Raw genomic sequence first — 72,089 nt, forward strand, 5'->3', positions numbered from 1 at the left:
GAAATACCATGTTCTCTTCATGGTCTGTGAACTTGCATCAGAGGCCATATTGCCTCACCTCAGCAGCTTTGCTTCATATTGTTGGGTTATTTTATTTCATATCAGATGCTGAAAACCACTGTCCCCTACCTCTCCTAGCTTTTGTATATAAACAAGTCAATGTATTTATATTAAACAATCACCAGGAGCTGGAACTCAGGACCTTTGCCCTGTACCCCCTGCAAATGTCCTAACAAGAAGGCTAAAAAGTCCTGTTCCATTTTCTTCTCTCAGATTTAATAAGTCTTTAATCAACAATTTAGGATTGAAAGGGACCTCCTGAGTTGAGTCCACCACCCTACTGTTACAGAAACTCAGTCCTAAAGTGTCTTTCATAGACTTATCAAGTTCTTCTTAAAAACAGCATATTTTTATGACAAATGGAACAGATCCAAAAGGTGAGGCTCATTATTCCTTTACCAAATAGAGCCTATAACCATGCATCTAGAGCACTGACCTAGGAGACAGAAAACATGTTCAACTCTCCAGTGAAGGAAGGACCTGAATTCCTCTCTTCTGCAGGCTCTAACACTGTTTAGCAAACTTTTCAGACTCCTGCTTAGTGGTAGCAATACTACCAAAAAGGCTCTTCGTTTCCATACACATGCTGTTCCTGAAGCTATGCTACTACAAACATTTACGCAGCTATGTAGTAAACCACAGCAGAGAACTAATCTGGCCTACAGCTAGCTTAGCAACAACAAAAATAGGTTATTGTGTAGGTAGATCAGTTACCTGATCCCATCACTCAACCTCATAAATAACTGTGCAAGTTTAATACAGAAAGAGTGGCATAGGAGGTGAAAGACTCTGCTGAAGGAACACAGTCAGTGAACTTCCTTAGCAACAGTGTCAACTCCCTAGCTGAATGTGTATGTTGAGCTATGCAGCTTATGCATGTGTGGGCAGGTAGAGAAGCCAGAAGTTCTTCCAGGAAACTTCCCCCCCCATTTCTTCCTGCTCCTGGTAGAAAGGCATCAGAAAAACTCATGACAAAAGCGCAGCTCTGAATTGTAGCTCAGGAAATTTACTTCTTGAAAATAATGAATTAGGCATCTAGAGCTTGAAAGGGAAGAATTTAAGATACAGCTTTCTTATTTCCCTTTTGTGATTACTCAGTAAATTTTCCATTTTTGTTGAGTGGAACAACCCCCCCACTAAACAATGAAAATTTTCATAGAGAAACAAAAATGTAATGATTTTCCTCCTCTGAAACTGGAATTTATACCCTGGAGTTTGTTGGGCATGCAAGTTTTCTTTGTGTAACTATAGTCTAGAGATTATTTTGGACATTACAAGAATAAGAAGTAGTCTCAGACAGACAGGGACTAAGTGGGCAGTGCTAAAATTTTTTTGGTACCATCAAATTTTTTCTACATTTTGTTTGTTTGGGCTATCATTAAGCAAAAAGAGTTCACTGAAGAAAAATGAAAATGATTTTTAGCATATAGTCAGAGGAGGCTTTTCTAAACTAGTCAACCTTATGCACTTGCAAGGTGCTCAAATGGTTTGCCCTTTCCCGGCCTGTATTCCTAAAAATGATATTCATTAATTAAAAGAAAAACAGCTAAGTCATTTTAATTTAGGAAGGTTTGTGTTAAGTGTTTGATCAAAAATAACTTGAAAATAAAAACCTGAGTGTTTGAAGATCATAGCCCTTATAAATACAAACAAAGAAACAGCAACAGTGAGCCCAGTATGGCTTATCCATCTCATCTTACCTCTCAAAAGAGAACAAAAAAGATAACCACCCACCTGCATGTGACACAGTACAAATGTGGAACTCCATTTCAAGGAGATTAATAAGTTTTTTTTTTTTTCAGGCTTTTATCACTCTACAGTTAAGGCTATGAACACGCTTAACAACCATTTATAATGCACAAAACCAAACACACACACACCCCTGCCAATTATCCCAGTACTGAGTGACTTGTTAGATCTCAGTTCAGTTATCTACTTCCTTGAGTCCCTATAGAAGTTCTACATGTTAGCTCTATTCACTACTCTTGCCTTTCAAGTGAGGTAAAGAGAACAAACAAGATGCACGGAGCTTTTTGGGTCTGGTGGGGTTTTTTTTAGTAGGTGTGGTAAGACTATGTCCTTATCAATGAGAAATGGTGCAAGAATCAAATATAATAAAATACTGTTGGAGTAATACATTTTTCATTTGTTTCGTTGCCTGCTTTTCCTTCAGTCAAACAGCAACATGTTTTCATAGCATAGCCAAGCACTACTAACCATCTTATTAACAGTTATACACTACTAACTTTTTCCGATTATACAGGAAAGTTGCATTAACCACAGCTTACAGTCAGGTATGTTTTTTTTTTAAACTAATCAGTAGAAAATTAGAGAAATTAGTCTAATTAGAGATTAGCCTAATCAGTACCTCCTAGAGGCATCTATCAAGGAAACATAAAAAAAAAAAGCATATTCAGGCATCTCGTTGGATTGATTTACCATCTCTGTTTGTACTCAGAATTTGAACTCAATACTTATTACAATATATAGCTTATATAAACCCCAAAAATTTCATTTTGCTCTGAAACAGCAACTTGTTAGATATGAAATTAGTACTACCATCAAGCCTTGTTAAATATTTAAGAGACCCTTTTATTTCTCTTCTTAAATGTGTTTTTATTATAGTAGCATTTTGTAACCTGTTATTTATGCATAACAAGCTAATGAAACTAAGCAAGCCTCATTAGGTAATAGACTTTGTCTTTTGTTATTTTAAGGTATCCAAAGGTATTGTAAAACCCCACGTTCAATCACCAATATCTGCTGCACATCCTTTTCCTCGAGCTTAGAGATAAAACTGTAGCTCTTACCTTCTATTAAGGGGCGTAAGGCTGGCTGTAAATGGCATTATTTGCACAGAGTTTGGAAACCTGCAAAATAAGGAATTAGATTTGTTAATAATAAAGCATTTTTAATTGCAACTAAAAATACATACTGAGGCTAATCCTTGAATCAGGTTAAGCCCATACAGACATTCTGCAAGTTTATGTGAAGTAGCTTGGTCAAAGATGTAACAATCTTCCTGCACTTGAATCTTCATCTGAATGATGATAATAGCTTTTCAGTTGTTGGCTCTAATTTCAATTCCTCAAAAATTACTGTTAAAAAACGTTATAACTCAAAACAGAAGCTTATAGATAGAAACAATAATTATAAATAAACCCTTTTGCATGATTTTTCCTGTGCAGATTTTTTCTTCTGAAGTTAAAGCATATAATGTCAAAATCTTAACAGAAACAAGAATCTTGCTACTTCTACATTTCTTTTAAAAAACATGATGAGGAAGCAGTTATTGCACAATTTAAAAAGCAAGTGATGTGCAATGTCAGAAGAATAGTATTAAAATAGTAGTATGAAGCTTGTTAATAGTGATGAGAATGATACAGAGAGTTACACAGGTTTTGAACTGACTTCATTAAATGATGGCTAAATGTAAAACAAATGAACAAAAAAAATCACCAGAACAGGTAACATAAAAACCTACTCAATCAAAAAAATACACAAACCACGCCTAGCACTCCTTGCCTGCTAATTACATTTCAGCTTAACATCTATGCCAGCTTAAAAGTTTAAAATGTTCAGACGCATGTAAACATACACTTTAATTTTCCAGAGCTCAAATTTTGTAAAAACATACTCACCTACCTTTACTAACAGTAGGAAAAACAAGAGTCTAGAGATCTTCCACTTACAGACTCATATACAGACCTCTATTTAAGTCAATACCAAACTAACGAGAAAAAAAATCAATTCATGACCTTGTATGCTTTCTAGTTGAGAGTTTTCAACACAAAAAAAGCCATATTGGGTGGACCAAGTCTTTCTAGGCCACTGTTTTGCTTCCAACAGCGGCAAAAGAAAATGTCCTTTAGGGAGGAGGGTACAAGAACCCAGCCACTTCCTGCAATCAATTCCCCTCTTACTCCCTTAGCACCTCCAGCTGTTGTATTTGGAAAGTTAAAGGGTACAAGCCTGCCTTTACTATCTGTTTATGGACCTGTGGGACCTGAAGCTGCTTAATCCCTTTCTGAACCTGCTGAAATTGCCTGTCTCACAACTCCCTGTGGTAACAAAATTCAGAAGTTCACTGCCTGCTTGTTCAGAAGAGTTTTCTCTCATCTTTTTTAATGTTTTGATCTCCTACTAGCTGCAGTGAGTGTCACCTGGGTCTTGGATTACAGGATCTGGTGAATAACAGCTCTATATCTACCTTCTTTACCACCTTAATGATTTTATAAATCTTCATCATATCTTCTCTCAGCATCCTCCTTTCCCTACTAAAGAGCTCCACCTTCTTTAGCCTCCCCTAATAAGGCAGCTGCTCTATCCCCGCTTTAAGACCGCTTCAAGTGGTCTTCCCTGTACCTTCTCTAACCACAGTATGTTCTTTACAGTGAAGCATAATAAAGTGGCATTAATGTTTTTACCATTCTTCCATGTGAAAGTGTTCTGATCCTATGGCTAACAGATAAGCACAATAAAAATCTCTTCAGAAAGTCAGAGAATTGCCACACAAGCAATAACAGAAGATGAGATCTTACAACTTTGTTTATAGTGATTCCCTCTTGCTTTGTTAAAACTTCTGTTCAAGGAAAGAGAACTTATGTTTTGTAAACAAACAGGTTGCACTGAGAGAACACCTGTGGCTGCTTCATAGGTTTCTTCTCTAGCTGAAAAACTGATGGAGAAGCCTCATGTTCTGCTACTACCCTGACATGCAACAATTCATTAGAAATTACCATTTAATGCTTACAAGATCCACAAAACATAGCATGATCGCACAGTTGTTATTTGCTGTTGGGAAGCACCACTCATAGCTGTAATACACAATTTTTGTAGAATAACGAAGGTAGAATAAATGCCACTTTTGTGATAGCATCAAACGTGAGATAATAAGGCCAACAGTTGCCTACAGTAAAGGCAAACTCTTCTGTTGTGTTTATGTGGATCTGTGAACAAGGTCACCAGATGTGGCAAGTAGATGGGGAGGAGATGGTTGTCTGGTAAACACCACAATTAATGTAGATAATCTGCATTTTGGATGATTAGTTCCATCTGGCAAATTGGTAAGGCAATAAAACTAAATAACTATTTAAACAAATTAGTTTGTCTGCTTATGATCTCATCCCAATTAACAGCAAAAATTAGCTAATGCTTTATTCTAAGTGAGTTATAAGGAAGATTACACTTCTATTTTGCTCTGAAGCAATTCTTAAAATAAGCATGTGTATAGTCAAAACAATCAAGTCACTAGAAAAGAAAAACACTTCAAGAACTGTGTGTGAATCATTATGACCCAGAAATCTTAAAAATGAGTACTTCTTTTGCCAACAGACCAGTGCAAATCAGAAGAAAAAGACAAGGGTATAGTCTTCAGTTTAACATCATTCAGTCCAATCAACCAGTTTTGAAGAAACACAAATCTGCAATTAACAATGTAATATTTCTCTAGTCCTATGAGAGTGATAAAGAACTGCAGTGCAAAGAAAACCCAGATCTGCAAACAGGAAATGATCTCCAACTGCTCCATTCTTGCTGTACCTCTTACAATAGCACTTTCATTCAACAGATGCAAGTTTTAAATCCCTCAGAGAAACATTTCATGTCAATATGCTTTTACTAGCATTCCTTGTTCCTCAGTTAGTAAAAGCGTTTTGTTAACATGAGCATCCAACTTAAAAGAAAATGAAAGAAATCCCTCTCTTGAAAAATACTATTAAGTTGTCCCTTTGGACAACAACAGAAGGCTGTTCAAAAACACTTTCATAGTGTTTATTAGCCTTGTAAAATTTTACTGAAAATTAAAAATACTTCATTTTTATAGCATTTTGTGTCTCTACATCATTTTATTTTAACACGATTTCCTTCTCACAGTTTGGAATTCCAAGATTCCAAAATCTTTGTAACACAGAAAATTCTGGAATTTACTGAAGGAAAAAATGCTAGGTGTCAGTATTGACAGTTACATATGCAAAGTATCAAGATACTTTGCATTATACGCACTTTTTACTTTGAAAAGTTCATTTGTATGTCTTTAATGGTAAGACAGGTATATGGACATCACGGTACTGTTATCAAAATAGGAAGCCAGGGAATAAAAGATTGGAACTGTCATGTACAAGACATCGACACTCCAGAGTAAAATACTGCTCTATCTGCCAAGATCCCAAGATAAACTGAGCCTATAGGAGTGCCCAGTATTTCCAAGAGATGTAAAAATGTGACATACAAAATTTGTTATTACATATTAATAATTATATAATATAACTTAATGATTCTGGATTCAATTACTTTGGAAAGTGATTGTGATACAGAACCTTAGAAGACTTCCTGTTCAAACTGCACTGTTATCTCTGTACTTAAAACTTACACCGAAGGCCAGATAATCAATGTTTAGTACATCTGGGGTCTTTATAAAAAAATAATTCATTATAGTATTAGCTGCCTAGAAAACATAGTAAACTGAGATTATACTAACTGAACGGTCAAGCAAGAAAATACTGTTCCAGTCCACAAGTCAGTCTCTCTGAGAGCAGGTGCTATTGATTCCCTATAGGCATTCAAGTGCTGGAAGTATCATCATTGCCACAGATTATGTGCAATTACATATTAAGGAACCCAACTTTCAGAATAAAGGGTTAATGGGTAATTCCATAGGACCTAAACCCAGGCATGTAACACCGCTTCTCTCAAACATACAGTGTTCTGAGGCCCTACAACAACCAAGTCAATACATCGAGATTTGCCTCTGCTAGAGAACCTGTATCAGGGTGGTTCTCAGCCTGACACATACTGTCTCTTCAGAGCCAGAAAGAACGGATCAGGCCTCTTACAGTCATCAGTCACAAGGATCAGAATCTCCAAATTCCCAGGATTAATACACTCTGCCCTCACCCTCCAGTGGGTTTAGATCAACATCCTCTGACATACCTAGGGTCTGCTGACCATTAACTTTCTGGAAGCAGCAAGTGTGGTGAATACTGACTGTTCTGATCCTCTAAGGTGCTCTCGCTGCCTGAGCTGTACTTTTAACCCTTTCATTGCCATGACATAGATTGAAATGCTTTATTCTGTCATAATCCATCGCTCTGTCAAGATGTACGTCATCCCTTTATCATTCATGCTTATAACAACATTAGTTACCATATAAATTTCCCTTAAACAAAGAAAATTATCTTTCAAAGAAATACAGAATTGTTATATACAAAATTATACACAGATGGAGTTTGAAATAGAAACAATTTTGTAATAGTATGTAACTATAACAGGCAAAGACTGGACAAACATGTACTTTGAGTTGAGTATTTGCTAACAAGACCTCAAATTTAAGTGGGCTCCTGGTATTGTGGAAATTATGAAAGCATTTCCATCAGAGATCATGACATCGTGTTAAAATAAACTTACAATGTTATGAAGTAGCCATTAACTCTGAACACATTAATTTTAAGTAAAATGTTTTATCTGACCTATGGCCAGTCTGCTGAAGATGGGAGACTGGCAAGGCAGAACATTAATAAAATCCAGCAACTGTGACTTGCTGGCAAGAAAGGTGGAAGGTATGGTGATGAATACTGAAGGTCCTACTGGTAACATTCTCCCCTTAGTATTAAAGCATTAAGTAATTTATAATAATTAAGTTCAAAATATTACCATCACTACAAGATATTATGAGTAAGAAATTCCAAAGAAAGATAGTGACGTTATTTTTTTTAATCAAGGCCTACTGGGTAATTTTATTAAAATTACTTAGATAACTGCACCAATAGCCACTTTTCAGCTTTACTACTTCCACAGCAGAAACTGCTTCAGTAAAGCTGCTACCTAAGAGACAGAAAGAACACTCAGAAACACCCAGGAGATATCAACACGTCTCAGGGAAGTCTGAACAAAATTTACACTTGGTTCAGATCTAGTCTTAAACCCACTGTTAACCTAATAGTGGTTCTGCACTATCGGGATTTTACTAAATAAATTACCATTGAAATTAGAAGATAGTAAAGATGTTCAGAGGAGTTGAGCTTATTAAGCTATTACCTACAGTTGGCAGTTTGAAAATTATTTTGCCCAGAAGTAACTAAAGCTTTCAACAGAACAGTGGTTCTGTGTGCCTTGGTTCTGGGGCATTTAACTTCAGAAACCTGATTTTTAGAAACTCCTAAATACTTACTCAGTGCCAAGCATCACTATTAGCACTGAGGATTTGAGCCCCACCCTCTAAAGCCTAACACCTAATTTAATCTTAATTAGGTATCATATGGGGCAATAGGATTTGAGAAACTTTATTGATTTGTTTTATATGCAGGAAACACAAGAGTTCTTAAAAGACTATAATGAATATCATGAGAAGTTTTGTGTCTCAAATCAATTGGAATAGTTTGAATAAAACTAAGTTTTCATTTTCTTTTTGCAAGCCATCCTTACTAGAATGGGGACCAATTTAAAGTTTATGTTCTGGCAATCTTTCATCTTACTTAAAGATGGATGATAAATTTCCATAATTTTCTTGTTTTGTTCGATACAACTCGATCCTTTACTTTTACTAAAGGAGTACCTTGATTTCTTGTCAAACCAGAAAAACCATTTGAGACTTCTGTTCCCTTGAACAGGAAGAGTCACTTTTCAATTTATGACATAAGGCAATCAGGGGAAACGTTGGAGTTTTAAAAGTGTGTGTGTGGTGGGGAGTGCGTGTCTTGTTGCTTTCAGCTGTGAGATTACCTTTTTATTATACAATAAGTGAATAACAGGAAAGAAAAACACACAAAAAATCATTGTGGTATTACCATTAATATTTAACCTCTGTCCGGTGTTGGTGCCTTTTCTCCAGGAGGATAGAGGGGAGGGAATAGAGGAGTATTACGTCCCTTTCGTCAGCCTTCCCCCAGGCAGGGACCAGGGCAGCGGGGAGTCAAATACTCTTTCCTGCGGAAGGAGAACATAAAGGACCACACATGACTCGAGCAGCTAGGGCGCATGAGGTAACTGCTTGGCTCTAACGAAGTACGGAACCAAGCCGGGGAGTTTGGGGGCACGTGTGTTGTGCCTTAAGCAAAGCCAGCCGGCAACTAAAAGAAGGTCCCGCTCAGGCAGGCACCTCGCGGTCACGCCGCGTGGAGATGCGGGTTCCCAGGGGAGCGGGGGCCGGTGCCTCGCAGGGCCGCCGCCGCCGCCGCCGCGCAGCGCGCGCCCCAGCACCCCCGCCCCAGCGCGCTCGGCGCCCCGGCAGCGCGGAGGACGAGGCGCGGCGCCCGCCGCCGCACGGAGCGCCCCGGCCGCGCACGGGCTGATTGGCGGAGGCGGCGCCGGCACCGCCCGCAGAGGCGGGCACAGGGGACCTGCCCCGCCGGGAGCCCCGCTGTCCGGGCAGCCGGGGCAGTGCGTGGGGCGGGAGGGCGCCGGGGGGCCGGGACGGCAGCTCTCCGCGCCGGCGAAGGGGTGAGGGCGGCCTCTCCTCGACTGGCCGGGGACCCGGTAGCAGCATCTTCCCGGAGCGGCCGCCGGCTCTAGGAGTGTCGACAGCGGTGCCGGTGCATGCGTCCGGCGGGGTGGCAGCACGGCGGAGCGGAGCGGGGGCAGAGGGAAGTGATGAGAAGTTGAGGGAGGACGGAGCGAGAGTGCCCTCTCCTCTGCTCTGCTCTGCTCGCCGCGCCGCAGGGACAGCCCGGCCCCGCAGCAGGTGCAGCACAGCCTGGGCGGAAGGGACAGGGCGGGCCCGGCGCTCCTGGCGCCGCAGCGGAGGGGCTCCGGCGGGAGCAGTGCCTCAGGCCGGGCCGGACGGAGCCGCGCAGCCCCCGCGCCCTCTCGGCTGAAGCGGGGGGGGGAAAAGAGCGGCAAGCGGAGCCCCGAGCAGCGGGAAGCGACTTGCTCTGGTCTTCGGCTTGTTACCAGAGGCAAAGACACGGAGAAACGGCCCTGAAGGGATAGAGGTGAGGGAGGTCGGAAACACCCCCGGGGGCACCGGGGAGGGGGGTGTCCGGGAAGGGGAAGGCAAGGCGGGCCCGGGCCCGCTGCCCCCTGAGGCGGCGGCGGCCCGCGCGGCTCCGCTGCGAGGCGCGGAGCGGGGGGGGGGGTCCCTGCCCGGGCGCAGGCAGCGGGGAGGTGGGCGCGGAGGGAGGTTCTCGTTTCACCTTCCTGCTTTTTCACTCCCTCCCCCCCTTCCTTCCTATCCTTCCTCCCTTCCTCCTTAATGCAAGAGGAAGCCCTAGGCGCCTTGCATCACCCCCCGCGGAGAAGTCGGGAGGAGAGGGTGCGATGGGGCGGGAGGAGGGGCAGGAGAAAGGGTGATGGCGGGGGGGGGGGGAGAAAGCTGAGGGCTGCCAAGAAAAGCCGCAGGGGAAAGGGAGGCTGTGGCGATGCGGTGTCCCTGGCCAAGGGGAGTGGGGCAGAGGGGACAGCGTGACCCGGCGAAGCGCGGTGCGCTCGTGGGGGTGCTGAGGGGCGTCATTCCTGAGCAAAAAAGGACTCTCCTTCGTTTTTCCTTCCTGAAGTGGGCACGAGCCGCTGCTGTGGGGAGAGAAGGGATTGGGGGGGGGGGTTAGACCGTCTCCTAAGAGGGGCTCTGGGCGCTGGGCATGGCACCTGTGTGGCACAGCGCCTCGGGGGCGGGCGGCAGGCCGAAGGGGGGGTCGCTCATGCCGGCTGCCCTCTGCGTGCGTCGCCGCAGCGGCGAGTGCGGCGGGAGGAGCGCGGGGGGCGCCCGCGGGGCGCTGCGCCAGCGGCGGCGGCCGGGCCGCGCCCGGCAGGTGCCGCGCTGCGCCTTGAGGAAGTTGGGCGCCTAAAAGCTGTGTGAGAAGGAAGAAGGGGCCGCAGCGATACTAACGCTAAAGCAAACACTAATCCTGTTCCTTAGCCGAAGGCAGATACTTCGGAGAAGTTCGGGGAGTGAAGTGAGCGGTGAAAGTATGTGCGAGGGAGGGGAGTTGCTGGGGCCGGCTGCCGCGGCGCCCGCGCTGCCCGCGCGGCGGGGCCTGGGCGGCGGCCGTTGGCGGCGGCCGTTGGCGCTGCCGCCGCGGCGCGTTACCTGGCGCTCAGCGGCGGGGGTGTGGAGCGAGGCACTGCCGCAGGCCCCGGTGTGGAGAGCCTTTAAAGCACCGGCTTTGCCTCAGTTTCGGCTCAAGTTTAGTTTTGATTTCCCAGTCATCTGCTTAGAGCAGTTATCTGGCTCTTGGTGTTGTAATGAGGGGCTGTCACTGTCAGACATCCTAAAGTTGTTATGTAAAGTCAGGCAGGCGCATTTGCATGTGGGCGCCTGATATTATTGCCCAACCATAAACTTGGAAACTTAATGTCAGGAACATATATGTGAATATTTAGCCTGGTAGGTGTCTTGAGTGAGCTGTGCTTTCAGTGAATGTGAACTGAGTTTCCATCCAAACTGCCTTGCTGTTTAGGAAAGAACATTGCATAATTGCCGCTGTATGTCCCCTGCGGATTAAAAAAACCCAAACTTTTAAGAGAAATGTGAATAAAATGTCAATATTTCAACAGATATTAAATAGTATTTTGTTTTTTATGACTTATTATAAATGAGTATGCAAATAACTGACTTCAGAACAATAAGAAATCATTAAAAATACGCAGTCCGTCTTGCATGTTTGTTGAAGTTGCCTAGGAATGAACAGTACTGGATAACTTCAGTAGTAGAGTTTCTTAAACATCTTTCACCCCAAAACAAACATATGGAAAGCAATATTTTGTTTTCTTGTTTTGTTTTTATACTACTTTGGTGTTATGACTAAGAGACTTTGTTTTGGGAATAGTTTTTGTAGTATCATTTTTTTTAAAAAAGACATTTAATCTAAAATTGTCTTTAATTGCATTTCTTATCTGAAACTGCCTGCCTGGCTTCCCAAACAATGGTCATGCAAGGTCACTTATATTTTAGCTGAGCTGATTCTATAGCATCAACACCCCATAGTATGCAATTAACCTTAACTTTGCATTTCCTTTTTTTTTTTTTCCCTTCTGTGTTGGTCAGTGATCCAAACTGAATACTGGGTACTGCAGTGACATTTTTTTAAAACTACTAACCAGTTCCTGTTTGGATCATACTATTCTTTCAGATATACCAAACTATCATGAACATATTTTTGTTGAGAAAGTGTGCAAGTTATCTGTGAAATGCTAGGAAATGAGTCTGAAATGCTTGTGTTTTATGTTTGACCTTTTATGCAACATTTACCAGTAAACAGGAGTTCTTTGCGTGAAACAAGGAAAATGACTTTCTTGTTGTGATACATGCCTATTAAGTATATAGATTCTAATGGGAGAATCATGTTAAAATATTTTGTAAATACCCTTTAAACTTCCTATTCTTAAAGCACTTTAGGCAGTTGTAAAATAGAATTTGGATGGAGAGACTATGGAACTAAGCAGGGTTTGAAGAAGGCCTTGGAGGTGATCCCTGTAGTCCCCTTATGCGTTGGGGCTGAGTCATGTCAGCTCAGCTTTGTAATACAGAGCCCTCTCCTCACCTGTGCAAGGGGAGCGGCAGCAGCTGCATTCACTAAAGCAACAATCACTAAGCAGTGGATTAGTTTTATACACTGGTGGCAACTTCTACTTGGTGAATGGCTGCTAGCTGTTGTAATAATTCATTGGCAGTCATTGCAGCTGCCGATTGAATTTGTGCTTGGCCTGTGATCAAGGCAGGATTCTGTCATAACTCCATATTGGTGCCTTATGATACCTTTATGTGTTTTAGTTATTATTTAGGGAAATTAAAGGTAGTCAGGAGTACCACATTCACAAAACTTAATGCCATATTTAATGTATCTAAAATATATAGAGGTTATGTTATTCAAATCAACCCTTTGGAATCATAACTCTGTTCCTTGGCTCATCTGGAGGAATCTTATTGGGTTGGTAAGTGAATGCTAAGGAGAGCTATGGATCATGGTTTGTAAAGAGGAATTATGAGAACCTGTCATAATTTCCTGTATTGTATCATTTGCTACAGATTGACTTGGCTGATTTCTAGGAATACATTTTCCTTCCAGGAATGGAAAAAAAAATCAAATTTACCTTTGTCAGAGTCTTCCTGTGGTAGTTCTGTTACTACATGTGCAGACATTACATAAGAAGGTATGGCGGTAAGCCTCATCATGCATAAAATGATGCTACTGAGCTTAGTTCTGTGTAGGTCCTGTTCTTCCGTACCTGTGGAGTCTTGTACCGATCATGTGTTTTGGTGAAACACTTCTCCTACCACTTCAAAAATGTTCTGCAATTAATTATACTAATAACTCTAATAAAAATTATTGCTCTGATTTGATGGATTTTCTAATTCTCCTTCCCAGCAATGAGCTACACTATTCCTGATTTTAACTGTTGTGTATTTTATTGCCCGCACCTACTTTCCTTTCTCTTTTACACTTTGGGCCTTTTAAAGCTCTTCTTTCCACATCACTGTTTTAGTCAGATTGCTTCCCTTAGAATAGTACCAAGAATTCAGTTTAGCTACTCCATCTTGAATGAGTCCCTTGTCAATTATTTACTAGCAAATCACACTACAGTATTAAAAGCCATTGAGACATTTACTGTAAGAACATATTCAAGAGATGTTTACTAAATGAAATAGCTTTTCTCTTTAGATTCTAACCCTAACAGAAATGCTTTTATTGCTGCTGTAGTATTACGGAGTGATATTTAAGAAGAAAATAGGTTTAGTGTTTGAGAAATACTGGAGTAATAGAAAGCATTTGAAATCACTTGCTCTTTTGTTTGGATTTTTGTCCTTTAAAAAAATTCCATGCTGAAAATTTTTAAGAAAATACCTTTGGGCTGAAAACTGATAAATTCTGGTACAGATCAGCGTTGTTTATGAATAGGTATCATAGAGGCCTCTTGTCCCTGTTTTTCAGGAAGCAAAATATACTAGAACATTTTAAATGTGATTCTCTCTCCTAAAGTATGTATCCCCCATCCCCAGGACAGTTATGTCTGGAGTGAAATTCCAAGACTTATGACACATAAGCATTCTGGAACTCTTTGACAAAGTATTACAAGTCATGAAATACTAGAAATATTTAGGTGCTGTTTATCTTAAATGCTCAGTGTGTAGACACCATGAATACTCTTTTTAGGTAAGGAATCTTTAACTTGTCTGTAGCTTTGTACAAAAAACTTCAGAGGAATTCATCACTGTTTTTCATGCAAGTACCTTAAAATTTCTTCAGTTTTCCTTTTTGTAATGTTTTATAATCTGTAATAGAAAGGATTTCCTGTCTCTAAGAATCCTGGAATTTCCTTTTTGCTTTTACGTAATCATATCATGCTAATTATTTTAAGTTTTGCTAATTACATAAAAGATTTCTGACAATGTTCTCTTTTTTGAAGCCAGTATATTGGAGAAGTAGTTTGACCTTTCTTCTGGAAGCTTTTGAAATTTTTACTGGTTTTAACAAATTGTCATATATAACTTATGTTAATCCCTGAATAAGGCAAAAGTTGACATTCTTACCTAAGGTTTTATGAAATAACATAATCTGTTTAGTTTTTAGAAGCAACACACCTAATCAGCTATACCTGGGACTAAGGGGCATGTACAACATCGTTGCCAAATGCTGAACTTCTAGTTTAGAGTAGACAATCTTTTAAAAAAGAGAATAGCTACTAGCCCGGTTCAAAAGGTGTTTTCTGTTTGGGAAGAAGTGATTTTTAATGGAAAATATACCTGCAAAACATTATATTTTTGCAAACTTGCCAAGTGAATTTAATGTAACAGGTATGATTTAAGAGGTTAGAAAGGGAATTAAAAAACAGTGTAGGTGTTTGTTTTCTAAATGACATAGCTCAGAGTTGGAAAAAGTAGTGATCTGATTTGTTGTGACTTCCCTTAAGTAGCACAGTTGCTGTCATGCACATAATTTTATTTGTATAATGAAACAAGTATAGTTTTTCCTCTTCTTTGCTCTGTGCTAATCTTTTCTTCCGTGAATGGATGGCTTCACTCCACAAGAACTCAATCACTTAAAGAGATTTTGTTTTCCCTTCCTATCTTCAGAACCTTCATCAGCAAGTGAAGGGAGAATTTAATGGGAAATCTTGGGCCAACTTCAGGTTCTGAAATGGGTTGAAAATGAGCCCCATGCCCTGGTGAAACAATGTATTTACAAAAATCAAAACAGAAACATCCCTTGAAGCCTGCTGGAGGTTGTGTCTCAGTGTATTTAAGGGGAGTTAGCAGTGTGGTCTTAAAAGGGTGGAGGACCTTCTGAGTTCCTCAGAGTATTTAAAACACTATGAGTGAAATTGTTTTCACCCATAAATCCACAGCCATAATCTTTAAAAAGCTGGTATTTCATACATTTGTTAAATGTGTGGATTGAGCGGGTAGCTGTAGCACAACCTTCAAACAATAACCAAGTCCTTGAAATGAATGACAAATTCTGTAATTAATTTCAAGGACTTAGTTATAATTGTGTTCTAATTAAATGCCTTCATATCTGCCCAATTTGGTGTTGGTTTCCCCCCCCCCCCCAATTTGAAATCGGAGAAGTCATTTTGCTACCACTTAAATCAAATGAATAAGTCTTTGTAATTTAGAGCACTGGTTCTTAAAATACAGCTATTTTGAAAAAGAGTTTTAACAACTTTCAAAAAAATGTAGAACTATTTGCATAAAAAAAGTCACTTTTCCTGTGCTGTTATTTACTTGCCCTTAACTTTATTTTCCAGAGCACCTATATTCTTCTCCCAATTTGATGTTTGAATGAGGGGTTTTCAAATTCAGAGGAAAAAATCAGATCTTTCCTAGCTTCTGCTATAAAAGTGATCAAAGCAGCGTACCTGTCCAAATCAAACATGCATGAGGAACAGGAATTCTGCCAGAATACTGTTCTAAATATGAGAAGAATTTAAACAACATGTAGCTGTATAACTTACTTCTGAGATAAAATGGGAGGCGTAGCTGGCAGGCCCTGTGACTACCAAACCCAGCAGCGTGGCCGTCAAGAGGGTACCTGGATGGGCTTTCTTCGACGCTTGTGAAGTCTGGAGAGGGAGTCTACTCTGCTGAATGCAGCTGTACGTCTTTCCTCTTGGCTACATCTTTTGCTGAACTGATTGAGATGTATTTAGTTGATGTGTATTCATCTGTTTCACAGACATAACCTGTCTTTTCTCCCCCCCCCCCATTTTGATTAAATATTTTTGTTTAAGATGAAACATGGGAAATATATACAAGGGATAACAGTGCAAACAGATGAGATGTTGTGCCACAATGCATAAACGTTTCATACTGTTGGAAATTCTACACTAAAATACCCTTTCAAATGAGTGGGTTTTTTAGTTTCTCACTTGTTATTTTAACAGTCATTGCTGAGCCATAGTAGAGGTTTTCTAGTTGTATCCACTTTGGATTATTAAGATTCAATTTTGTTCTTTTATGAGATAGTTATTAGAGAATGTAGAATGCTGTATGCATGTTAAATGTTTATTTTATGAGTTTGTTTGGGAAGCCAGTTCTGCCAGCTTATCATGATGTAAGCAGGTGTTGAAAAATACTTTTTTTTTATAGCATGGGTGTGCTCAGACATTGAACTTGGACCTGAGTAGCAGTAGCTTTTTCAAACGCTTTTTTGTCTGGAAGGTTGCTGCCAGTGAAGAGCTTGCAGGTTATGTTTGGCTTTGGCAGTACTCTGGAGTTACCTGGTGCATATTCCACTCGGTGCAGGATTGTGGGCAACGCTAGGTCAGGTCAGCCTTTTTTTTTCTGTGCCCCTTCACCCCAAGCCCTGAATATATTCCAGAGTGGATTTCACAACCTCTGGTAACCTGTTTCAGTGCTGCACTACCCCTTCCAGTGACAAAGTTTTTCCTAGTGCCAATTTGAACTTACTAAGCTGCCATTTACGGCCACTGTTCCCTTTAGTAATGGCAGATGGGTTGCCAAGGAATTTGGCTATCCAGCTAAACAGGAAGATCAGGACAAGTGTGGAGTGGCTAAGATAGAGATGAGTATGTACTCCAATTCCCTCATCTTTTTGAAAACCACTGTCCTGCCAGGTTGCTGCCTGGTTGCAGCCACCAGGCAGTCAGGTTTGTGTCTGATCCTGGTGGTCCTCAGGGCATCTCCCCAAATTGTATTTATAGCTTGTAGGCCATAGACAGTGCTGGCTGTGAACTTTCTTATGGCTTAAGAGAGGCTCTGTATATATATTTTTTTCCTCCCCTTACACAAAGCCTGCAGTGCTGATACTCTATGAAGTGAGCTATAGGCAATGTGAATCTTGCTGCTGCTCTATGCGCTGCTGGCAAAAAGGATCCAAATCTTTCATACTCCCTTCTAGGGTTCTCTTCAACTAAACGTGCTGTGCCTGAGGGAAATTGGGGGAGATTGTCACAATAATCTGAATAAAGTTCAGACACCAATGTACTGTAAATGCAGAGAAAGATTTATTGCAGAATTAGGTCCATGTTTAAGTCTGGTCCTTGGAAGAATGTTATTTCTGGTCTCTAGGATATTTTGACAGAATTACAGAAACTGAGGCTTGAGGTGCATGTGTTTGTTTGGTCTTTGGTCCTCAGGCACAGAATTCTTTGGGAAGAAAGTGACCGTAAAGTGCTCATGGAAAGCCTTGTTTGCAGAAATCATTCTTCCCAGCACTCTAAAGTGAAAATGTAAGGGTTTTCTAGCAACATGACTAGATAGGCCAGTTTAGGGTGTTGGGCATCCAATGCTTGTGGGTCCTGAAAGTCTGTAAATATGAGCTGCTGGCTTAAATCTTGTGAAGACTTATGTGAAAACTCACCCAAGGACAGTTGATGCTTATCAGAATTTTTCTTTCAAAGGTCTGATACGCACTGTGTCTCATTAAAGAGTGCAACTTAAAACTACAGTGTTTATTTAACCGTTGATAGTGGTAAATGTTTCATTTACTCTACCTCATGCTACTTTGGTAATTGTTTTACTTGTTTATCAATTAGCTTTATTTTCATTAAAGCACAGTCAAGAAGATGGGAGGATGCCAAATAAAATAAATTACTTTAATCTCAAGCTACACATCTTTTTTAAAAGTGGTCAATCTTGCATTGTTATTATTATTTTTATGCTATTTATTATTGAAATAACTTGATAGTCTACAATACTACTGTATTTAAGAGAACATATTTCTATTATACATCACCATTAAATAGATGTGATATAGTGATAGTGTTCAAAAAGTTTTAGGTTTTTTCCAAGGGTGGAGGAAGAGCTACCCATGTTCCAGAGAATGTAATAAGAATAGACACGTGCACATCATGTGCTAGCACTTGATGCATACCTGAATGGTTAGTTTTTGGTGTGTTTTGGTTTTACACTCAGATTGTCCTCTGTGAATCTTGGTCTTAGAGCCACACAGTCACCTTTATCTTGACTTTCTGCAACCTTTGGATCTATATCTTGTTTTAGTCCTTAATATTTGTGAATTAACCTTCTCTTTTTGGCTTTTCTCTCAAAAACTACTTGCTTTCATTTTATAAAAAAAATCTGTCCTTAGACTCTTTCCTTACTGAAGTTATAATCCAGTCCTAGACCACTATTGAAGTTAGAGATTGGCAGGAAGTCTCTGTATAGCTAACAAAATTTATATAGCTACTGGGGGGAGGGGGAAGGGTGTCCTCCCCCTTGCCCCCACATGGTGTGCAGCCTGCACCTTTTAAGAAGGGCCCTGATGGGATTTTTATCCTTCCTGATTCTGATAGGTGATCTCTTGCTTTTAAAATGAGAGCCCAGGAGGATAAAATTGCATATGGAGTAAAGCAGTTATATACAGTACTTCATATTATAAAAAACATCTTACTAGCAAGTACTTCAAATCAAACATGACAAAACAGAAATCTGAAAGTGAAAAGCAACAGTTTGGTTTTAATCTTTAGTTGGGGAAAAAAAAACCTAGCTGCAAATGCACACTTTTGGAAGCAGAACTAAATGATGAACAGACTATACATGCTGAACAGGATTGGACTATACATTGTTGCTGCATACAATCTTGTGTAATACAGTTATTTTAATTGAGCTGAATAAGAGGAAAACATCATTAAAGCAAGTATTTTGACTTTGAAGAAAGTTGCATTTCCCATTGCAGTAAGTGACAAACTTGCTATAGTTAACCTTGTGATTCTGTTTGTGTGACTTACTAAAATGTAGTTATTTGCTATAGGATGAGGTCAGAACCAGAACAAAGAAATTCATTCAGTGCTTCTAGGTGTCATGTGATGGTGTGACACAGAGATAGCTTGTACCAAGCTGAAACTAACCAGTGAGAAATGAGGCATCCCCCCCAACCTATTATTTAAGGTAAAATATAATTCCAATAAAATGTGTGATAGATTTAAAATGAATATATTGCTTCAGATCCTGCAGCTTATTTAGGAGGCAAATTTTATGCCTTTACAATTGCAGTATTTAACTATAGCCTGCATTTGCATCAACAAATGAAGCTTCCTGGAAAATTGTGCACTGCATTTTCTTCCAGTCTATTCTTTAAAGAGCCGTCTTACCAAATAAGAGTCCATCACTGAGAGTGGTTTTGTTTTTTGGGTTGTTTTTTTTCTTTCTTTGGATACTTAGTTAAGCCAGTGTTTCAATCTGTTTTCTGCTGCTGGGGAGAAAGAAGAGGTTTTCTGGGCTCATCTTCCTCCCTCCCAGCATAGGGAGGTCAAGCACTCAACCCCCCCCCCCGGTGGAGGCACCTTCACCTCCACCAGGCAGAGGTGGGGTGGGTTTTGGTCCAGGTCAATGCCCTAGTGTTGAGGTAGGCCCTGCTCCGTGTTGGGCTGCTCTGGGCCTGCCTTCCCCTGTGCTGCCACTTTGCGCTACCCCCTGAACAGCAGCCGTCGGTCACAGGTGAGCTGGGAATTCGGGACTCTTCATCCTTGTCCCACTGTTTGCCTGCCTCCGAGGTGTTGGCAGTCTCGGGTGAGAAATCTCTTCTGTCTCCACCAGAGCTCGTACAGCTGCGGTGATGCATGCTTGCTCCCTCTCTGCAGATAGAAGGATTTCTTCTTTTTTCTCGCTGGCTTGTTCCTGTCGTTTTGCTGGTGCCTTTGTCAGGCCCCATGTGCGGCGTGATGATGGGTGTTCCTGTCGCTGGGCTGCTTGCAGAAGAGCAGGGGCACGGCGGGAGCAGGGCCTTTGTTCTCAAGCCCACAGAGTAACTGGTTAAACAGCACCCGTGTCTCTAGGAAATGCAGCAAAACTTGTTGATTTGTTTGCCTTTTTTTTTTTTTTAATGGTTGTGTTCTTTTGCAAAATGGCTGGAGCAGTTTGAGCAATGTTGCATGTGGACCTAAATACTTGGTGCAAAAGTGCCCAGAACTTGGGGGCTCCATCTCAGCACCGTGTGTGTCCACGGTTGGCTTCATTCTGGCGCAGGGCCTGAACTCATAACTGCGGGCCTGGCCTGAGCTGTCTTACTGGTGTGTCTCTGCAGCGTGTTCCCCAGTGCTCCTGGTTTGGGGGCTCGCGTGCAGATGTTGGAGTTGATGTGGCCAGTAGCCTGTTCTGGTCTGCATCAGTAAACCACGCTGGATGTGCTATACTACTTTGGACGTAGGCACTAGAAAGGATAGGTTTCATGCATTGCTTCTCGGCCTGACCAAGCCTTACAGAAGAATGTGGAATAGTGCTTAAGTTTAGCAACAAACACTGATATATAAATTAGTATTTGCAGATTGTGTCCCTGATACTTAAGGTGAAAGATGTATGGTTTATAGGAATTTTCAGATACCTTGTTTCAATTACCTTGTACACAGCAGAACAAAAGAGAGCTTGCTCTTCTCCCCCTTTCTACTTTCATTGGGGTGATGAAAATAGTTCTTAATAGTTATAGTTATAGAAAATAGTTAATTGTATTAACTGACTTACATGGTAGGTCTGTGAACATTAGTGTTTCATAAAGATTTTATATCCTATGAAGCTTGCTTGCACACAGTTACTTGGACTGAATCTTGAAAATGGATACTGGTACAATACTGACATTCAATAAAGTATGTATTTTTAACTGAATATTGTTGGTTGCTCAATTGTAGTGCATAGGAGTGTTAAGGAATGTAACTTGTGTGAAGGAGAATGTGCCTTTGCACTTCCGTAACATATACTTCATATTATGAAAACATTTAATTAGACTTGAATCGCTTATCCTCAGGTAAATCCCTTCTTGACTGATGTTATCAATATTGCAGTATTATCACTAGAAAGTATGCAGGCCTTGCTGTGGTTTATAAGTGACTTTGTAAAAAATTGAATATATTAGTGTTAATATCTTTATTCTATGAATATGTTATTATAAATTCATAAAAGATTCAAAAGTTAATCTTCAGTCTCTTTGGATATTTACAATAGTCTTCCATAACTGTAAAGTCTCATTTAGAGCAGTTCTTTCAGAAAGCGATGGCAAAGTGCTAGTAAGAATGTTGCACCTAAATCTTAGAACAGTATGTCCTTTACATAAGAGTTTTGTTTCCTTGTAATTTTTTTAAAAAGATCTGTCTATGAACATGTCTATTCAAAATACTCTTTATGTACTAAATGTAAAACTTCTATTTTGAGACGAGGTGAAATATGTAGCTTTTGAGCAAGGTTTTTAAAACCCTTTTTCCCAACTCTTGAATACTAAAACTGAAATAAAATCTTTCTGTGTTTGATGAAACCTGTTATACAAATAAGTTGCTACTGAAAAGAGTTTCACAAATCTGCATAGCCTGTTGACTCCCTCTTCATACCTCCTTCACAAGCTCTGTGTGTAAATCGCACAATAACTCTCTGGATGCTTGCAGCAACATCATAGTGTTTATAAATCTTTCCTCTCTCTTATCTGTAACTGAAGCATTCCAATGGTACAAAGATACTACAGCTGTTGGATAAAAGAATGTAGTTCAAGAAACTGTACAAAGTAAATACAAAAGCCTATCCTTGCATACGTGCACATGATTTCTTACTTAATTTATTTGGTTTAAATAGGAGCCCTTACTTAAAAGTCAAATCTTACTACTTATCTAAACCGTTGCAACAGAAAATAGCAATCATAAAGTGTCATATAGTGTCATAATCATAAATTGCACTACTTCAGCGATTTGTAACAAGATGTGTGGTAGGAAAAACTTAAGAATATAAATCCAAAGTTTTTGCAATGCTTGTTATCAGAGTCTCTTCCTAGGCAATGTAATAGTTCACTATTTCAGGGCTTATAAGGTATCTTACTATTGAACCATCCTATAAGCCATATAGGAGAATATTTGATTTGTTTCAGAAAGTTTTTTTTTTTCTTCTCTTTCAACTTCAGACTTAAATGCAGGTGCTTTTTGTTAGTTATTCTTCGTGTGCCGTCTTAGACTCGATAAAATGCTTCGCTTACAAGGCCTTTGCTCATGCTCCTAGCTTTGTAGGGCTTGATTCTGTATTTGTTTTAGCTGAGATGTTTACAAGCCTATGAAGGTTGGACACCATGTTTTATCTGTAAAACTGTGTTTAATAACAGCTAAGGCAAACACATTTTCACCTATCAATGGGACTTTGAATAGGTAGTTCAGAACTGGGTCCCTGTAAATCAGGACACAGCAATCTCCTTTTTGAACCGTCTTGTATCCAGTTTACAGTTTACAGCTATGGAAGTAGGATTTTTATTCTCCTTTCTGAAATACTGAGTTTTGTGTAGTGAACTGGTAGTAGAGAGGGCAACACTGTAAGCAAGATTCAAGTGATAAATCTGTGCATTTCCAGAGCACTGGTTGCAGTTTTTAGTAAACAATGTTTACTGAAATATAAGTAAATCTTAAAATTTCCTCCTTTTTTTGTCATCACACTTGTGGTGCCATGTCATTAGCTTTCCATTTGCACAGTTATTTCAGTGCTAATTAGCATTTGAACTTGGGTTTGCAGAGGTGGAAATCTAGTTCATAAACCTGCTCCCTTAATGTGAACTGGTATCTGTGCAGTGGTGAGGAGTAATCTGAAACCTTCGGGTAAGCTGAGAGTGATAGTGGCTGGAAAGATTGCTCGTTTGCTGTCATTACAGCACTATGGTGTAGTATGAAGGGCACCTTTTGAGGCATCGTTGTCCATCTTCTGAACAAACTGCCTGAGCAAGCTCACCAAAACTTGATGAATTTGAAGAGAGGCTGAAAGGATGGAAAGTATTTGAAAAAATTGCTTGCATCATAGCACATAAATGCTATAAAACTCTTTTATTTGCTTCTTTAGAAATGAAGAGCGTTATGTATTATGAGTGCATAAAAAGTACTGCTTATATATAGTAACACGTAACTACATATGAACTGTTTACTTTTGAATAATGAAAAATATTCTTCCAGTTAGAATTCAAGTTTTGCTGCATATTGAGGTGCCTGAGAGCGAGTTTTGCTTCTGGAACTCTCACTCAATACATTGAAAACAGTATTGCTGGCTTGAAAACAAAACAGTTATTTGTGAGATTCAGAAATAGTATGTAAGTAGGCAGCCCATGGTAGAAAGCTGAAAAAAAAGAGGAAAAATAGCCTGTAAGTATTAATTATAGAGTGATTAGCATATTATTAAGGATTCAGCATAAATTTTAGCACTGCAATTGACTATTACTGTAAGTTAATAAATATTTCAAATTAAGAAATCATTTTTAAGACAGATACAAAAGGCAGTGTTAATTCAGTTTTACAGTATTCACTTAAACATTAAGACTGTTCATATAAATTATATGAAACTTAAATTTTCTTCAAGATCTTTCCACACTTTTTTTTTTTAATATCAAGCCTTTGTGAATAAAATGGGGGAAGAATCCCCCTCCTGTCTATTTTTTTTCATCTGCAAGTCACTGATTTCTCTTCTGTACAGTCGCATTTCTGGTTGAAGATCCTGCTTCATCTTTCTGGGTGACTGGAAGAAAATTGCTTTAAAAAAGGGGAGGGCAGGATTTAGAGCTCTTTTCTGGGCAGCTGAAAACATCCTTCTACATCTCTGTGTGTGCTTGGTTTTTTGTAATGGGCATTAAGACTCATACTTTTTCTTTCATTTGAAAAGCCACATGTAGGTAATTAACTTTGTGAGAAGCTGTTGGAATAGGCTTAATGTTTAACATCCTGGTGTTTTTTAATGTTTAACTTTCTCTTGCGGCACTCCAACAGGTGAACTGTTTACAGACAGCAGTTGCTTTTACTCATATAAAAGCCCACTCCTTACCTCTTAACTTTTTCTCCATACTCGCTTTTTGTTTTAGGGCTTTTTGCCCTAATGGTAATGTTTTCAATTCAGTGATAATTTTCCAAATAATTTTTTAAACTTTAGAAAGTTTGGATATTTTTTCTGTTCCTTTTTCTGTTTGTTTTTGGACCTTCTGCTGTAAAAAGATGGCTCATGCACCAAAAAATCTTATTTGATGAAGGCAAATCCGAAGCGTGATCAAAGGAAGAAAATGTTAATATATTAACTATCTTGAAGAAACATGTCATCCTCTGGCTTTGGGTTTTATTTCCTTCCTTCTTTAAGGACAGTTGACAGTTCTTTCTAATACTCCTAGTATTCAGAAGCAGGAAACACTTGCGTTGGGTGTTGGTCCTTTTCATTTATTCTGGTGAGTGATTTGTTCTGGGTGTTCACTACTGGGTTGTGACTGAAAGTTAGTGTGAAGAGTGCCTACATTCTGCTCTCGATTAGCTGCCTTCAAACCGAGCACAACCCATGTAGTTCTCCAGTCCTCTTTTAAGTCCCCTTTGTCTACCCTCAGACACTCATAGATATTAATTGCTTTTAGGGATGAGTTGAGAGTCAGAAATTCCCATTCAAATATGCGTGTGTCAGCTGCTCACTGTCTTAGTGAAAATATCTAGCATGTTTGAGGAGTTGTTCTTTACTGACCACTTTTGAAGTGTGGGACTGAGAGCTGAGCTGAATTCGCGTTATCATGTGTTGTTATCTTGATGATGACACTGAACACCTATCTCTTTTTTTCCCATTGGCAAAATGGGAATTATGTTTGAAGTCAGTGGGTTTACAAAGTGCTGTTACATATTGTAGGACTGCCCTCATTTGTGCCAAATGCAAACCTTTCAAGCCCTGATTTTGGGTGGTCAAGGGATGATAATATGAGGCTTCATCCTAGACGTTCCTGCCAAAGGTGGAGCCTTGGACCTAGTTCAATATAAGGTCAATGCCATCTTTCTCAGTTAAAGAAAATGTCACTCAGCAGGCTTTTCTCTAATAAAGTGTCATGTATGTAATACATTTATGGTTTGGCAGGTACTATGCATATATTTTGCTGTCCCTGTGGAGAATGCTTACATTGAAAAGGAGTTGTGTAATGCATTTGAAACCTGTGTGTGGTGTTTTATTTTTTAATGAGTTTTGAGTAGTGAAGATAACACAAGTTACAGACTTCCAGGGAAGAATGTTGTATTGTCTCTTCAATACTGATATGTTGCATTACAGGAAAATTAAATTCTGTAAATTGTTCATCATTATGTTGACAGATTTTCTTATTACATGGGTAGTGCTTTGTAGTAGCTTTGTAAACAGTAAAATATTTTATGCTATTCTTATTAAAGACATTGCTGTCTAATGGAGTGGGGGTAGGAAATGGTGGTGTGGTACTGTAGTCTTTTTAAGGAAGTGCAGCTGCAATTCCATGTGGCTTTCGGTGGCATGCACATAACCTAACTTGTGGAAAATATGTCTTAGGGCTAAGTATTGTGTCTTCCTCTTCACTAAGACATGATGTGCTTTTAGCCTGCATCAGATAAGGAGATCAAAGTACAGCATGGGATTCTTGCATCTGGCAAGCTGTTAGGTCATGACTAGCCCTTAGGCTTCTGTTACCTTTGATTCCTATTGCTGTTAGAATATTAACTGTTTTTGAGTTTCCCAATCTTACGCTTCCATTTGTGGTGTTGCAGTATCATTACTGTTGACAGAAGCAGTAACTTAATACCGTGGGAGTGTTTATAGCATGAGGAGATGTAATCAATAATTTTTTTCCCAGTTTGATTAATTGTTTTTCTTGACTATTTTATTGAAGAACCTGTTTTTAAAAAAAACAAAACAGTTCTTTTATCTTCTGGTGGTATCCTCCACTGATGTGCAGTGCTGTTGAAGATAGTTGAGTGTGGCTTGTTTGTACCAATTGTGAATATTATGCCAAATCTACATTTTTTTTCACTTGTGTAACTATCGGGCACAGTTTAAAATCTGAGCTCCACAGATTGGCAATAAGTCAGATGACTAGTGGGGCCCTGTTCTACCACATCCTTTAAACGAGAGCTCCTGGGAAGCCTGTGGAGCTCTGTGGAATCGTGCAGTTTTCTAGAAAGTCTTCAAAGAAAGTGAACACCTAAATTAAAAAGGTAACTTGTACCTTAAACTCTCAGATAGGTCAGGCCCTCATGCTGGAAGCTTAACAAATACTGAAACAAAGCAATACTGGACTTCATTTTCTCAAGACTGGAGTCATTGCTCATTTTCTCTCAAAGCTTATATAATTAAAAAAAAATTAGAGATTGGGAGGTGAGTAAAGCTGTTTCCCATGATGTAGTAATGCTTCCCCCCCCCCCCCCCCAAAAAAAAAAATTTCTTGGAGAAGGAATATGGTTGCTCATTAGTTTAGCTACTGCTATTTGCATTGAAGGAGATGTTCTATGCTGATCTCCAAGACACTAATTGAGGCAACTTAAAAACTTAAAATTCTGAATTTTCTGTCAGACAATAATGAAGTAAGATGAAAATTTCATTTGTAAGTACACTTTCTGCAAGTAATTTCCTCCCTCCTCCCCCAAAGTGTTACCTTTGTGGAAATTGAGTGTTGTGCCTGGGAACCGTGAAGCTTCTCAGCATACTTCGCAGAACGCTGCTTCAGCCTGTGAATATGTTGGTGTTGTGGAGATTTCAATCAATTCTTGTGGTTCAGTTCTTTATTACCTGCCCATGGAAACTGTAAGATCTTATTATGCATCTTAATGCAGCGGGGCTTTGTCACAGGAGAAAACCCATGTGTCTTTTCCTGAATGAACTTTTTTGTACATAAACATGCGCATGCATGTGCACACACTCACACAAAGTACTGCTGGTGATGCTTAAAATCAGCAAAATTCTCTGTGATGGCCAGTAATCTGCTATGCATCATCCAAAACTTCTGAAGACAAGTATGGAGAAGGCTTCAGATGCAGTAAAATAATTTTTCACATGATAAATGTGATTAAAATAGTCTATGTACCTTGTGGTAATTCTCTAACTTTATGTGGCCTCCATTGGTGCATGCTCATACAGGTTTTAGAATCAAGCTACTTGCAAAGCTGGGCTAGGAGAAAACTGGGGCACCTTTCAAAAAGCAAAATTTCATATTGTAACAGTACAAATGTAAGGTGCTCTGCTGGTAAGCTGGTAACTCACATACCATTTAAAAAAAAAAAAAAGTCCCAAACAATGTTTTAAGGAGGGGTATAAGACTATACTGTAAGAAGATAACAAAGATTGAGTAGTAACATTATCTGTTTCCATTGTGCTTATTTATGAAGGATACTGCAACAGACTCTCGTTTCCATGAGGGTTTGGTTTGGCAAAAGGAAAGAGCAGATCACGTGGTTTGGCTTGCACTCATTTCTCCATGTCTGAAGAGGGTCAGAGTGACTGAAGAGCACTCAGATGTGCCCTCTCCCTGCTTCTGATACGCTTTACTCTCATCTGGCTTACACAGTGTTTTATAGGCTATACTCACAAAAACATGAGGAAAATTCTTGTTCTCCCTTCTATGGCCAGAAGCCTGCTACAGTCACGAATGGTCTGTGTTTAGGTCTACCCTGTTGTCTTACTCATGCTTGAGTATGTGCTCAAGTGCTGATTTAAGTGGGTTTTGAATCAAGCGCTTCTAAAAGTACTTCAATGGAAGTTAGCAGTGCACACATGAACATCTTAACTCCCTCTGTTTCACTTGTTCTCATGCATGAAGTATAATTTTTGAAAGCTCAAAGTAGTTAAGTTGATTCTTGTTTGGTAGTATCTTCTTGCCAGACTTCAACTTTCCATCCCCATGTATCTGGCTAGTGTTAAAGAAAAAAAAAATTGCTTGTCTTTTTAAACAGACGCTTATATTCTTAACTCTCATTGGCTTATAAGAAATAAAATGGCATCCTTAAACCAGACCAGAAGGTTGGTTTAAAAGCTGTGGGTGACGATCAGACAAGGACTTGGAGCAGAAAAGCTTATAACTGTGTTAACAGTAGTGTCAACTACAGCTCTCACTGCAGTGAAAACAAACCACAGAATCACAATTGGCATATTACAAGCTCCAATAGAGCCAACAAGGACTGAATTATCTATAGTAGAAAGGCTTATATTCTGTGTGGAAAGGAAAGTTACATTCCCAATATATCCTTTGTGCCTGATGTGTGAATAAATAGAGGATTTTAGCCCTTCAGTCTCTGAACCTAGCATCTTTCAGGAATGCTTAATTCATCCAGTATATTAAAATGAACATAATGCAATTGTACTTTTAAATATAATCTAAAACCTAGCAGGATCTAGCTCTCAGGGCTGACTTCAAGATCTTACAGTTTTTGTATTGCATATATAATTCAGAGGTGATGCACACAGTATCTTCTATGGAGGTTACGAACTTCATTGTCAGTTTTCCTGCCATATAATAGCAGTGGTATATCAGTATCTGTTGGAAGAAGCCTCATCTACCTTTTAAAGACAGATGGAAAGGGAGGGGAGGGAAAAAAGGCAGATTTTATTTAACACCGAGCACTGCCAAATTCACTCTGAAGCCAAGTGGCTGCTATCCTGTTCCCTGCGACTACTGCAAAGACAACTTTGAGATGGGGAGATATGATTAGCTCTCATGGGACACGCTTAGTGATGGTACATAGTAACTTTTTTTTTTTTGACTCCCAGGTAGCATATGAATTTGTTGTCTGTTGATGTAATGCTTTTATTTCTCATTTCAGCTATGAAGCCGTACACTCCAGCTCTCATTCTCCTGTGGAGTGCTGTTGGGATAGCGAGGGCTGCCAAAATCGTTGTTGTGCCGCCAATTATGTTTGAAAGCCATCTTTATATTTTCAAGACTCTGGCCTCAGCCTTGCATGACCAAGGTCACCAGACAGTGTTTCTCCTCTCTGAGGGCAGAGATATTCCTCCATCTAATCACTATAGACTTCAGCGTTACCCAGGGATCTTTAACAGCAGCACCTCGGATGATTTTCTCCAGTCCAAAATGAGGAGTATTTTCTCTGGGAAACTGACAGTCCTGGAACTGTTTGATATCCTGGATCACTATTCCAAGAACTGTGACATGATTGTGGGCAACCAAAACCTCATGCGTGTCCTGAAACAGGAAAAATTTGACCTGCTCCTGGTAGATCCTAATGAGATGTGTGGATTTGTGATAGCTCACCTTTTAGGGGTCAAATATGCTGTCTTTTCAACTGGCCTTTGGTATCCAGCAGAAGTAGGTGCTCCAGCTCCCCTGTCTTATGTTCCAGAATTTAACTCACTACTCACAGATCACATGAACCTGTTTGAGAGGATTAAAAATACTGTTGTTTATATTATTTCAAGATTTGGAGTCAATTTTTTGGTTCTGCCAAAATATGAAAGGATAATGCAGAAATACAAGGTTCTACCAGAACGGTCCATGTATGACTTGGTTCATGGATCCAGCCTGTGGATGCTTTGTACTGATGTAGCACTAGAGTTTCCAAGACCCACGCTACCAAATGTTGTTTATGTGGGAGGAATCCTAACCAAACCGGCCAGCCCTCTGCCAGAAGTAAGGTTTGCTGAGCTTTGCAGTAACTTCTATAATATGTGGGTCACTCCATATGATGAGCTGTGGTTTTTAAGTAGTGAATTTCAAATGGGCTCTAATGTCTTGACATTTTAAAACTTTGTTGTTGCTTAGTGAAATATACACTTAAAGTAACTGGAAGTGGGCTTTTTGGGGGGTTGGGGGAGAAAGTTATTAGACACAAACTCATCAAACACTCTGTGGTGGTTGCAGCAGATATTCCTGTTTTGTTTAGTGTTACAGCAGATAAATGTCAGTGCCTGCTATCTTGAAAATTACAACTGTAATTTCTAACTAAGTGTGGATTAACGTGGAGGGGAAAAAAATAGTCAACAGATGAATACTGCTTACACATAAGGAAGCCTTTTAATAGGTTATACTACCTTTAATTTAATGATATTAGTGTTTTTGTGGAGCGTTTGCTTCCCTTGGTAGGCTAGGTAAAAATGTCCTTAAAACTAAGCATGAAGAAACTGCAAAGGTGGACGAATGGAGATGATGTGAGTTGACATAAATGGCACCAGTACTTTACTTGAATATAAATTTTTACAGTGCCTTCAAATACAATAAAACTGAACTTCAGACTGAAATAGTGATAGTGACTGGACTGAGTCCAGAAATCCTGGCTGCAAAGACCTCAGGGTTAATAATTAAGTTTTATTTATTTGGTGCACCATGTGCTTCTGAAACCTGGTATCTAAGAATGCCTCTGTTCAGCAATACAATGGTGAGTGACAGGCAGAGCAAAATTTCACAGAAAATCACGTCATTTATGCTTTTATTTATGTGTACGTAAACAAATAGCTCTTGAATCAGGAATGACTAATAATAGACCCTTCTGGCTGGGTGCTAAATGGGTAGATAGATCTGAGTGCTCAATAGCTTGCCTCTAAAAATGTCTCATTCAGCCTTCTGATTTGGCATAAAAACTGCCAGACCAGCTTTTCATGTTTTTCCCTCAGAGTTGATCTTGGAAGGCAGTATTTTTTCTTTAGACTGGCAGTAGTGTTTTGACCTAGCAGCATCTTTTTCCACCAACTCGGAAAACATCAAACAATTCAGTACTTTGGGCTGTGTGATTTAGAGTGCTGTACCAAATTCCCTTACCTCTCTTTCGTTTTTCCCTCTCTCTCAACTTTAAATACATTTGAGCTGAATGAAAGCAGGCACTTGCGTAGCATTCTGAACATACTAGGTATTATATATAATAATATACTAATGTTTGGGATATCGCCCCAGAAACTTCCTCTGGCCTCAGCACAAACTAGGACACTTACCTGGGTAGCCTGAGTTGCACAGGAAGGTGAATTCTCTAGCAGGAATTTGGGAGCAATCTGGCTCCTGGTGAGGCCTCCTTGGGACCCTTTTTTCAAGGTCTCTCTGCTCCTTTAGGATAATCTTAAGCCTCCTTTTGGGGCACTATGACAGTACAAAAAGAGATGTGGGTAATGACAGAAGGAGAATACAAATTCTCGTAGTGATTATTCTTAGAGAACAAGTCCAGAATAAGAACATTATATTTTACATGATTTTCATTTAATGGTTTCCAGTTATAAGTAGGCTGTTGTTTGAATTAGATTAGCATTAACAGTTTTTCCTCTAACAGGTTTTCCCTGGTGTAGATTAATGTGTTTGCATTTAGAAAGTGCCTTAACTAGTAGGGATATATAGCCTGAGAAAGCAGCCTAAAGGTAGTTCTAGGCTATTTAAAGTTTAGCTGTATTTTCTCTAGGAAGACCTTATTGACTTGAGTTGCAACTGCTCATTTCCAAACTGTTATTTTCCTTTTTTCTAAGAAGAAAAATATATCCTTGTTGCACTATAAATTTGGGCACTACATCAATGTTTTCTTATTTGGTCTCTCTAGATTTTCTTCAGGGTAAAAAATTAACCGTCCCCAAAAGAAGCAGGTGGGGTTTTTTTGTTGTTGTTGTTGGGTTTTTTTATAAAATGAGGTGGAAGAAAATGAAAGGAGCACTATTTTTTGTGTTTTGCTATAGTGATTTTTTGAGCCTCTTGAGAGTGTATTTGTGTGTACTTTCAAAATTTCCTTGAGAACCATGAATGCTAACCTGCTGTGAAATCTTCTGATGCGAGAAGATGGAATTGTAAGTAAAATATTTAATGTAACCAGACTCAGTTACACGGTGACCTTGAAATAGTTTTATAGATAGAGTACAGCCTGGCAAATACTTATTACATTGAAAAAACCCTGATATTGTTTGTGAACTGGGACTTTATTTATCTTCTCTTTGCTTTTATTGGGCAATTCATTCTTATAATGTTCTAAGCACAAGATTTAAGTGAATACAAGAGACAAAGTGAGAGTGTTCATCTTTTAAGATATAATTTATCCATTTCTAAGTTGTTATGTATAATTCCACTTCCTGGGGTATGTATTACAGGTAAATTACTGGGTAATCAATTTGCTATTACTGAACAGTTAGATACAATTCATAACTGTCTCTATACTCTGTGGCAGATTAAAATTGAATCGCTGGTGCTGTTACAGTTTTCAGCTGTCACCCTGTCCCGAAGGCAGGAGCCTTCACTAAATTATTTTCTGCAGCGTTTAGGCTGGTGTGTTAAGGTAAACCAGATGTGGCATTGGTTCGCATTTGTGTGATGGGCTGAAAAATATGATGTTTCAGGAACTGTCTTGTTCAGTGGAACAGATGTTTCTGCCCAGTGATGATGGCATTCCCCAGGAAGGAGGGGCACGTGGCTGGTGATAACTTTAGGAGTTGAATTTAATCTATTACTGTAAGCTATTAAGATCTCATGGGTACTCAAAAACTGCTTGTATGCAGGCCCAGTCTATTTTTTGTGGTAGAGAAGTTTCAAGAAAAAAATCTTGTTGGTCAAGTCCAAAGCGTTCACTGAACACAAAATGCTGAAATGAAGCTGGTATAAAACCAAAGCAGGGTCTCAAGGCCACAAACTCTGCAAGCTGCAGCGAGAGAAATGCAGAGGGTGAGCCTTGCCTGGGAGCATAAACTGGGAAGCGTGAGCCACCGCACGGATCACGACTTGCTTCTCCCCATAGGCTGGGAAAAGCTGGGATTTAGCCATGGCTCCGTCGTGGGACAGTCACTGCCCCAGAATCGGGAGCTCCCTGTGCAGCCTAGCGGGAAAACCACAGCCTGTCCCGTCACCTGCTGCTGACTGCGGTGAGCCTCAGGGAAGCGTTTGTTGTTCTCCTGGAGCAGTGGCTGTTTTGTGGAGGGAGAGTGTCTTATTTTGAGGAGGGGGGGGGGGAAAGGGAATTACGGTTCTATTTGGATTATAAAACCAGTCAGAAAGCCCTGGTTTTCAGCTAATAAGTAACCTCTTAAAAAGAAAAGGAACAAATTAGTAATCAAACAATCATAGTTAGAGAAATTAAGGTCAGGACTGCTGAACTGTCACACAGTCACGATTTTTAATTTTACTGGTTTTAGTAGTTGTGTTTGGCAGTTGCTCAGAACCTGCACTTGTGTTTCCCTTTACACCTCTTCTTTAAAGAAAAGGTGTAAGAAGAATATGGCTTCCAAAATAATACATAGCAGGGAGTACTGAATATCCATCATGCAACAGTGAAAAAGAAAACTATTACTCTTGGTTCGCTGTTAGCGTTTTGATTCAGGGCAGTGGAAGGGTTTTGATTTAAAGCCCCCCATCATCAGCACCTAACCGCATGCTGGCTTGGTTTGTAATTTCGGTGCATGTGAACTAGATTTCTTTTGCAGGAAGTTAAACTGGGAGCTTGCAGACATAAGGGTCTGTACCAGTGTTTAGCCTTTCAGACAGCTTTAAGTGACATACAGGGATGTTCAGTTTGGGCCACCAGACTAAATCCGGTCCAAAGGAAAACCTCTGGAGTGCGTATAGCGCAGGTGTAGGGCCGCTCATGTTGCTGATGCACTTGTTTAGGTAGATGTGGCCCGTAGTCCATGTGAAAACAGCGCATTAGTGTGCATCTTGCATGTAGCACGTGGAGGAAATCGAGCTCACCAGGGCGCATGTTTATTGCAGTCCGGAGTTTGGCAGGTTGTGCTCACACATCGGGCAATTTACCCATGTAGCAGGCATGATTTTTAGCTTGTGTTGAACTCTAGGGCAATTATGGCTACAGTAAACAGCACCGAGCTGCAATCTGCAACCAGCAAATGCACCTTTGGATTGCAACATATCCAGCCTCCCCAGAAAGTGTCAGACTCTGCCTGCTGGTCCTCCTTTCCGCTTTCCCACGAGGATGTGCCCTGCGGGAGGTCTGCGCTTGGTGCAGCGTCCCCTGGTGCAGCTGTGGCGCTCGGCGTGCCGGGCAGCGGGAGCCAAGCTGCGGCAAGGAGAGCGGCAGGGCTTTTGGAGGTCACCGTATCTCGCGCTGCCCGCGGTGCTGGGAGCCCGCTCCCGCTCGGCACCTTGGCCTCGGCGTGGGCAGCACAGGCTTAGTCTTCCCTTTGCTGGCTAAGTGATTTGTCAGTGGGTAGCTGAAACTCCTGATGATAACAAATGTCCTCCTTGCATTTTTCTAAGCTTTGCTGCAGATCCTGTCATTTTCTGCAGTTTAAGCTGAACATAACCTGTGTATTCCCATTTATTATTATGGGATGGTTAATCATCACTGAGCAGGTCCAGTGTATGGAAGATGCACCCTCAAGCTAGAAGTTGTCCTTTGTGATAGACAGTGTGCTATTTTCAGCGATTAAAGTATGTGAATTCAGAAGACAGTTCTTACTTGAGTACTGTTCTCTAAATGGCAGTGTCAACAGATCACCCGGAGAACTGGTTTTCAAGACCAGTTACTTGCTTGATACCAAGTTTCCTGCCATGGGAACTCAGTTCTCCGGCAGAGGTGGTGGTCTCTGAGCTGTTGAGCTAAAAGCTGAATGAAGGCAGGACTGGGCAGGTCACGCTGGGACTGGTTACCAGCATCGTCACTGGGAACTCTAAATTAGAGTAGCGTGTGCTCAACGAGGAGAGAGTTAATGTGGCTGCGTTTTACCCATGAGTAAATAAGAACTTTATTAGTGTGGGACAGAGTCCAGGGTTTATACTGATAACTCCAAAAGTAGTGCATTTTGAAAATAAATAAGAGATTATATTAGGAGTTTTTTTATGCATTAATATATATTTTTAAATGCATTGAGGACTCTACATGAGTAGAAGGAGCCTTAAAAGGTCAAAAGCTAAAGAAAGACCAAATATCAAGTCTTTAAGGTCATCACTGACTTAAACTATTAAGTATATGGTATTATCTGATGGTATTTTCCAGATAACTAATGATGACAACAGAGAAAGAAGGTTCCTCTGCCTTTTTTTAAAAATATTATTATTATTATTGTCTACATTCTGCTCCTTTAGAGGGATCCTGTAAAGCTAAATGAAACTGACTTTCAAAGTAATACACATTTTAAGAAACAATGGGGAAACCTGTTCTGTGGCATTTATATCTTGTGAATAGATTGATATGTTAGTTAGGCATTAATCTGTATGATAAGATATGTCCTTGAATGAGCATAGAAACTTAGGCTTACGGATTGGTATTCTAAGCACAGGTGTCTGGAAATACCCAGTCTATCATGGGAGAGGGGCAAAGGGCACTAGGAACAGTCAGGGAACTTAGCTACAAGAAAAGGAACTAAACAGTATTTCATAAAGACTTATGTAGATCAAATAATTGATTATGTACCTGGATTTAAACATAGACTGCTGTAGTTTGGATACAGCAGTACTTGAGATAATCTTCACTAGTATTTAAAAAACAAACAAAAAACCCACTGAAACTAAAATCAGGTATAACCTGTAACGTGTGAGTCAAGCGTTTCTTTCTTCATACATGCACAGATTAGAGTAACTGTAAAGTTCTCCTTTTCTTCGGGGTTCATGCTGTTTATGTTGATCCTGAGGAGCTGCTTTTGGATTGAAAACTGTTTCTTCTTGCTATGAAAAGAGAAACAAATGACTTTTTTTTACCCTTCTACCTGAGTAAAAGAACTAAATTTACATTATGAAGGAGGATATCCATGTTTGAGAAGTGAAAGCAATCCCTTCAGCTGTAGTTGACATCAAATAGTAATTATAATAACTTACTCACTCTTTCCTGTAGATCTGTCAAATCTTGTCATTATTTAGATCCAGATCTACATAACGCATTGGTGACTTTGAAATATTGTAAGTGAGAAGTTCTATTTTCTGAGGCTAGCTGACAGTTGCCTTTTTTTTAGCAGACTGGTGTTAGCCAATATTGATATTTATCTATCTTTAAAATGAGGTAGAAGAATAAGGAGACATTTGTTTCTTAAATCAGATAGTCTCCTTCATTCAAATTTAAGGGCATTTCCTTTATGCTCTTGAAGATGGTAGTGATAGATTTTTGCACATTGCACAGCACCATCATCTTGGCTCTTTAAGCCTGGGGAATAGTTCTTAGAGCAACTCTTGACAGTAAATTTCTAGTGATGTGAGACATTTCTAGAACTGTTATAAAATGCATGCGATTTTGTCAGCTAGGGAGGCAAAAAGTCTTTGAAGGACGAGGAGAGAGATTATGGGACACTGCATAAATTCTGTGCTCTCTCGTATGATCACGTATTTTGGCCCTGAAATGTATTTCCGCATAAAACTTCTTCACCACCGACTATTGATCTTCTGCTGCGCAAGTGAGTGCTGTCTAAGCTCTTCAAATACCCACAGTCGTAAAACAGTCACCTTTTCCCTGTCATAATCTTCAGTCTCAGATGTTCTAGTATTGCCAAATTGATGGAGCATGTCTGTTCCGGCTATACTGCTGTGTTTTAAATTCAGGAAGATACCTGACTCAGCATCTACCTATATAGAGCAAGACATGGGGAAAAGGATGTCAGAAGTCTGTTTAGTATCTCTAGTGAAACTTCGTCAGGAAGGCAGGCCTTCCAAGTACATATGCCTAACCTACGCTGGCATTCAGCACTCTGATGGACAAACGCCAGTCCTCTTCCAAAAGTTAGGAATAGGAGTCGTGCCTCCTAATCTTCAGCAATCTTGTGCTGTCCATCCAAAAGCAAGTTTACTTGATTCATAGATAGTAGAGAAAGGTGATTATTTCTTTAGCGCAAATGGTTGTATGTATCATGAATAGAAAAATGCCAGGTTCAAACCTTCGGTGTTGTATGAGTCAAATTCCTCAGAGTCAAATTGACAGAAGTTATTCTCCTGTTTTTCTTTATTTAAAAAGATCAAACAGGTTGGCATAAGCTACTATTGTAAATAGATTGTGTGGTTTAAAACATTTGAATTCATCACTTTCATGTTGAAACATGCAAGTCAACAAAAATTATTCACTTCGCTGATGTGCAGTGCTTTATCTGTAAGTGTCACTTGCAGGCTTTTAAGATTGAGCTGTATGTAGGACAAATAATCAGCTAGATTTATTTCCATAGTCTACTTTAGCATATTCTAGAACAATTTCTAACATAATGGATGAGATCTTATTTCCAAATGTGTATGTCTTTTTGTAGTATTTGGAACAGGCCTGAGTTTGGATGGCATGTTCGTATTGTTTGGGACATGTTTAGAGCTGACATTTAAGAGCAGAAAGCCCAGTCACGAATGCTATCGTTAGAAAAAGAATCTTCGTAATTAAGCCAACTTTTCTTCTTGTCAGATGTCCTAGTTACTGAAAAAAGATTACTTAAGTAGGAAACCTGTGTGTTCAGATAATAATGTGTTTGGGTACTTATTTATCATATTATTGATTAGCTTTAGAGGACATCCATTGTTTACAGTAGTGAAGCATCTGAATCTGCAGGAGGGTCACCTAGAAGAGATCAATGACTCCCGAGAAAGGACAGGAGAGAGGGATGAAGGAGAGGGAGAGGACTCTGTCATGAGTAGTTTTATTACACTGAATTTAGAAGCTTAAATACTACATAACGTTTTTCAGTGATGTGGTTTCAAGCATCTTTTATCTAATCTTTTTAAAGAGTGCTGGGAAGATTAATAATATATTTTCATCTTCTTTGCTTTTTTAATGAGTAACAGATGCATCCATCTTCCAAATAATGCCCTTCTCATTAAAACCTTGCCTTCAAGGGAATTCTAGTTTAGGGGAGCCAATTCATATTTGGCTAAAACTTGGCATATGGCAATCTTTTAGTTCCCAGGTTCAGCTGATTTACTTTACAGATGTCTTGAAACAGTTAAGTCTTTTTTTCTTTTCTAGCCAGGCTGAGCAATCCTGACAGTGAATTTGTCAACCTCCCTTCTCCAGGGACACATGAACCAGAGCAGTGAATAATTTTTTGGGGGGAGTCTATCCAAACTGTTATCTTGCTTAGCCAGTAGCAGGATAAGCAGTCCCTAACTTGAGAGGAGGGCAAAACATTGATTTGTACATTACCCATATTATAGTTATCAACTTAGTGACTGTTCCACTACTGATGAATCCTAATTTTGTTTTAGATCACAGCAGCATTTTGAGCAGACATTGTTGTTAATGGTATTTTCCCAGTGTTTTGTTTATTTGTTTTTTACTCCGGAGTAGGACTAGTGTAAAATGCAGCATGGAGGTAGTGTGGTTAAGATTTTTTTTTTTTTTTTTTTGCGATACACCTTCATAATTGAATATTAACTTTTCTCTGCTGTTTTGCTGACAGTTCATGTAGCTCAGTTGTGGCTTTCTGGCCAGGATCGACTACTTGGGCTCTGAAAGTGGGAGCAGGACATCTGACGGCTACCGCTGCTGCCCTGATTTACGGTCCAAGCCAGTATTCTCTGCATGGGCCATGTACACTTAATAGCACATTTAGAGCGACGGAGGCCTCTCGGGAGTGTTTCTGAGTACAGCTCTGCTCACCCCAACCAACTGGAGGAGGAGTGGAGAAGACTAGGGAAGGTTTATTAAAGGATGCGAGATCTTACCACTCGCACAGGGACTCACAAGCTGGGTGGTTTTAAGCTCATCAAAGAAGGGATGATGACTGCCTCTTTTAGAAAACAAACAAACAAAAAAAAGGGAGGAGGTAAACCACAAGGAGAGAGAAAAGCTATTTAACCTGCGGGAAGATATTGGAAGAACAAGAAATGGAGAAGAACTTCCCATTATTAAATCAAAGCAGTGGATTAGGATTAGATCTCTCACCCCACCCGCAGATTGCAGGTGTTGTACAGGAACCTACCTAAGTTAGTGTACAGTGTGGCTTTATGGAAGGGTTATATGGCAGCATCTAAAACTTTAAAATTCGGCTTCTTTCCAGTTCTGTTTTTCCTGATGTAGTTGCTGGGATTTAATTTGACTCAATGTTCTGTAGATGGAATAAGTAAAGACAGTTCTCCATACTTAAAGATTTTTTTTAACTATTAGTTGTACTATATAGGCAGCTAGTGATGTAGGAAGACTGGCAAAACTTCAGTTTGTGTTCACATTTAATAATCCCAAACCTTTCTGTGTATGCTTGCTGACAAGGCTTCCTGCTTAGGGTTGGTGGGTTTTTTTGTTGTTTTTTGTTTTTTTTGTGTGTTTTTAGAGAATATCGCCTCTATTGTAATGCCTACAAGTTCTTTTAAATGAATACTGGATTTGAGGATACCTTTATTGTACCTGTTACTATATCAATATGCAGTAATTTTAATAAGCTCTTTTGAAGGGCAAGTTTTGTATTTTCAACTCCCCTCCATTCACTTGAAAAGCAAGCTTGCTCTCCTAGTGTGTTTGCCAAAGGTCCAATTAGTAATGGATTTTTAACGAAGAGCACTGCATCAGGGAAGTACTTGCACAGTAGTTTCTCTGGTTGACCTCTAGTTTTCAGTAGAAGGTGCACTTGGAGGTTTCACTGGATCTCTCTGTAATTCTAGAGACAGCTGAGATACAGGAGACGAGGCAAAGGCTTGCGGTACTGTATTTCTTGCCTGTGTTTTGAGTCTGAATTTTATTTCTTTCAGGTTAGCTGGACTTTAAAATCTTGTTTCAGTATTGGATGTTAAATGGGAAAGGTGATAAAGGTCAGGGACAATAAAACTAAACATTCTAGACATTAAAAATGATTTTACACTTTGAAAACACTTTTCCAGTACATTTTTGATGAGGCACATATATGGTACCTATGCTACATGATTGACTGGTGAATCTGTCTTTCAGTGGGACTGAACTGTTCCTGATAATTTTAAAGAAGCACTTTATCACCAATAGCATTATTAAGTAAAATGTGACAATAGTGCACTTAATACTGTTTGGAGACCTATTTGCAAATAATTTTATCAAATCTTACATTTTGTTTTTCACAGCTGTGAGTGCCAGCATAACTTAGATGGTTTTAACCAGTAAGAAACTAGACTAATTTAGTCTGATGCTATAATCTGAATATGCTTTTTTTTTAATGTCAGAGGCATTACTTTTGGAATTATCTTATTCTATGCCAATATGAGCTACAAAACATGGGAAAAAGTGCATGTTAAGTGTATGGATTTTTTGCATATAATAGCTGTCATTGATAGAATGAGATTTGTAAGCATCAATGCCATGTGGTGCAGCCAACATCAGTATCTCTAGGGAAGCCAAGATATAATGCTTGTTGAGCGTTTAAAGGAAAAATCACCTATTTTGTTCCATTTTTTTTTAGGAGTTTCAGTTTCTGGTTTCAAGCAGCAGACTGCATGAGAGGAGAGAGGCGATAGGACAGAAAAAAGTCTGTTCAGTTAGGTGTCCCTCCCCGCCCGCAGAGAAGCGGTGGTGACCAACAGTGGTTTGGGTCTGAGGAAAGAGCACTTAATCCGCAGTAACCAGGGGGAAGTGGGGAGGGAGGAGGCTTGTTCTTGGCTGGGAACAGGATGGCTGGTGTTCATTGAACTGGTGCGGATGATATGAAAAGGAACAAATCCTTAAAACTTGCAACTGGCGTGTTTGCCTTGTAGCCATCGCTTTTAAAATGTAGGAATTTGTTAGCTGCAAAATAACCTTCAGAGTGGGGCACATCCATCCGCCAGGGCCGAGGCGACAGGCAGCCCCGTTTATTGACTCGGAGGGGTGAGCTGGCCTCTGCCCCTTACGCTGGCACATTTGCTCGGGGGTTTCGTGTCCTTTGCCCATTATAGCAAATAAGCTGACTTGCAGACTAACGGCAAGTCAATACGAACGTCATACTGTGCCTGAAATGTTGTGTTTCTTTGGGTTTGCAGTAGACCCAGTGCGGCCTATGACGCATTATTTTTTAACTTTCAGATTATGTGCTAGGAACCTGTTTGTTCAGTGATACAGGTACAGGTAACCCTCCTCGCCTTGGGCCAGGTTACAGACACCCAGAAGGTCGGGATCCAGTCAAGTTATTAATCTGCTCCAACTGCCGGTGCTGCAACATCATTTTTGAATAAAATTTGAAATGAGGGTAAAAACGTATTGATAATATAGTATTTAAATACTTCATCTGAGAAAAGTACTATTTAGATGATGCCAGAAAAGTTAGGACACTGAGAAATATTGTCTGAATACCTTTCTGTTCTGTTATCAGTGAGCATCTAGTTTCTAAAAATCACTTTTTTTGGAAATCAGGTCTGGTTTTGTCTACTCTAAGCAGCTTTTTGTAGTAGAAGTTGCACAGTGTGTCTGTGCCTTCCATTGGAGAATGATGGTCTGCAACCATATTCAAAGAAGAGGCATTTGTGCTCTTACACATTTGAATCTAGCAGCTGAACAGGGAAAGCTTCGGATATTAAACCCGGTTATGTTTGTATTTGTGCACTTTGTTTATCTGAAACAAAGCTCAGTATTAGGCACCACTGGTTACTGCCAGCTGGGCCCTCACTCGGGAGTCACAGCTGTGCCTTTAGCATCTTGGCCTGCTAAGAATAGCTAATTAGAAAACCAAACAGAACAAAGCTCACACAGTGGTGGCAGCACAATAGCATTCTTGTCTGAAAATGATAAAAAAGATTTTTTATTTATTTTTTTCCCCTGCCTATAATAGGGGATAGATCAATAAGTGCTTATTCTTCCCGATACAAGCAGAAGGAGAACCTTAGCAAAAGACTAGTACATACTCAAAAGCCTTCGCTCTTCAGTGATAGTGTCATATAGAAATCATTACTCATAGATAACTCAGAAAAGAGAACAAAGCAAGGTCGTAATAGCTGCTCCTGTACAAAGCTCTTGCTGCAATAAATTTTACTAATGTTGAAAAAGCAGCCACCTGCTTAGGCAGTCTATGAACAGCATAAATGACAAACACAAGGAAGTGTTTTAAAAACAAATGTATAACTTCTGAAAGAGGTGAAGATGGCCTCAAGACCAAAAGACCACATGAAAGCTTCCTGCTAAAAGAAGGAAGGGAATAGTAGCTGACTGACTCTCTGCGTCTGCCTGGTCTGTCCAAATGCCGGAGAGCTCTGTAAAACCCTTAAGTGTATTTAATTATCATTTTTAAAGGGTTTAGAAAGCATATCTGATGTGGAATATGTTTAAAGATGAATTAGGATGTCTTCTGAGACTTGTTATTCTGGGGTCAGTTAGTCAAAGTAAGTAACTAGTGATCTGAATCAACAAGCAACAAGTAGGAAACTTCAAATGAAAGTTTATTGTTTTAGTCATTTTACTTTTCTACTGTTTTGCCCAAAGCATTTGCATTTGCATGGAAGTTAATGTGAAAACAGGCAGAGAGGCCTGACAGGGTTTAGCACCATATCATAACTTGGAGTGTGCTCTTACACCCTTTTGCATGCTCAGGTATGAAATGCTTTGATGCAGTTTCCTCATTTAAGTCAAATGAAAATAGTGGATAATGAGTTTATGTTTATTAGATGGTAATGTTTCATTGTGGATACGTGTGAAGCTGCATGCAGTTGAAAACCAAACTTCAGTTAGAAGTGCAGAAATGGAACAATTTAAAGTTGTTTTGTTATTAAAATTAGCCTCAATTTGCTGAAGAGATGAGAAGAAGACAGATGATCAAAATCTGCTTTACACTCAATTGCTGTATTAGCTGTAGTAAATGGCTTGACTGGTTTTCTGTTTTGCGTATGGGCTAACTTCATCCCAGGTATACTGTGTCTGCAAGTTCCCTCTCCGCTGGTGGAGAGATGTGCATGGTTAAGAAGAGGTGAAGTGTCTAACGGTGGGTGCTCTGATTTATCCTTTGGATAGGCCTCTCCACTGACTGAGAAAGCCTGGAGAAAATAGCCTCCCTAACTCAAGTCGTCGTCTTAAATATCTCTCCGATCCTAAGATTTTTCAGCTATATTTCAGTGTCCTAAACATTTCTGGAAAATCCCAATATGCCTCTAAGTATCACCTTGTTTTTAATGTGACTTTACAAACAACAACAACAAAAAAATAGCTGTATTGTTTCTTATTTCCTAACTGTGGGACTGTGTGTCAGTTAAAAGGATTGGCGGCCGTAAGAAACGGTGGAAGTTGTTTTATTGTGCCTTTTTAAACCAGATTCAACAAAAAGTTTTGTAAGTGCCTGATCCCAGTTTTTAGAAATCCAATTCAGTTTCAGCTGATTCTTTTGAAAATCTTCTTGTCAAGGTTTTCACGGTTTTGGGGGGTTTTAATTGCTTAGTTTTTGATCCCTAGTTTGGAAGGGGGAAAACAAGGTTTCTGTTTCTAAGCTTCTGCTCAGTCTCCTCAGTTTGCCAGGTAACCTCCATGGAGAAAATGTTGTCTGCGATTGCTGACTATGCTAGGAGCTGAAGCAATTGAGGCAAGAGTCTTTCTAGTCAACAGAAACTGCAAACACCTACATTTTTTTTCCACATATAAGTAAGTGTTCTGCTATAGTGGTAGAAAAAGGTGAACATTTAAAGGAGAATCTGTCTTTGAGACACATATGTAGAGTTTGAATTGACTGTGGAAGTCAAAGGTGTTTGCCTAAAAAGTTGTAATTTCAAATATTAAGCATTCTTTTCGTGCATTAGAAAATCTGATTTTTCTTCCAAAAAGTCACTTTAGTAATGAGACTGCATTGTAACTTTTTGGTCTTTCAACCATGATGTATAAAACTATTCCTTTGCCAAGATGCTTACAAAGAGCTTGACAGCACTGGGGTAGCTTACTGGGGTGGCTGCCCTGTCAGCCGGTGTTGGCTCAGTCTTTCCTTGTACTTTCTTTTCTGTCTGTAGCGTTATTTGGCCATTTACAGTATTTACACATTTAAACTCTGAAGGGAATGGCAGAGGCTTTTTTCGTTATAAAGTGAAAAATACTAAGATTCATAAAATCGAACTTTAAAGCTTCAGGATGTGATTCTGTAAACAAGATTTCCAAGCACATAGCTGGCTTAAGTTAAAGGAGGTACGTGTGTTGGGAATGTCTAAATTGATATAGAACAACCTTTGAAAGGTTCACACTAATATTTTCCTGGGTTAAAACACCACCTATACGATTTAATATCTAGCATGCTGAATTTACAGAACAACTAGGACAGAATATCATTTAAACGGGGCCAAAGGAAGTAAATTCTCATGCTGGAAGTGAGGAGCTGTAAAGCACTGTCAGAAATGGTGGCTTCCCTGTTCAGGCAATGGCAGCTCTAATGACTCATTCTGACTCAGTGCCGTTTCCTGTTGTGCCTGATTACATCAGGAAGACAATGTTCCCAAGGTCAAAAGGCTAAGTGGATTTTAAAAAAGAAATGGGTCCATTCAGATGGGAGAGGTCTAGGTATCAATGAAACCTTTCCTGTGCAGCCCTGGAGTGGTGATTGCATTTGTTTTCTAATGCAAGTCACAGTAACTTATGTGACTCAGTAACTGATGAGATAACTCAATGTGTGCCCTCTTTCTTTCTTCAGCTATGCTCAGGAAAGCTGGTTTTTCTGGTTTCTCTCTGTTGTAGAAGACCCCTTGAGATGCACACTTGGAGTGTCGGGGCTAATATGCTCCAAATGAATAAAAGGGCAGAAAGGATGAAGACTGGAGTGGCTGAATATGCTAGCATTGCAGGCAAAGTTGTTGCTTTATTGCGTTAGTGTGTTCTACTTCCATGATTCAGGTTTTGCAACATTAGCTCAAAATCTGTGTTTCACCCTACTAATCTTGTATCTCAGTTCCTGCGATGTATTGAAAAAGTAAATATTAGCAATGTGTGTGCAAGAATTCAAGTGAAGTTTCTGAAAGTTGCTCGACATAGCCATAGTAATAATCCTGATAAAGTCTTTTCATGTGCCAAGATCATAGTCTGCTTTTTATCTATTGCAAGTTTTCCCTATATGCCTTTTATAGGTCACATCAGTAACAGGGAAGGGACAGGGAAATACTGGTCCTTGTACCATGGCCCAGCTAATGGTACCAGGACCTTCATATATATTTTGCAACCAAAGGGCAGCTAATGCCAGTCATTTGAATTCAATTTTGTTAGATCTTTAATTTAGAAAATGTATATAAAAAGCTGTTATGAGATAGAATTCTAAGAGGTTAAAGGAATCTGAGAGGACCAACAGACTCTTTAAGGTCACTAACTCAATTGGTTTTACAAGGAGGAAATATAAGTTGCCTGTTCTTCATTTCTTATTTTTACCTGACTCTTACATTTTTAGTAATGCCTAGTGATCCAGTTAATTAAGGCTGTGTTATGATAGGAATTATATGAACATATGCAAGGAGAACCCTTGTCCCAAGAAGTCTATAGTATATTTTTTACAGCCCATGCACGGTACTAATTTTCAGCCCCCCCTCGGGGGAATTACATTGGAAAGGGGCTGCAAGATGAGAAGGAAGGCAAGTAATTTCCCTTACTACCAGGATGATATAAGGCTTAAATAAATTTAAGGCAAAATTAGATGAAAACATTTCAATTGGTGTCAAAATGTGAAGACTTCGGTTGAAGCTCTTCTGGATCTTCTCCTGGTAGGCACAAAAGTTTTGTTCTGTATTATCTAAGCATTCAAAACTGCGTTCGTAATCTAGCATCTGAAACAAAAATCTGCGGACAAATTCAAGTGCCTTTGCTCCTGCCCTAGGTTGGCCAGACATCATCAGACTCTGGTCTGGAAGCCCCTGGCAGCCGTGTCAGTTGTGGGCTTAGTCCGCACCTTTTGTGGTTGCATTAATGCGAGCTGGTCTGCACCTGCCCAGCTCAGAGTATGGCAAATACGTTTCACTTGTCTCTTGCTTGTGTAGAGCCATCCGCAGCAGTCAGCAGGCTCCTCCTGAAGTTGGTGAGAATCTTCCCATCGAAATTTATAGCACTTGTGTCCTGCTTTGAGAGCTCGCGGCTGCCTATATGTATGTACCCACACTCAGAAGTGGGGCAGGAGAGGCAGCACTCATAAAGAGCTGCGTTTTGCACAAAATCAGGCACAGTTCTTAGTCTGATCTTTATAATGCCATTCAAGATGGCAAACATCCATTCTGTTTGATCCTGACTGCATGAATCTGTCTCAGCTATCTGGGTTTTAAGTTTCCCAGAGAAAAGATTGCGTTTTCATGGTTTGCCCACCTGTTACGCCATGCGTTCTCCTGAACCAGTGGCATAGCTTCAAACAGAGGGGTTGCAGAGGCCTGACAATGAAATAAAGCATAATAACACAAAGTGGGTTGCTGTGCCCAGTAGTAGAATGAAAATGCTTTTGTGGGGCAACTCTAATGCTATGGTACATGGTAAAGACTCCTTTTTTTCCTACGTAAAGTTCCAGGTACTTAATAGTTATTTGTTAATATTTTGCATGCCATGAGAAAATTAGCTCAAAAGACTACAGTCATAGCAAAAATGCAAATATCCTAGGAAATAAATTGCAATTCCCTAATGAAGGGGAACTCGGGACACGCAGGGACTCGGAGACAAATAAGCCACAGGTGACTTCAGCTCTCAGAATATGAATTGAATAAATGTCACAGACATTTATTTTGTGAGAGATCGATCTTTTAGGGCATGATACTGGACTGCTTTTCAGAACGGCTTAGTGAGGCCTATAAAAGGCTATTTTCTAGTTACCTTCAAACAACAGATGGGAAATAGTTCAAGATGTAACTAGTTGAACCACTATGTAAAGTCACTATAATATAAGGACATTTGGAGTATGCATTCAGTCCCTAACTAACACTTAAGGACAAGCTTTAAATAACTCGCAAAAACAGTTGGAGTCTTTTGTCAGAAGCGTAGCAAATAATAAATGATTCAGCATGGGGCAGGTCAGAGATGCTCCCCACCTCTGCCCACATACACAGAAAAAGTTAGAAAAGAAAACAAAGTGGAAGAGATTGAAGCAAATTGAAAAGGTTAAGTGTAAATGTGTGGATTTAGAGAAAATGGAAGTCCCTGCTTCACTGTCTAACAGGAGAACAGTGCCCAATTCCCAGGCCAATGTGCAGATCTTTGGTGCGCGTGCTGGTTTCTGTGGTAGCTTTTGTGATTTTGTGCCCTGCTATGATAGTGCCGCATTGCTCTGTTATGTCTGGCCTCCTATTTATTGCCAGAACAAGAGGCACATTGTGAACAGCGTACTTTATTTCCCTTTTACTCATTTCCTATTGCTGTACTGGTATTAAGCTGCCTTACATTTCACTTTGGTGAGATTAAAATCAAAACATATCTTGGAAAAGATAAGATGTTCTTTGGCAGGCTGATATGTCTGTATGCCAGTGGTATTATTTTATAATTTTTGCTGCTAGCAGTTATATTCAAATTCTATTTCCAATGCATGTTTGCAAAACGTACCTTAGACCTTCTGATTTTTCCTTTTTTCTTCTCTCTCTTTTTTTTTCCTTCCTGAAGCCCCAAATGACATTGTTCTCATATTTGAGATGTGTTTAGCTAGCAACTCTGTTCTATCTAATATGCTAAGATAGTTTTTCTTCTGGCTCTGCAGGGCTCTGCCATCTCAGTGCTCTTTAGGTAGTTGTATCTGCTGGCTTGCATTTTCATCAGTTATATAAACTGTGTTGCAACAAAGTCAACCAAGGGTTCAGATTTTGCTGTCTCTTTAGTAACTTAACTGTTAATTGCCTGAGGCATTAACTGTGAACAACTACCCGAGGCTGGACCCAGTGCAGTGAGTTTTTAGGGCAATGAAATTCTGGCCCCCAAAAGGCCCATGACAAGACTTCGTTTGGGTCTGATGGAACTCAGTTGCCGTTATGTCACTGCAGTCCTTATTTTGTTCTTCTAATAGGCATATCCTTCCCTAGATATATCCTGGAAAAAAATGTGTACAACTGCTATTCAAAGATCTATTTCAGGATCTGCTTTGTTATCAGAGGTTTTATGACCTGCATTTTTTGGATAATTGGATCCGAAATGCAGTAGTTCAGATTGAAATCAATATAGCAGCCAAAGAAAGGGACTGATTTTTGCAGCTCATTAAAGAGGTGCTATGTAACAAAATGTGCAGGCGAGAGATTTTGGAGGGTGCTGCAGAAGGGTGGTGATTACCGAGAGCTGCTGCTGGCTCACCGCGGTACCTGTGACTGCGTGCTGGCACGGCGCCTCAGCCGAGCGGCAGTGACATTGTCACAGCACTGTTAATCCTCAGCGGTACGCACATGGCAAGAGCGCACCTAGTAATTGGGTGGATGTTTGTGTAGTTTTTTTTTTTTTCTTTTTAACTAACAGAAACACTTTGTCTTGTAAGTAGCAACTGGATGTTATGGCACCACTGCTCTTTGTTGTGGGTCCCAAACTGTGGGTAGATGCACCCAGCTTGAAGAGTCTTGGGCTGGCTTGGCTCAGACGGCCTCGCTTGCTTGTTGACAAGCCTGGGGATGTTTCACATGCAGCTTCCGCAGTGCCCCGTTCCCCAAGAAGGGCGTTTGGAGATTGCGCTTGGCCATGCCCGCTCCTTGACATCTGAAACGACTGGCAGTGAGGTGGACGACCACATCTAGCTGCTTCTGAACCGCTGTGCGGACAGGTGTCATGGTGTGCCCGGTGCCCTCCTCGGCCGGCAGCCTTGCTCTGCGGCTGCTGCCGTTCATGCCCACTTTCCCGCGGTTCTTCTCCGGGGCAGCAGGGCCTGGAGCACGCCAGCATCTTCTCCCTTTACAGAGGTGAGGCTGAGGCCAAGACCCACAGCTGGATGTAGCAGTGTAGCAATATTCCTGCTTTCCCAGCTCAGACACCTCATCTTAGCACCCCTTTGTGGGGTGAGCTGATTTAACGCTGTTTCCTGTTGAGAGCCCTCAGGTGGCAGCAGCAGCAGCAGCGGAGGGCAGGTGAAGCGGCCGCGCTGCAGCCGTGCCAAGGCTGCATCGTGCTGCCTGATGGGAAGGACGCAGAGCGTGTGCTGCTGTAAAAGCTGCTCCCTCCTACCGCTCATCTCGCTGCATGACTCTCCTTTACGCCTCCTAGAGCCGCTCTTGTTCTGCACTTGAGTAACTCTAAGGACCTAATAAATTCAGAGCAATGCAACACTGCAAGCTTCTGCTTTCTCCGCTGCCTTGCTTGCCTAAGTTAAGGTGGTCCTTGTATCAAGGAGGGGCTGCAAAAACTGCGTTGCAAGAGATGTGATTTCAGAATAGTCACAGTAGAAGGACAGGCATAAGAAAAAAGGGGGATAATATAAGAACTCTTTGTGCATTTATCGTGTACTCTTTGTGGTACTGTTTACTTAAATAACAAAATGTAAGGGCTTTGACCTTATTTGCTAGTCTAGCCTTCAGAGGTTAAAACTAGGCTCCACTGAAATTAGTTTTGCTTTTGACTTAAATGGTATCATGAGTTCAGGGACTGCAGAGATTTTTAATTTGTTTCTGGGTAGTGCTGCTTAATGTAATACTGGTGACTTGTCTTGGAAGAGGCACATGGTTGTGTAAATAAGCTGAAGTGTATAAATCAAGAAAGTGGGGCATCAACCCCTAACAAACTTGCCATGTGGATTGTTGTTTACTGTTCCTTGAAATCCTGGAACAGTGGAAACAGGAGATGTTTTTTGAAAGCTCTGGCTTCTTTCAAGTTCTGCTATTTTTATATAAATGAAATATAAAACTGTTTTATGAACTACTTTCATTTTCTTTCAGATATTTGATCTTTAGCCTTAGTCTCAGACTTCATTCATGTGTTTCCTATATTTTTATTTCCAGGTGATACTACAAGATACAGAGATCTATTTACATTTTGCTGAGTTAAAATACAGTATTTTTCATGTGAATGTGTGTCAACTTTGGTCAATTATGAAAGGACAAATTGTCTTATGAAACTGGTTGTTGATATGAAAGCTGAAACAAATCAGGAAGAATTTTAACGTTCATAGTCTATACTTTGTATTCTGAATATCTGGGTCATTGTACTCAGTAATTTCCCAAATTGTTATGACTTTTGAAACTTGACTTTTTAAGTAATGTAGGGACCAACAAATGTTTCTGCGAAGCAGTGCTTATTTAATCTGTTTCTGTGGCTTCCCCATACTTCTACAGTGCTCAGTATAAATTTTCATTTTAACAGGATCTCCAAACATGGGTGAATGGTGCTAATGAAAATGGCTTTGTCCTCGTCTCATTTGGAGCTGGAGTGAAATATCTGTCAGAAGATATAGCAAATAAGTTAGCACATGCTTTGGCAAGACTGCCTCAGAGAGTTATTTGGAGGTAAGTGCAGTGGTAGAAGTACTTAGGGGGGATTTGACACACACTCACTTTCTGCTGTACCACTATGATCTAGAGTGGCATCGAATGCAGAGTCTGCAATTCAAATAGTCTGGGTGGCCCAGGGGACACGACTGTTTTGAAAGATGCTCTTTCTGGAATTATTGCAGTCCCCCAGTAATATGGAGGAGCTATGATTTCTTGGCAGAGAGAGCATAGGTTATAATCCTGTGCTGAGTATGTATCCCAGAAGGATGTGACAGAAAGATTGGGGACAAGGAAAAGAGTCTGGGGTTATAACATTAGTGACATACTGTCATCGTTTCTGGTAAAGGTGACACACCAGGGAGTGAGAATGACATTCTGCTGATTTAATCTTAGGAAGGATCCAAGACAGCGTACGTCACAGAAAGGATAAAAGTCTCTGTAAGCTGTTATGCAGAGGGGAAATGCCCTTTCCCCAGTGCCGTTTCTCTCTCCTCTGACCCTAACTGGCTTGATGTAGCCCTCATTCATCCTTTCTTATGCCAATCCTTAAGTTTTCTTCACTGTCAGATCTCTTCCTTGTTTGTGTTTTTTCCCTTGTTCTTACCTTCATTTGGCAATTAAGCAAAGAGAGAGTCTTTCCCTTTTCATGTTGCTTGTTTGTAACCGTTAACAAAGCTATCTGAGGCACAGACGAGCACAAGCAGGCATCTGAGCCGCTGGGTGAGGGTCCTGTGCAGAGCATCAGTGCCCATCTCCTGCTTTGGAGCCACTCTCCTGCCATAGCTGATAGGCTTCCTGAAGCTTGTCACCACAGTAATTTGAAGTCTAATAGACCTCACTTCACCTGCAGCCCACTTGCTTTGCTGACATTTGCTTTGCTAAGATGTCTACGATTGCCAAAAAAAATACCCCCCCGAATGGTAACATAAAGCTTGGTCATCAAACAGCACAGTGTAGGAAACGTAATGGCAAGACCAACTTTACTGTGCATTTTTGGGCCAGGTAGTGTTCTGACCCTTCTTCTGTAAAGGAAACGTGTTCTGTTACCCATCACAGAGTAGAGAGCAAGACACATTTAAGGTAACATATACGGTTACAGAGTGCTCTTAAAATATTTTCCACTTGAAAACTTCAGACTACTTCAGTGAAGGCTTTTTTTCCCCTCTTGCCATTATTGTTAGCTTGTATGATCAGACAATTGCGGGCTGAAAGGTAGCATTTTAGAAGCTTTCAGAGTAGCAAGGATTGTAGTGATGGCTGCTCTTTTGTAGTATTGTAGTATACTGACTTTTTTCCTGAGAATCTGTCGTGGCTGCAGCTCAGGAGTTATACTTCAATTGTGCGTATTCAACCAGACTATTAAGCATTTCCTCTCCGCCCACATCTCTCAGGGACCATTTTCATTTCAATGTTAAATGTTTTCATTTCAATTTTAAAAAGTTTGAAACGGTGAACCCTGCTCATGAACAGGAAAACTGCAATTCATTAGGCCATGCCATAGAACCTTTCATAATTGTAGTTAAGATTTGTCAGTTTTTGTCTGAGATGGAGATGGTGTATGTTTGTTCCATACAAAGCCTCCAACACTGCTTGGCTTTAAATTATTAGTCACAGTTCCTCTTACTGCTTTTCTTTTGTCCCATCCTTGTAGCACTCTTTCCCAGGAATTTTGTCTGTGGAAAGTGTCCACTGTCTATGGTACATATTTGATTTTAATGTTTTTTTTTCTTGGGGGTAATTTTTTAATGGAAAAGCAACAATTTCAATTGAAGCTTTCTGTTAGCTTTTTTAATTATTTTTCTCAGTTTTTTCTTAGTAGTATTTTTCTTGTTTTTTGTTTGTTTTCATGATCTCTTATCTTCTGAACGCCTTTTGGATAAGGGAACCCACCTGCTGTTTCTTTCCATCATCGTTCTTGGAAGGGGAAGATCTCTGTGGGACTTGGTTTAAGTTGTGGTCTTTGGAAGAGCTGAGCAAGTGGATTTCAGTGACCCCAGTGGGAGTTTCCGAGTTCAATAATTAGACACCTAAATGTGAAAATACAAGTCTAACTTTACTTTGCAATTTTTGTTCTTTGGACCATTGACCTGTGGTCAATGTTGGAAGTGGGTAGCTTTCTTTTTATACTTGATATTTTAGATTTTTTTTTGAGAATGGTACTGCTTGACAGTCTTATGTCATGATGCCAAATTAAGTAAGTCTTTATAGTCCTTTACGCGCTTCTAGTTAGGCGGTACTAGTTAGAGCTGAAACCAGTAACATAGTTTATTTGCTTTAGATAAGGTAGCGTAAATAGCATAGTGTGGGGGGTCTTTTTTTTTTTTTTTAATGTATAGAATATACAAGTCGGTTTTAAAAATGTGTGGTTTACTTAATTGAGAATATGAAGGTGATTCTTCATGAAGTTGTAATTCCAGTGCTCTTTGATAACCAGAGTACTTCACACCTTCTGATGGAGCTGTCACAAAACTATGAAAAATCCTCTAGTAGTCACTGTGATTTTTTCCCCCTTTCTGTTTAGAATATATTTAACTTTATATTTTAACTGTATATAACATTGATATGTAAATTAGTAAGTACTTTGAGCCCATGTTCTATGGATTAAACTTTTTCAACATTCTTGGATGAGCAAGGCATTGCCATTGGATTTCAGAGACAGCTGAGCACGTAACAAAAACACCCCTGCCTTACAGCTCAATCCCCATCTCTTCATCTTAACAGGTTCTTGCCTCATGAGCTTGGCTGTCCCCCTTTCCCTTACTTGTGTTAGTAACTTCTCTTAAAATATGATGGCGTCAACTATCAAGAGCTATAGGGAACTGGCCAGTTGAGAGGGAATGCCTGGCGTTGGTGGTAGGGCTTGTTGTTCATGTGCTGATGGGATGTTCTTAGTGGAGTTATTTATGTAGTACTACTCAGAGTTTTTCAGTAAAATAATGGACTCGGAAACACAGAGAGGTTATAAAACCACCTGCCAGTCACAGTAGTAAGATTTATGTGTTAGATATGCTGAGAAATAACTGCATTGCCATTATGTAAGGAGAATACATAGCCTTTCGAGCCAGACTGCAAGGAAATTGAATGGTGAAAAACTGTTTTGTAGTTACTGGTTATTCACTTTACAACATTTTGGTTGAAACTATTTTGTTTTCAGGTAGTGATAAATAAACAGTATCCCCATATAACTGGAACTCTACTTCATAATTATCATGGATCATTTGGGTTAATTCTCTGTTTTGAGTTGATCAGTTTTGGAGCTCTTGATAGCTTAATTCCAATTTGATTTTATTGTTCTAGGTTTTCAGGAAACAAACCAAGGAATTTAGGCAACAATACAAAGCTTATAGAATGGTTACCACAAAATGACCTGCTTGGTGAGTATCTATTATGGTGATATACTGATTATTTTCAGTCAGGTTCAGGTTGCACTCCTAACAGTATTCTACTGAAATACCAGTCACTACAAATCAGAGGTAGTTTCCGTACTGGAAGTAATAGAGGAAAAATATAGAAATCTTTCTGATGTCTGTGTGATTTCAAGAAGATTAAGTCAAACACTTTTATGATATTAATTCTCTTTCCTTGGTACCAACCCCATTTTTTTCCTTAAGCTAATTAATGGGAAGGCAATTTTGGCTTACAAAATTGCTCTGAGGCAGTCTCATTTTTCCCTTACGTGAAGTAGTTTATTGTTATGGTTCTTGTTAGATCTTGCTAGCCTGCAGTGAGGCATGTGGAGCTTTAGAGGGGGAATGCAGCATCAGTTGTCCTGTCATTAAATAGTTTGTATTTCATAGGAGTGATAAGGAGGAAGGCTCTCCCCCTGGTTTGTTTGTAATGCTAAACTAGTAAATACCATTTGCAGTTGCCAACTACTGTTGCTGAGGAGTAGACAGTATACTAATTACTCTATTATTAGTTACTTTACACAGCTCATATAGGTGAGAATTTTCTTTGCATTGGCCACTCCCTGTCCCTTAGCCAATAAGGAAATTAGATAATGTATGAAAAATTTCTGCAGAATGGGATTTAAGGAGAACTTCAGAATAAGTTATGTCCATCTTACCTTTCTGAATTGTAGCCACAGAAACCCGGTGATAAATGCGTTTTACCCAGTTGCTTCAATAACTTTACAATATATAGATGTAAATAATTTTTTCCCTTCATGTTTCTTCTTTTCTTCAGGTCACTCTAACATTAAAGCCTTTCTTAGTCATGGTGGTTTGAACAGCATTTTTGAAACCATGTACCACGGGGTCCCTGTGGTGGGAATTCCCCTTTTTGGAGACCATTATGATACTATGACTCGAGTGCAGGCTAAAGGCATGGGAATACTGTTGAACTGGAAGACCGTCACTGAGAGTGAATTGTATGAAGCACTAGTAAAAGTTATTAATGATCCCAGGTATGGAATGCTTGGGGTGGTTGTTTCTTGTTTTTATTTAAAATTATTGTGATAGGGTAAATATGTAGCTATGCAATCTTTGTGCATGGGAAAAAACGCCTGTTGGGATTTTTATGTAGTTGGGGCGAGTCTTCTCATAGCTGTCCCCTTTCACAAGATTACTTAGTTGATGCCGTTTCTGTTTAGATGCTAAGCGTGTTACTCAGCATACCAAGACTCAGTAGTCCCATTTGCTTTTTCTGTCTTTGTAAATATGTGACAGTTGCCATATGAAGGACAACAAGGTCATAGAAGCAAAGCTGGCCTGACTTACTTCTCATTGCAGACCAACATCTATTTAATGTGTCTTGATTACACCACAGTAACATACTTAGGTGTCTGTCTGTTGTGCTGCCTGAGGAACCTTGAGCAAAATATACCTGTATGGTTGTAGGGTGCAATGTTTGAACCATAGCTAAAAATATGGAAGTACTCAAAAACAGTGACTCTCTTCTAAAGTCCTACAATTTGATTTAAAAAAAATTAATGCAGAATTCTTTTCTAGCTACTCATACACCTTTTGGGGTCAGGAGTATTATTCACCTTTTTAAAAAATATTTTCGTCACAACAAATTACTATGAATCCGAGGGCTCCAGTCTATTTTTTTTTGTAAATTTTTTTTTTGGGGGGTTGTCATTCAGCTGGAATAAGCAAAAACTCATAAACTGGGCTTTGTAATTATTTCTAATTCTATCAAATAAATTAGGTCAATGTTACAAAAATAGGAAGAGGGACAGCTTAGAAGTTTGTTCTGAATCTATTTTCAACATTTGTGATGTTCAGACTATCTCCAGATTAAAAACAATGATGTTTTAGCTGGTTGTTTATTATATTAGGTTAACAGAAGTTTTGGAGTGTGGGGTGATGACAGTGTTTCTTGACTTTGTGGGAATGAAGTCTTTAAGCAGCACTTGCCTTGGAAAAAGCAATCTTTAAGGAGTAGACTAGTTAGGAGTGGAGTCTCAGTGAAGGACAATGCTGCCAAAGAAATCCCATAAACTTCAGTTGCATCAGCTTTCTCTCATATAATTATCCGAAGTAAAAAGGCAAATTCTGCATAAATAACCTGTCTATCATGCAGCTAGGGGTGGGGGGAAGTGGATTTGACTTGATCAGCTACAGGGGACATCCAGTTATTTCCTCCCCCCCCCCCCCCCCCCCCCCCAAAAAAAAATTTTTTTTTTTTTAGGATGAACTCTGGGTGTGAAAAGAAATTACTATTGCACGAAAATGAGTTTCTCACTTTCTTCTATGTTTTTCTAATAATTCCAAATTTATTTTCCATATTTAATTGCACGAGAGTAAAAATGAGTGGTGTATTGGTTAAGGGCATGTTGCCTCTTGCAATGGAAGGTCAAATGTCTCTCATTTGATACAATTCATTTTTAATTAGCTAAAATTCCCTTCTGATAGCAGGTCAGTCTGCCACTTTATCACTTCTGGCCTCTGCTAAGGGGTGAATGTCAGCCTTTAGTCACCCATGGGTCTCTGTTTTTAGTAATTCCTCTTCAATGAGCTGTAAAGACTGATTTGAGGATGAATTATCTGTTGTGTATCTTCCCCTACATGCGCATTGCTGTGAGACTCCCACAAAAATTTACTGTTTGCTCTGAAGACATTTAAGTGTATTTTTATACCTAGAGGCTTGCATTCGTCTGAGAGCTGGATGCAATTTTCAGTTTGTCCTGTTTGCTGTTTCTTTTGCGCAGCTACCGGCAACGAGCCCAGAGGCTGTCAGAAATTCACAGAGACCAGCCTGGTCACCCCGTTAACCGGACTGTCTACTGGATTAACTACATCCTCCGGCACAACGGAGCACAGCATCTACGTGCCGCTATTTACAGCATCTCTTTTTATCAGTATTTCTTACTGGATATTGCCTTTGTTGTACTAGTGGGTGCTGCCTTATTTTATTATATTTTGTCCAGGATAACAAAATTTATCCGCAAACAGAGCAAACATCTTTGGTCAAGTGATGAACATAGCACTGTTAATGGACATTACCAGAATGGGATACCAAATGGAAAGTATAGAAGAAATGGCCACATTAAACATGAAAAAAAGGTGAAATGAGCCAACCATCCCATGTAAAGTAGTAATGAATCAGATCAGTAATCGAATTTTATCGCTGTAACTTAGTCTAACAACTACTTAAAACCTCAATAAGCAGTTCTAACACTCCCCTACAGTATGTAATCTTATGTGACAAAATTCTACAGAACTAAGAAAAGTCTTTAAAAAAGAAAAAAGAAAAAAAGCACAACCTAAAATGGAAAGTGTGTTTTATTCTTAATACTGATGCAGAAAGGTTATTTTGGCACTGAAGTTTTTAGAAGCCTTAATTCTCTAAAGTTATACAATGACCATATTTATGAATTTTCAGTTTTTAAAAGCTAAATGTGTGTGTCCCAGATGAGGAAAGGTTTCTTTTTATTTACAAGGGTTTTTTTTCCTTTTTTTAAATTATTTTAACGTATCCATCCTTTTGCTGAGAGAACTTTAGTGCTAGCTCTGTTACATCTGTTGACAGTTCAACATGTTGTCCAAGAATGACATTTAAAAAAAATTTTCCCAATGTTTGATGTGCAAGAAATAGCAAGTTGCAGACTGAGAACACAGATGTAAAAAAAGTCTTAAAATGAGCACTGAAGAAAAATTTAAAAATGTATACTACCTTTTTCCTGATAAACTGCATGACTCTTCTGCTCTTACCCTTTTCTCTAAAGTAATGGTAATTGAGCAAGTCTACAATAAGTCTTAAGTTTTAATTTATATAAAATTTTACTTGTTGTCTTTCTCTGCATATATAATTTATGCCATAAAAATGTTAGGGTGTTTTATTTCAGTTAAAACTATGGCTGTGTGGGAAGTAGATTGCGTAATTAGGAAAAATAAATGGAAAAAAAAAATCTAGCCCTTGCTTAACGCAGAAGTTTTTGTCATGGCCCAGAGCAATGCAGAATCAAACCACTCTTGGGGGTTTGTTTAAAAGCAAACACCCGCCCACGCAAAAAAAGTTTAATGTCTTTCCTATTAATTATCATTGTTATTAATTTTTTTTTCCTAAATCACAGTGTTGTAGATGTTCTCTTTCAACGGTTGTATCTGTAAAAACATTACCTTCTACTAGTCTGGGCCACACAATCCATGTTGCATAGTTGCCAATATTAATTCCCTGAGTGCGGGATGAGCAGGGCTGTTCTCTGGGCTGGCAACCACCGCACCTGCAAAGGTTTGGTATCATGCATGACGTTAAACCTGGCTCCCCGGGCATGAAGTGAGTGGAGACCGTCTCGTCCTTCCCCCGCTACGGCCCCCCGCAACAATCTCTTTCAATCACTGTAGCTGACATGGGACTGCTCTGGGTTTGCAAGGGAGGGTGGGGATGCAGGGCGCCGGGCGGGAAATCAGAGCTGCCCTGCTGACCCGGAGTTGGCAACTATGCGTTCATTTCCATGTCATTCTGTTTACTTGGAATTTGCACTACACATGTTGTGAGTGTATGCTTTTATTTATTCATAGTTTGAAATCCCATGTCTGAAAGAGAGAGGAAAGCAACCCATTTATCTAGTGTTTGTTCACTAACATGGGAAGAGTTGTGTTGATTGCAGAGCGCTGAGATCATCTTCATACACAGTGATGTGATATTTCACTGTCATTCCATCAGGAGCCTCGATCCTGTAGCAATAAATAACAGTACAGATATCTTTATAAAATACAGTACAGCTACTTGTACTGCTTTCTGAATACTTGAAGAAAATGGTATTATAAATAAGCCTATTAGCTATACCTTTTTACAATCTTACCAGTTCGTGGCGACTAAAGGAGCACACAGAGGCGATGAATGGTGGGATGGTAATTAGACTTCGAGTGTATGAATGACTTGGTTTAAATGTTTTTGGCATTGAAGAAGGTACAAAAGCACTGACCGGATGATTAAGCATAATTTAATCTCCACTGTGATAAAACTTAAGCAATAAACATGGATTTAATAGAGAAATTCTGTTGTTGGAAGTATATTTTTATTCAAACGAATGTTGTTTAAAGTACCCAGTGTATGTGTGTATATGAATGTGTATGCATATTGAGATGCACAGGTTCTTCGTTCTCAGTATATACAGTCATGCATGATATGGATTTGAAATCAAACGTTATATTTTTGGGAAGGTAAACCTATTTCCTCTAGGTCAAATCAGTGTTGAGTTAATTGAAAGACTGAGTGCTTAACCAGCCTATTTTTTTATTGCACTTTTAAAACTTTTTTAACACTAATTTTAAAATTTTTAGTGAAGTATGATTTTTTTTTCCTGTACATGTTAAGTTATATCTGTATTTCTTAAAAAGCACAAACAATTTTCATAACGATAGAAGATATACTTGATTTCTGAATAGTCTGGGTGTAAACTCATTTCAGATCAGTAGCATAAAGAGGAAGCTATTGCTTTATTAATTTTATTACGTTACCTCTAGAAGGGTCCGATCCACCTAAACTGTAGAATTGTCTGTTTTGTTCCAAGTTACTTTCTTGTGGAGTTCAAATATTATCTGATACCATAGTTATTTTTCGGTTTCCCCCTCAGCAATACAGGCAACTGCATTAGCCCGTACAGGTGGGTGACGCTACTGGTTTTGGGGGAACGTTTCCGCAAAGCAAGTCTGAGAAGAGGAGAGCCAAAGCGGTGCAAAACCAGCGCGTTCTTTTCACAGCACTTCCTGGGGCAGGTACGCAGAAGTCCCAATCCCCCGTTGCCATTTGTGCCTATGCGCGCCCTTGGCTGCCCTGGCGCCTGCTGCCAAGCTGCGTAACGTGCCAGCCTCCTGCAGCCTCCCCGAGGGGCTTAGCCGCCCTCCCAAACGGGCCCTTCATGTCCGCAGAGAAAAGGAAAGCGAACTGGAACAACCAGTGCCAACTGCTCCACGAGGAAAAACTAGCAGCCAAGATGCAGCCGCAATGAGAGTGTAGCAGATGCAGAGGTTTTCAAGGAAGCTTGAGACTTGGGCACTCACCGCGGTAGGTATGTTTTAGGTGTTCGCCTTTCTTCTTTCCTTTGAATATCTCAACTATTCAAGAACGATCAGCCATAAAATAACATGGCAGCTTAATTGCCACCTACAGAAATAGTTTCTGGAGATGGTCATCAAGTATTTTGAGTTTAAGGAAATCAATAATTGTGCTGCTGGATTTTTCTTACTCCCCGGATCACTTGCAAAATCAAGTTTTTAATACTATTCTATGTTAATCTCTTTTGAGTTCTCGAAAGATATCAATTTCCATTAAGAAAACTACTTAACTTTCTATTTTTATTTTATGGTGTGGTAAGTATGCAGTATTGCTGTAGTTAATCTCATTTGTACACCTGTAGCCAAGGGACAATTAAAATATTAGTACATGCATATAGTCATTTAAGCAGAATCATAGCCCTGTTTATTTCCAGGGTGCTGAATTTTTCCCTTTAATTTGTTTGGGTACCCGTGCATGGGTTTTCCTCTAGATGGAATTGAATACCTATGCAGATCTGGATTGGTAAGGAACAGAAAAAGACCATTTGATTCTCTTCTGAAGCAGAGCTGTGCTGCATTTGCTTTGGTGACTTTCAGAAGACATGAGCACCTTTAAGTTTTGGGTGGTTTGGTGTCTTGGCAAATGACCTCATCTTCCTTGCATCACAACATTAGAGATGGCTAGTGGCCAGTAAATACAAAGTATGATTCTTGTTTCACATGACATAATTGTAATTTTTTCTGCAATGAGGTCACATTCCTTTTTTAGAGATGTATTTCTGTTCGGGAAGGGGCGGTAGTTAATGACAAAGTGACTGGGTACAACAAAATATTATACAAGGAACTGCCTTAGTTAGCTTGTGGGGGGGGGTAGATGGGGCACTTGCTTGTAAAAAAGTGGGCTGTGGTACTGTTAAATAATTTGTGGTTCCATAAAATAGCAATATTCTCATTTTCAACGAAGAAGGCAACACCCTGTATGAGAAGATTGTTATGCAAATATGGGAGAAGTGTCTCTGAAGTCATGTCACTGCTCTTTATAATCAAGTCAAGGTATACATGTGTTAGAGTGGATCTGATTGCTACTCTACTGCACTTTGTTTCTGAAGAACATATTCAATTTTTAACAGTTTACAAATAGGATGAAGGGTGAGGATGAAGATCTTGTGAGGGGAAGAAGGGAGGAGAAGGAATTTCCCTAGAGAAATTTCACGTTTGTTATTTTCTGTATGAGTTATTAATATAGAACTGATTCACCTAGTTTTTTGTTTTAAACAAAAAAACCCCCTAATACTAAATCTGATTTACCTCCAAAAATAACAAAAATCCTGATCATCTCATGTATCCCAGTCATTGGTCTTCTCAGTTACTCTGTAATGAAACAAAAACTCATTGTTAGATAAGATGATATTTCACATACATTGAGGGATTGAAGTTTGACCAGTGAAGGAAATCTCAGAACGTATTTGCTGGAAGTTATTCTCATCTTCGCATGTTCCTTGTGGTAAAGAGGATACGCTTAATTTATATTATTAGGTAATAAATAGGAGCTATAAAAATTGCAAGACAAGAAATGTCAAAAACCTGTTCTGAGTTACCTTGGGATATCATTGTGATCAGATTCAGGAATTGCACCTTAGAAGAATAACGCTGTACATTTAGGCCTGAATTTGGGAAACCTGGATTGAAGAATCTCTTGATTAAAGTTTGTCAAATTTGTATTTGAACCACAAGCAACAATCTTCAATGATTTTGAAAGTGCTGTTGAAAATACTAGGGTATGAAAAACAGACAAAAGCATCAACTTAGAAACACAGCATAGTTGTACTGCATGGAGCATTAATTGGCTTTTTTTAATGTCAGTATGATTATATGTTGTTAATGAAATATGTCTAGGTGTAAACTGCAGCTGGAAAGGAGCAACTGCTAAAGCAAGAAAGAGAATAAGGATTGTTGCTTCTGGCAAGTCAGCTTGAAGATTTTTGGAGGTCAAAAGGTGTGTAATGCACTCCCACTGGTAACTTTTTAACCAGATGTTTTTTTACAGTTTGATTTTTTTACCCAGGTGGCCAGAACCCTCTTTTATACAATACTTAGTTTATGTTGTCATCATTAACGTGTTAAAATGAGCATTCATATAGTGTCTTCAGCAAATACAAATGACTTGTTGCTCATTTTTAACCTTTTACCTGAAAGTTTAAGGGCTTTTATCATTCTTGAAATGAATACATGTAGTTGTTAACAATGTCAAACTCCTTCAACTCCTCTTTTGGAGGTGCATCTTTCCCCAGGACTGCTTCTATTTCACTAAGTGTTAAGCATCCATTTGTGGTTTTGTCTGTGCCATAGAAAAAGACTTTGAGATCTGTTTGAACAGATTAATAGAAAACACATTTTCTTTTGTATTTTAACCCAGAGCTAGTAAGGAGCCGCTCCTGCCTCCCGGAGGACTTCTAGCATAGCGAAGCAAAGCCGTTCCTCGCGTTGCATCAGGAAAAGCCGCAGCGGTTCACAGCCCTGGCCCCGGTGAGGAGGACGGATGTGGATGGACTCCATGGGCCAGGATCCCTCCAAGGGGTCACGTGGGGTGCTTGCAGCGGCGGCAGCTCTCGCCCTCCTGTGCACGGTGCGCCCGGCATCCAAAATCACCTGCTAGTGCTGGCAACAGGCTCATGATGAGTGAAAGCAATAGTAGCCAGAAAGCGCAGTATAATAATGGCAATTTCGCTTGAGGCGAGATAGTGCTGGAGCTGAGGAATGTTTGTTATTCCTTATTCCCAAGGCTACATGGCATCCCACTGATTTTCTGGCAGCTATCAAATGGCTGTGCCCCTTGCCTGTGGGTCTGGTTTTCGGAGCAGTAGTCATGATGCAGGAGACGCAGGGAGTTATGCATTCGCCCAACTCTCGTGTGATTGCTACTGGCTGAGGCAATGAAAATAGATTCATTTCATTTTGTTTGAGATAATTACTGCATGATAAAACCTGGTTTTATCAGATTTTTATATAACGTACTATCTGAGTTCCATGGAAATAGCCATTTTATCTACTACATTCCTGGATATTTAAGAATCGCCTGGGCCAAAGTAAGTCAGAATTTCAATTTATTAGCTATGTCTCTATTCTGTGTTAGTGGGGGGGAAATCTCAACAGCCTGTACAAAATCGGAGGGTTACTTGGAAGGACTGTGAGATAATGTCCTATCTAAATATATGTTATAGGTAGTTTCCTCTCTTTTTAGAGAAGGCTTTTGCTGTGGAATACACAGGTCTGTGAGACTAAAATGCTGAAACCTCACATATGTGGGTATGAACTCTTGGCTCTTTGGAAATCGGGAAGAATTCCTGATCCCACTCCTTACGCCGCGTCGCCCTGACTAGACGACGCGATGTAGTAACTAACGTGGGAGAGAGAAGCAGCAGGCTGTCTGCTGATCCGTATCGCTGCTATAAGAAGGCGCGCAATTACCTCAGTTGCTCAAAACGAGGAGTGACTGAGGTGAGGCAGGAGCTGCTGATCAGGCTCGTCCTTTGGGTGCAAAGGTGAGGTGCGAGAGGGGATCTTTCAGCATCCTGTTGGGCAGCTTTAGCGAGCGGGTTGGCCTCACACTTAGAAATAAGCAAATCACTGATAAATAACAAATAAACATTATCACTGGTAAGAAGTTTCTCTGCTTCCCTGGGTTTTGGCCACTTTCAACGGGTAAAAGGGACAAAAGATAGTTCCAGGAATGAGCAAAAGAAAGAAAGAGAGGAATGGAAATCATTCTGCCTGAGGAAAAATAAGAGGCAGAAAAAAGATTAGTACCTGATTTGTATTACACCAGCATGAGGCTGGAGTAACTACTGAGTCAACAGAATTGTAACCTTATAAACCTGATTTAATAAAGGGATCTAAAATAATAGTATAGGAAGCAAAATCCCAATGAAAGGCTCACTCAAGAAAATTAAAGAGCAACATATTTAAAATTGAATCATAAAAATGAAATACTGTCTTGCATAATACGCAGTTAATTTCCGAGTTATTGCCATGTTGCCATTTAACACAGGGCTTTGGCAATAATAAAGAATGTTGTAGACACTTGGCTGGTCGCACTGCTTGGTTCGCATTCTTGTTCAAGTTAAAGGTTGCAGACCTTCCTATCAAAACGAGTGGCTAACTAGAATTGGGAAGCCACTTTCTCTGTTGTTACTACAAAGCCTTGCGCTTTTCCCTGATATGTCAGGTGTTGCTGATCTGGAAGACAAGGCACCAGACTGGGTCTTCGAAGTTGCAGTCAGGGGTTGAATCTGCAGCAGTATCGTATCAGGCTTTAAAGATCATTAATCAGATTTCATTTGGAAAGTTTGGACTAAACATTTGACCTGCATAAAGTGAGGAAAGAGCTGATAGTTCTCCACTTCAGCTGTTTAGATGCTTCTGTGTTTTTTTTTTCTTATCTGTACTTCTTATAGGATTGCTAGAGCTCACACATTTTCAAAATCCATTGTACAAAGCAGCACTGAATTTTTCTGACAGCTTCATAAAAAGATGTTTTCCTCATTCAAAATGCTAACAATTTTTTTACTTCCTAAAACTAAGTATCAGAGGTGATAATCTTGGATACAGGTTTTTAAATAAATGTCCTTCTTTGACTCCTGTGAGATTTAAAGCAATGAAAAGGTTTTCAGCTCCGGGAGACACCCACTGAGAAAACTCTTTATAAAGAAAACAGACGCAGCTAGAAAAAAGGAGTTCTACAAGGAATTAAAGCATTTGCCTATGTTTATAAGGAGTTCTTCTCTGCTGTGCTCTGCTTTCCTAGAATCTCAGCCTTGCCTTTATGCCTCTTCTTTCTGTATGTCTTCATCTTCCCTTTTTAGTGCAACAACCTTTCTCACTATAGTATTTGTGTGGTTAAAATATTTTAGCTACATCATCTTGCATCTACTCTTCATTGCAAACCTCCTCATTTAGATCTCTTTATTTAAACTTTTTTTTAATGCCTTGCCCTCCTAGTGATGTTGTTAATTCACTCACTACGTGAGCTACAAGGTGATTTTTCTGTTTATGCTACAGGCAGTAGTATATTAAGCATGGATTTGCCACTGAGATTTACCGAAGTATCTTGGCATTTACCAATCCTCATAGTACTACTGTCCTGGAAAACATTCTTGCAAGTGTAACTGTGCCAGAAGCTGTCCCAATAGCTTGATCCAAATTCTGCTCGTATGGAGAACTTGCACAGATCCTGTGTACTGCTTATATCCTAGTTGAGCTCTGGCTTTCTGGGCACGGGGGACTGCCATCCCTGGGGAATGTTTTTGAGCTCAGGTCGAAGACCGTAAGTTTGGTCTTTCAGTTTCACTGCAGATAATGGCTTTCAACACCACGAGCCTCACCTGATGAAAGAAATGTTATTGTTTTTTGTTAGTGGTGGTGGGTTGTTTTTTTTCCCTCCATTTCCCTTCTGCTGCTTCTGGCTCCATAGCTTCTATCTAATGTCCCAGAAGAACATGCAATGTTGTGTTGTTTATTTTTTATTTTTTATTTTTTTTGACAACACTGAAGAAAACACGACAGCAAATCTGATTATAGAAGACGTAAATGAAAACCCTATTACTTTTACTAGTAGAAGATGACACATTTTATGTAACTTTTTTTAGATAAAATTATTTAGGATTTGTAGCGCAGTTGATCACAGCGTACAGCAAAGGCAACAACTTTGTTTTGTATCACAAAACTTTTTTTTTTTTTTTTGCACTCATTACTTAGGTGCAATAGCTTTTTATGTTCCTTTTTTTTCTTTTTAAGGACTCCTTGCCACAGGCCACTCATGCTGACCATGAGGTGCAGTTCACTGTCTCCTCATTCTGTGCAGGTACAGTTGTTTTGTGGAGCCTCACTGTAAACAAGATCAGTGAAAAGATCCAGCTTAAAAATAACCCCACAGAAATAAAACCTAAGTCATTTCATTGTTTGTTTCTTTCTTTTTTCAGAGCAGCCTTTCAAAAGTTGTATGAGCCTACCAGATGGAGCAGTGAAGAACATGGCTGGTAAGGCACGACAGGGAATGAAGGGCAGAAACTGTATGACATTGCTTTTGCAAAAAAGGCAAATGCCACCAGTGTGTGGCACTGAGATTTCTGAAGGACTCAAACTTCTTTTTTTTTTTTTTTTTAATAAAAGCATATATTTAGTGAATATTAAAAGAAAAACACTTAGAGCCAACAACAGGAAACATTCCAGCCTACCCATGCACAGAATCACTAATGGGAATGCTGGAAAAATTTTTTTTAAGTGTGTGAATAAAAAATGCTTTTAGCTAAGAAGGTTAAAGTAGTGTTTATGGGCAATACAGCTCCTTGTTTTAAGTCATAAACCAATTGCCATTGCTAATCAGATTATATAAAAGATTTTGAAGAGGTGGGGTTTGGGGAGTTTAGTTGGGGGTTAGTTTTTTGTTTGCTTTATTTTTTTTATTTATTTATATAAATGCACAGGTACAACATAGTAAAATAACTCTAGTATATCCTGTTGTCAGATTGTTTTTTTTTTTCCTTCAAGGAATGTCACTATTGACTGGATTCACCTCCTAAATTTGTCCAGGTAGTGATTTTGGTGGTTAATTCTTGTTCCTGGTTCATCCTACCTTCCTAGGGAACTTACTGCCTTCCTAAATCACAAAGTTTTTCAGAATTAGCTGTATAAAACTGTCTGAGCTGTTTCTCTCACCCATGGACAGCATTTACCCCTTTGATGCTTTAGCTACTTGTCTTCCTCCCCAGTCAGGCTTCAGTGCCTATCTCTCCTGGTGGTGCTTAAATCCCAACCAAGTTAAATGGAAAACTCTTCACTCTACCCAAAGTCAAGATAAACATTCTGGTAAATCCATATCAAGGTTTCTGAACCAGCGATGAGGCTTGCCCACATATAAATGCAAACTGTGATCTGCCTTCATGGCTGACTGAGCCTCTGGCTGACTTGGCTAGGGTGAATGAAAAGGCAGAAAAGTTAGTGAGATTGGTTTACTGAGAGTATTTAAGTTGTGTGTTAGGAGATAATGGGTTGGACCGAGGTTTGGAAGGAAGATGGAAGAAGACTTCAGAGGGGGTCAGAAACTACAGTAAGGCGGCTGAGGAAGATGAGTGAGAACCAATAAGGGTTTCAAGAGCAATTGCTGGACTTAAGCCTAAGGGAAGAGGAGTAGTGAGCAGACAGGATGGCAGGAGGCAGGAACAGGTTGGTTAAGCTAGATACAGGTTTGGATAAAACAAAACAAAAAAAAAGTTTGTTTTTTTTTGTTTTTTTGTTTTTTTTAAACTCATGACATGCCATTATCCAGAGAAGTTCTAGGAGCAATTCTGGAAAAGGATTAAAAGGTTTTGGGAATTGATAACCCTCCCCCTCCTGCCCTGCCTCTGACTTCCTTGGGTTTATGGATACCTGCTCCCAGTATTTCTTCAATTTTCTTTAGGACAAGTTATTCCTGGACCTAAGACCAACTTTCTTGCCACCATCTTCTCTCATAATTAACCAATTCACAGGAAATATCCCATTCTTGGCTTTCTTTTTTCTTTCTCAGAAACCTTCCTGAGAAAATCTGTGGAGTCTCTGTGCAGGTAAGTGGAGCAGTATACGTGTGCTGAGACATGGCCAGGCTATGCAAGAATCTTACAGGAGGGGCAAAGGACCATGCCCAGGTGGTTTGAAGAAGAGGAGGCCCTCAGGATGTTGAGCTGAGGCTTGCTTTTACCATTGCCCAGCATCAGCCCAGCTGGCAAGGAGGAACATGTTGAAGACAGTGGTCTGCTAGGCTTGCCATGTGCTGGAAAGGCATTTGGCGCTGTTAGCAGCACAATCAGAAGGGCAATAATACTCAACAGACCAAGAGGTAACATCAAATAAAGAATCGCTTTTTACAAAAAAAAAAAAAAAGTGAAAGGGTGATTTTGTATGGTTGTTTGAAATCTCACTAATGAAGGTGAATTGAAACAAATGAAACCTGGGGTTGGGATCTGCCATCTGCCTCCCTGGATGATGGGAAAGGGGGGTGAAGGCGACTGTCCTGTATGCCACTGCCTTCATTTTATTGTGATTGATACAGAGTAGTTCATCTGCAATGGACCTGTACTGGTGCTGGAAGAGTAACATTAGTTGTGGTGGGTAACAGCGGAGGTGACTGATAGCTCTGGGAGATGGTCTCATGGTGGCCTCCTGGGTCAAGCCTTCTGCATTTTTGGGTTAATTTTGGCAGAACCGACAGCCCCCTGGTGACCTCCAGGTGACTCCAGAGCAGGAAGAAGCAATTCAGCTGTGGTTGAAGCTGTTTTCATGCTTGCCTTTCATCATACTGCCCAGACAGGCTGTGAGGACCAAATGTCAATGTCTTGTGAGTGATTAGGTCAAGTGAACACTTGTTTTTCTCAATGTTGATCAACCTTCTCTGTGGCTTCTTCCATCTGTTGTTTTTTGGGGGGAAAGGGGAAGAACGGACACCCCAGGCCTCTTTCTTTTGTTGGTAACATCAGTCATGGCTGCTGGACACCAGCACCAGGGAGATGGTCTAATCACAGTGCATGGGGCCTTGTTTAGCAGCCTGCCATCAGAAATGGTGCTCCTTCATAAGCCTGGAGACCAGAGGCCCCTAAGGTGAGAAACAAATCCCAAGGTTGTAATCCAGGGGAGAGAGAGAGACAGATAATCCACATGGATCCTGATTCTAGTTCACCTTCTCCACCTTTGCCTATCAGGAAATTATTTTGGGTGGCTATAGCATGTATAACTCGCTGTCCTGGAAGCTATTTTGAAGGGCTTTAGAGCTAGGGGACAGGTGATTGCAGGATGCAACTAAGGCTCCCTAGCAGTAAAACCAAATAATTACTGCTGTATCTTCTGGACAGAAACCTGTCTCTCTCCTTTGGGCATGGATGCAAACAACTTCACTACAACTTTTCTTATGAGCAACCTTTGGACAGTCTTGCTTTCCTGGGTGTGGGAGGAAACAGGGCTAAGTTGGTGGGAAAGTTTGCCACTCTTTATTAATATAAATTTATTTTGGTTGTGTAATGTAAGACAACACATGGCCAGCTGTGTGGCTTCTTGTGTTGAGGGCAAACCTTGTGACATATGTGCAATGCTGCTGTTGATGTAAGAGAAGGAAGCAGGGATAATTCTGGGGCAAAAGAAAGCAAGAATGTGGTCTTTTCCTTCTGTTTTTTCCCATCTTACAGTGTGAGGAATAAGTTTGTGAAAGCTCGCTGGACTTTGAGTCTAGTGCTGTCCCACCCTGGCATCAGGTGTCTTCTACTCTGTCTCACGTACCCTCATGTCCTTTCAGCCCTTTTTCTGATTTTTGTGCTCTAATGAGTGCACCCTTTGCTATTCCCTGATCTGGCCAACAGGTGCAGTCTTCAGCAATGCGCAAAAATATTCCTGTTCAGCTCCCGAGGGCAGTAGTGGCTACTTCCATGATACACTGGTTGATATTGGGCACCTTTCTGTTCTGTACATTTTGCTTCCTAGATTTGCCTCATGTCCTTCTCCCTCTCACCCCCATGACTCCCTTTTGCCATCAGCTGTGATCTAAGTATTGTTGAAGATCTTCCTGTCTGTCATTCCTGAACTATTATATTGAGTTTTAGCTGCATATCATTCTGCAATGTTTTTTGGTATGCTGTCCAGCCCTTATTAAAACATCATTTTTCTGTGTATTACCCTGCAGGATGCACCATTTTGGGGAATAATCAGCCAATTCATTCCATTATGTTACAATAAAGTATGCTACTAATAACACTACATTGCTTCGTCTTTCCCCAAGTGCCATTAGGCACCTGATTTCTGTCTAAGGTGGGGCTGGAGAAGGAAGGTGCCCTGTGCCATGTGAGAGCCCTTGAGGATGGGGCCGTGTAGTGAGGGAGGGCCTGTGTGCCAGGGCACCAGGGTTGCACACGGTCGGGCTGTTTGCGCTTACTCTCGCGGGGAGGAATTGCTTGACTGCCATGTGGCCTGCTGGAAACGGGCTCCTGAGCAAGTAGGGTTTTCACCAGGTCTCCTGAAAACCCAGCACTGTTGGGAAGAAACAGTGCTTTAGTGAAGAGCACAGGCTGATGAGTGAAAAATGAGTTTGTCAGGCTGTGTTGTCTTCAGGGTGCCATGAAGGGGCAGGCTGACAGCGTCATTCCCTCCCCTGCGGTGGCCAGCTGTGGAGACCTGGCCTGGCCGGTCTATGAGCGGGACCGAGATCAGGCCTTGGCCGGTGATTCACCCGGGGACAGAACGAGCCCGATGAGCGGAAAGCAGGGCTGGTGGGGAAGGCAGAAGGAAACAGGCTGTCCCTCCTGGGCAAGTGCAGTCCTGGCGCAGAAATCTCCCGTTCAGGACTTCAGCCCTCCTTCATGGTGCGGCTGAAGGCCAGAGTTCAGCTTCATGGGTCGGATCCTGTGAGGCAAACAGGCTCCCAGCTTGCACTGCCACCCGGAAGGGACACTCGTTTCCATCTGTGCTCGTGGCCTCGGGCTTCGCATCTCATGTGGTGGCCGATAGGAGCAAAGCTCGGCACGGCATAAGCCAGGCTTTTTGTGTTCTGCTGGTTGGGATGAGTGAATGTGGTGCGGAAGCAGGGGATAAAGGAGCTGTAGCCGTGCGTGCGTGACCCGCGACTGCCCAGCCATGCAGCCGAACTTAACAGGGAAATATGATCGATCACTCGGGGTGAAGGGGAGTAGCTTTTTGCTTAAGCAACATATCTCTTCTGCCATTCTCTTTTAGATTCATTTTCCAAGGCTTTTTACCACCTGACTGTAAACTGCCAGTTTAAGCTATGGTTTAGACGGAGTTACCTGAATCACCATGATTTTCAGGAAATGAAGACAAAGTTGTAGGTCCATCTTCATTTTCCCTTGGAGGTCTGAGTGTGAAGATGTAGGTCTTTGACTCCCATATGCCTGTGGTTCAGAAAGTTCTCAAAGTACAATTCTTCCTTTAGCTGAGAGATCTGCAAAAACAGTGCCCAATCCCTGCCAAGTAAAGGACCATAACCAGATATGTCATGTGTTGTGTTAGAGAGATCATTAGTAATTTAGAGATCAGTCATGCAAACTGAACTAGTATACTTCTTTCTTTTACAAATTGCTTTTTTCTCCTGCTAAAAGGAAAAAAACAAAACTGAACAGAAGTATTTTACTTCTCATGAGTAAATAATGAGGATTGTCTAAAACATTCCAACGTGGGTAGGACCTGGGCTCGGATTCAGCCCTGTTTGGTTCAGTTGAACTGAATACAAATATTCCTACAAGTGCTGAAGCATTTTTCTCCTCTCTCTCTCTTTCTCTCTCTCCCTGTTTCTGTTTTCCTCCCCGTGCTTGGCTTCACTGTGGTCTCCGCAAGAAGTCTGGAGAAACAGCAGCCTCCCAGAAAAGTCCCAGCTTTTTCTCCTCCCTGAAGGGGGGTTCACCTTCATCCTCCCAGCATGAACACTGTGACTGTGAATTGCGGATGTTGAAAAAGCACACAGGGAAGTTACACGTGTGGGAAAAGGGGAAAAGGGCGCTGCCTTTATCTGTTAGATTGTGAAACGAGGTGTTGAATAACGAGCACGTTTTTTGTGTTGCTTGGCTTTTGTGGTTAGATTGCTACAACTTATGCTGGGCTCGGTGCTTAATAAACTTTTGATGAGTAGCTGAGCCAGTGCTTGACACATAGCCAGCTGCACAAGGGGGGTTATTAACAGAGATGCTCAAGATAAAATCTTTGGATTTTCTGGAATTACAGGGGGAAGGAGCCTTCGGGGAAGGAGCCTTCAGGAAAGGAGCCCTGAAATCCTCAGTGACCAGATACGGACTGGGCCATGTGACCAAGGAATTACTGATCCGTAAGGTAATTACGGATAGTTACAGTATTTATAGTAGTTAAGGTTGCTCAGGTCTTAAGAATGCTCTTCTGCAAGGGTCAGGTGGGCTGCAATATGGTAATATTTCACAAAACTGATAGGTGACGCTCGCAGAGCATGTGAACTATGCTGCCTGGTCGTTTCGGACAAAACCACCGACCTGAGGGGCGGTGGCTGCCACAGGTCCGTCCCGTTCCTCCGGGCAGTGTGGGCAGCACCCAGGCAAGCTGCGGGAGAAGTTGCGCTATGGGGCCGTTTCCTGCCGCCCGGTTTCCTCACGTCGCAGCGATGAGGTTTCCTGCACGAGCCGTTTGGAAATGCGGGGCCGCGGTGCTAGTGATTTGGGGGGGCTGGTGGCACGAGGGCTTTATTGCAAATGCTGAGTGTGGGCGCTTTGCAGCACGGGCAAAGGGCTCTGCAAGCCGCGCATCTGAAAGGTTTTGAGCATGGGTACACTGACACAGATTTACAGTGACAGCACCAGGCCCCGAATTTCTCACCTTACCT

The 72,089-nt window shown here is 40.4% G+C and overlaps 1 protein-coding gene and 1 long non-coding RNA gene across 3 annotated transcripts; both read left to right on the plus strand.

The window, feature by feature from the left end:
• The first annotated feature begins 9,494 nt into the window (after positions 1 to 9,494).
• On the plus strand, positions 9,495 to 58,712 carry UGT8 (UDP glycosyltransferase 8). 2 transcript variants are annotated; one of them, XM_067297634.1, is made up of 6 exons: positions 9,495 to 9,986; positions 28,969 to 29,792; positions 50,140 to 50,282; positions 53,565 to 53,641; positions 54,453 to 54,672; positions 56,422 to 58,712. In XM_067297634.1, the coding sequence occupies exons 2-6, from the start codon at positions 28,971 to 28,973 to the stop codon at positions 56,783 to 56,785; spliced, it is 1,626 nt and encodes a 541-aa protein (XP_067153735.1). In that variant the 5' UTR covers positions 9,495 to 9,986; positions 28,969 to 28,970; the 3' UTR covers positions 56,786 to 58,712. The 2 variants fall into 2 exon arrangements, with proteins under 2 accessions (XP_067153735.1, XP_013807358.2); XM_013951904.2 differs by lacking the exon at positions 9,495 to 9,986 and adding an exon at positions 28,802 to 28,882.
• A 4,069-nt stretch (positions 58,713 to 62,781) lies between these two features.
• LOC106492129 (uncharacterized) lies at positions 62,782 to 67,580 on the plus strand. The gene is made up of 4 exons (XR_001293932.2): positions 62,782 to 62,799; positions 65,507 to 65,573; positions 65,692 to 65,748; positions 67,278 to 67,580. It is a non-coding gene; the product is annotated as an uncharacterized lncRNA (long non-coding RNA).
• The last annotated feature ends 4,509 nt before the right edge of the window (positions 67,581 to 72,089 follow it).

This window comes from Apteryx mantelli, chromosome 5 (genome assembly GCF_036417845.1).
Source record: "Apteryx mantelli isolate bAptMan1 chromosome 5, bAptMan1.hap1, whole genome shotgun sequence".
Lineage (NCBI taxonomy): Eukaryota > Metazoa > Chordata > Aves > Apterygiformes > Apterygidae > Apteryx > Apteryx mantelli.

Coding starts and splice junctions, on each gene's coding strand:
- UGT8 (XM_067297634.1), top strand. CDS start 28,971: ATGAAGCCGTACACTCCAGCTCTCATTCTCCTGTGGAGTGCTGTTGGG. Junction 29,793..50,139: donor CGGCCAGCCCTCTGCCAGAA/GTAAGGTTTGCT, acceptor TCATTTTAACAG/GATCTCCAAACATGGGTGAA. Junction 50,283..53,564: donor CCTCAGAGAGTTATTTGGAG/GTAAGTGCAGTG, acceptor TTATTGTTCTAG/GTTTTCAGGAAACAAACCAA.